This window comes from Trifolium pratense, linkage group LG6, assembly GCF_020283565.1.
Source record: "Trifolium pratense cultivar HEN17-A07 linkage group LG6, ARS_RC_1.1, whole genome shotgun sequence".
NCBI classification, from domain to species: domain Eukaryota; kingdom Viridiplantae; phylum Streptophyta; class Magnoliopsida; order Fabales; family Fabaceae; genus Trifolium; species Trifolium pratense.
Window position 1 is genome coordinate 29,033,591 of NC_060064.1, and position 72,089 is coordinate 29,105,679.

The 72,089-nt window shown below is 32.8% G+C and overlaps 9 long non-coding RNA genes across 11 annotated transcripts; 3 read left to right on the forward strand and 6 right to left on the reverse strand.

Moving 5' to 3' along the window:
* Positions 1–10,721: 10,721 nt before the first annotated feature.
* On the reverse strand, positions 10,722–11,273 carry LOC123888863. The gene is made up of 2 exons (XR_006802322.1): positions 11,069–11,273; positions 10,722–10,962 (listed from the first exon to the last, which is right to left on the reverse strand). It is a non-coding gene; the product is annotated as an uncharacterized LOC123888863 (long non-coding RNA).
* Positions 11,274–17,626: 6,353 nt separating this feature from the next.
* LOC123888864 lies at positions 17,627–18,390 on the reverse strand. Its single transcript, XR_006802323.1, has 2 exons — positions 18,075–18,390; positions 17,627–17,986 (listed from the first exon to the last, which is right to left on the reverse strand). It is a non-coding gene; the product is annotated as an uncharacterized LOC123888864 (long non-coding RNA).
* Positions 18,391–23,650: 5,260 nt separating this feature from the next.
* On the reverse strand, positions 23,651–24,688 carry LOC123888866. Its single transcript, XR_006802324.1, has 2 exons — positions 24,073–24,688; positions 23,651–23,971 (listed from the first exon to the last, which is right to left on the reverse strand). It is a non-coding gene; the product is annotated as an uncharacterized LOC123888866 (long non-coding RNA).
* A 3,249-nt stretch (positions 24,689–27,937) lies between these two features.
* On the forward strand, positions 27,938–28,493 carry LOC123888869. The gene is made up of 2 exons (XR_006802328.1): positions 27,938–28,082; positions 28,191–28,493. It is a non-coding gene; the product is annotated as an uncharacterized LOC123888869 (long non-coding RNA).
* Positions 28,494–32,088: 3,595 nt separating this feature from the next.
* Positions 32,089–32,852, reverse strand: LOC123888868. Its single transcript, XR_006802327.1, has 2 exons — positions 32,460–32,852; positions 32,089–32,362 (listed from the first exon to the last, which is right to left on the reverse strand). It is a non-coding gene; the product is annotated as an uncharacterized LOC123888868 (long non-coding RNA).
* Positions 32,853–37,840: 4,988 nt separating this feature from the next.
* Positions 37,841–39,110, reverse strand: LOC123888867. 2 transcript variants are annotated; one of them, XR_006802326.1, is made up of 3 exons: positions 38,927–38,941; positions 38,209–38,886; positions 37,841–38,111 (listed from the first exon to the last, which is right to left on the reverse strand). It is a non-coding gene; the product is annotated as an uncharacterized LOC123888867 (long non-coding RNA). The 2 variants fall into 2 exon arrangements; XR_006802325.1 differs by having other exon boundaries at positions 38,209–39,110.
* A 3,033-nt stretch (positions 39,111–42,143) lies between these two features.
* On the forward strand, positions 42,144–42,847 carry LOC123888870. The gene is made up of 2 exons (XR_006802329.1): positions 42,144–42,408; positions 42,516–42,847. It is a non-coding gene; the product is annotated as an uncharacterized LOC123888870 (long non-coding RNA).
* A 9,525-nt stretch (positions 42,848–52,372) lies between these two features.
* On the reverse strand, positions 52,373–54,923 carry LOC123888871. 2 transcript variants are annotated; one of them, XR_006802331.1, is made up of 3 exons: positions 53,475–53,489; positions 52,757–53,434; positions 52,373–52,659 (listed from the first exon to the last, which is right to left on the reverse strand). It is a non-coding gene; the product is annotated as an uncharacterized LOC123888871 (long non-coding RNA). The 2 variants fall into 2 exon arrangements; XR_006802330.1 differs by having other exon boundaries at positions 52,757–54,923.
* Positions 54,924–56,692: 1,769 nt separating this feature from the next.
* Positions 56,693–57,396, forward strand: LOC123888872. Its single transcript, XR_006802332.1, has 2 exons — positions 56,693–56,957; positions 57,065–57,396. It is a non-coding gene; the product is annotated as an uncharacterized LOC123888872 (long non-coding RNA).
* Positions 57,397–72,089: the final 14,693 nt, after the last annotated feature.

Consider the following 72,089-nt stretch of genomic DNA (forward strand, 5'->3'; position numbering starts at 1 on the left):
AGCAAGTCAACAAATTCATTCAATTACAATTATTTTAATTAATTAGAAACATTATATTAGTTTATTTGCCTTGCCATTTTGAATGATGGGATAGGCCTCTCACAAAGCTAAGGACTCACACGGTCCTTTATCTATCCTCTCCCATACATATATTTCATGTATATATGTTGATTGGTCCATTTTTTTTTAAAAATGCTCTTTTTATATTGCCACACGTTTTATCAAAACTAGCATCCTTTGTCATGAGATCATCATGCTTTATATAAGCTTCATTCTCCCTAGTTCAATTTGTTGGGTTCACGACATGTGATTTTTCATTTTCAACCGTTGGATCGTCGAAACGAATTTTGAAGCGTGAGATATCATGTGTGTACGGTAGCTGCGAATTTAGGCTAGTTTTGTGCTCGGAAGGAAAGCGGCCAAGGTAAGGGCTATTTCCCCATATATTCATACTACGTAAGGATTGTGTTGTGAAGTGGTAATAGGGCCATTTATCTTTTAAAAGAAATAATTAAAAATAAACTAATAGAAAGAAATTAGTTTTGTTTGAAGTTTGTTGTTGTTTGAGAAGTGAATTGATGGTGATTTGGTAACTTATAAAAGTAAATAAATAATTAAAAAGAGAAAACAAATAAAAGTATAGAGAGGATTAAGTTATCTGTTCTACTCGCTAGTTATATTGGTTTTATGCAGAAAAGGACTATACTAAAAATATTTGATTTTGAATTAACATGCGTGAATCAAATTAAATTGAGTTGATGCTTACAAGGTGTGTGATTATGTCGTTGTTACCGTTGATTGCTATGGTGGTTGTTGTGTCGTCGTTTGTCGTGTTGCCGTTGGTGTTATAAGTCGTTGTTTATAAGTTGTTGTCCTTAAACCGTTGACTATTGATGCTTGTTTTGTGACTAAGCCGTTGATTATTGATGTTCTTATAATGATGATGAAGTTGTTAAATGATGTTGCCTATTGACGTTGCTTATTATAACATGACATGCATTCATTCATGTGTCCAATGACGTTGCCTATTGAAGTTGTATAAATGACGTTGCTCAATGATGTTGCTATTGGTCTTGTTCAATGAAGTTGAAAATAATATGACGTTGATCCTCCATGATGTAAAACTGGAAATGACGTTGCTATTGGTACCACATGCATTTAGCGAGTATAGGCGCATTGCATGCATTTTATTTATTGAAGTTGTATTGTACTTGAATTGATGAAGTTGTGCTTTACCTATTGGGTGTGTTTTCTTGTCGTGTGTTGTTGTTACTCCTTTATGTTCCAATAGTGTGTTTCTTTATATGATTGATGACGAGTTATCCGCTTACTTTTTGGAAATAAATAATTATATATATTTTTGAAAATCTTTTGATTGGTGAAGTGTTTTGTTATTATTTTATGACATTTTTCTTATGGTGAGTATGATTCAATTTGGATAAGGAAATTGACCGTTACATGATTATTGTTGTAGGTACTAAAGATGATGTGTAAAGTTGATATGTTGCTTGAAGCGTGTGCGGGGCAAAAAAAAAAAAAAAAAAAAAAAAGGGTTTTTATAAATTGAAAACTTTATGTAACGAATAGTTCGTTGAAAAACCTCGATATTTTATTTTAATTATTTTGTAAATTAAGTTTTTCTAAATAATTTCTTTATTTAAAATTGTGGGCTGTTACAATTGGTATCAGAGCAATAATCCTCGGACAAATACTTTTGGGTGGGACGACCTTATATATCGCATGAACTCTGATTGTTGTTTGACAAGTCTAATTTTTTTTATTGTTGCTGACTTTGATATGTATCTCTATACAAAATCTTTGGCACAAAGTAAAAGTATTGGTTAACTTTGTTAGATGTTGGTGTTCGGTTTTTGCAAGTCTTGTGGAAAGATATAAAATACATGCCTTATTTGTTTGATTGAATATGTGAATTGAAACGACTGATTTCATTTGAGTAGTTGTTATTGCTTGCTCGTATTACTTGTTTGAGATGTTTAGACAATTAGAATCTCCTGTAGTGATGATTTGTGATTTATTTTTTTACACTGGTATATACTTGAACTTACTATTGAATGATTATTACTTAACTTCTTTTAAGAATTATATACTCACTACTTCTTGTTAATATGCTACTTGTTTTGTGATCTAGCTCTTGCTAGAATAATTAGTTAATTAGTCGATCTTACTGCTAATTCTAATTAGGATGATATGATTTCACTTTTACTTGATCGACATGAGTGTATTTTTGTATTCCAAAAATAAATAAATAAAAGAAGTGTGATTTTGCGACATACTTTGTTATGATTGGTGTTTCTTAGTGTGACTCTTATATGATCATTGTATGATTTCTTATGTTTAATAGAGATGACTTTGCTAGAAGCTATGTTTCATTTTTTAATTTCCTATTGAATAATTTTTGTAGTTTGTTACTTAAAAGAAAATATTATGATGAACTATTTAGTTTAAAAACTTTATTTTTGGATGAAATACTTGTTGAATAAATTTTGTGCTCGTTTTGAAGATAATAATTTTATGATAAAGATATCTATTTATGTGTGGTAACATAATTTGTAGAAAAATATTTATGGCATTTTGGAATTATAAAGATTTTTATTGAAAAGTTTCAGTAGCAAAATTGTGATTTAAAGAGTTTTTTTTTTTTCTCCGTGATTTATCTACCGCTATTTTGAATTTTAAACTCATGTTTTTCCACGGTGGTATTTGGTGACTATGTTTTAGTAGCAAATGAACAACTTTTATAGCTTATTTTGAGGTATAAAATTTTCTTTAATTTTCGTGCTGAATTGATTTTACGAATAAACATGATGAGAAACATGATTGATTAGTTTGATAAAAGAATGGTAATTAGCAAGCATGTTAGTATGAAATATTGTTTTAAACTTTTATTATAAAAATGTTCCTTTTTTGGGTACGAATTTTGTAGTTACTTTTTAGATCATGTAAATTAAGAAGTGTCTTCTTTATAAAATAAAAGCAATTTGATCGAATGAAGAAACAATTTTTTTTTTTATAATTAAAGGGCCAATTATATTAAGAAAATAATTTTTATAAAATAGTGGTTTCGTAAATTAAATTTTGGTTGGATAGATCGGAGAAAGTATACTTTGTGTAAATGAGTATGAAATAACGTGGATTGATTTTATTTTAAGTGTGCTTTAAGGAAAAAAGTTTAAAAAAAATAAAAAAGAAAAAATGGTATAATTGTGTGTTTGTTTCTTCTGTGTGTGGTGCTTGTTATTGAGTTGCTTGATTCTCTTTGGTTATTGCCTTTGTGATTCTATTTTTGATATTATGTCGTTGGTTGCAAGTAAATGATACATTTAGAATTGAATGATACTTTGATAGCGAAATTGAATCATGAGGTTGTTTTATTCAGATAATTTTCGAGGACGAAAATTCTTAAAGGGGGGGGAGAGTTGTAACGCCCCAAAATTTAGAAATAGTTAGTTTATTAAAATTTGTTCGTTTTAAGTATTTTTCGTGTGTTAGTATATTTTTGGTCGGTAGGATGTAAGACCCGAGAAATTTATTTTAATAAAATTATCTAAAGTATTAGGAATCAATTATTTTATTATTTTAGAATTATGAGTAGTCAAACCATTTTAGTATGTGACTGACTTTAGCAAATGACTCAAAATTGATCATGAAGGACATGCTAATTCTATTTCCTTTAGTTCCTTCAATTACATTAAAACCAACAAATGAATGCTCTTTATTACTAGCTAGTAGATGTATTTCTAGCCTCAATATCATTTTGTTCCTGTGTTACTCAATTTTCTTCAGTTACATTAGCAAGTCAACAAATTCATTCAATTACAATTATTTTAATTAATTAGAAACATTATATTAGTTTATTTGCCTTGCCATTTTGAATGATGGGATAGGCCTCTCACAAAGCTAAAGACTCACACGGTCCTTTATCTATCCTCTCCCATACATATATTTCATGTATATATGTTGATTGGTCCATTTTTTTTTAAAAATGCTCTTTTTATATTGCCACACGTTTTATCAAAACTAGCATCCTTTGTCATGAGATCATCATGCTTTATATAAGCTTCATTCTCCCTAGTTCAATTTGTTGGGTTCACGACATGTGATTTTTCATTTTCAACCGTTGGATCGTCGAAACGAATTTTGAAGCGTGAGATATCATGTGTGTACGGTAGCTGCGAATTTAGGCTAGTTTTGTGCTCGGAAGGAAAGCGGCCAAGGTAAGGGCTATTTCTCCATATATTCATACTACGTAAGGATTGTGTTGTGAAGTGGTAATAGGGCCATTTATCTTTTAAAAGAAATAATTAAAAATAAACTAATAGAAAGAAATTAGTTTTGTTTGAAGTTTGTTGTTGTTTGAGAAGTGAATTGATGGTGATTTGGTAACTTATAAAAGTAAATAAATAATTAAAAAGAGAAAACAAATAAAAGTATAGAGAGGATTAAGTTATCTGTTCTACTCGCTAGTTATATTGGTTTTATGCAGAAAAGGACTATACTAAAAATATTTGATTTTGAATTAACATGCGTGAATCAAATTAAATTGAGTTGATGCTTACAAGGTGTGTGATTATGTCGTTGTTACCGTTGATTGCTATGGTGGTTGTTGTGTCGTCGTTTGTCGTGTTGCCGTTGGTGTTATAAGTCGTTGTTTATAAGTTGTTGTCCTTAAACCGTTGACTATTGATGCTTGTTTTGTGACTAAGCCGTTGATTATTGATGTTCTTATAATGATGATGAAGTTGTTAAATGATGTTGCCTATTGATGTTGCCTATTGACGTTGCTTATTATAACATGACATGCATTCATTCATGTGTCCAATGACGTTGCCTATTGAAGTTGTATAAATGACGTTGCTCAATGATGTTGCTATTGGTCTTGTTCAATGAAGTTGAAAATAATATGACGTTGATCCTCCATGATGTAAAACTGGAAATGACGTTGCTATTGGTACCACATGCATTTAGCGAGTATAGGCGCATTGCATGCATTTTATTTATTGAAGTTGTATTGTACTTGAATTGATGAAGTTGTGCTTTACCTATTGGGTGTGTTTTCTTGTCGTGTGTTGTTGTTACTCCTTTATGTTCCAATAGTGTGTTTCTTTATATGATTGATGACGAGTTATCCGCTTACTTTTTGGAAATAAATAATTATATATATTTTTGAAAATCTTTTGATTGGTGAAGTGTTTTGTTATTATTTTATGACATTTTTCTTATGGTGAGTATGATTCAATTTGGATAAGGAAATTGACCGTTACATGATTATTGTTGTAGGTACTAAAGATGATGTGTAAAGTTGATATGTTGCTTGAAGCGTGTGCGGGGCAAAAAAAAAAAAAAAAAAAAAAGGGTTTTTATAAATTGAAAACTTTATGTAACGAATAGTTCGTTGAAAAACCTCGATATTTTATTTTAATTATTTTGTAAATTAAGTTTTTCTAAATAATTTCTTTATTTAAAATTGTGGGCTGTTACAACAGCCGTGCTACAATTCCATGATGGCACAACATCCACCGATGCCACCGAGTATCGCAGGATAATTGGTGGACTTCAGTACCTTAATCTCACTCGTCCCGACTTGTCATACGCCATCAATAAATTGTCACAGTTCATGCATAAACCAACCTCTCTTCACTTGCAGCATCTGAAACGTATTCTTCGGTACACCAAACAAACAATGAATCATGGTCTTATGCTACGAAAAACAACTACAAACAACCTGGTAGCATACTCGGATGCAGATTGGGGGGGCAACAGCGATGATCGAACATCAACTTCAGCGTACATCATCTTCTTTGGAGGCAACCCCATTTCGTGGCTCTCACGAAAGCAACGAACTGTGGCACGATCTTCCACCGAGGTAGAATATCGTGCAGTTCCCACTACAACTACTGAGTTAATGTGGCTCCAAAACCTGCTTCATGAGCTCCAAATTCCGATGAATGACCCTCCTCGTTTATTATGTGACAATGTGGGTGCTACTTACCTTTGCTCCAACCCTGTACTCCATTCAAGAATGAAGCACATATCCTTGGACTATCATTTTGTCAGGGAACAAGTTCAAGAGAACAAACTCATTGTTACACATGTGTCTACAAAGGACCAGCTGGCGGATTTACTTACTAAACCTCTGCCTACGGCTAAGTTCACTGAACTCACATCCAAGATAAAGGTCACTGATGGAACCTTAATCTTGAGGGGGCGTAATGGGCCAGCTGTAACACATATCCGATGAAATCAAAATCATTAAAGGATATGATAATTGTATAGAATTATGTCTTTTATTGTTAGTTACAATTAGCTTAAGTTTAGGCATAACAATAGCCTTTTCAATTACTGTGATGTATATCTCCTGTGATATATATACACCATATACTTGTACATGTTTCAACAATGCAATATAATATATCATTCATTTATAGATACATGATAAAAGAATCAAGAGGCTATGCTAAGGGTTACACTCCATCACCTCAAGTTTTGGGTGAACTACTCACACCTTGACATCATGAACAACACCAAATAATATAAAAAAATAAAATCATAGTAAAATACCTCAAAATAACGAGGGGAGGTTTCATGGATCAATCTTTTGTACTAAACTATGAATAAAAGAAAGAAAAACAAAATATAAACAAACATAGGTTTATTGGATTTTTGAAAAGTGTTCCAACCATGATTGATTAAGATTACAAGAGAGAAAGGGCTTTTATATAGAATACATAAGCTGAGAAATTCGAGGTAATTATATAGGCAAAACATCCAATTGCCTTCAACTGGAGCTACCACGGCTTTTAGGAGCATCGTCACGGCTGTGGTGGATTTTCAGACACGCCTAGCACTTCAGATTTGCCTGGCAGGGCTGTGACCCACCTTGGTACAGCCGTGGCCAGGTTTTAGACCTTTGATCTTTGGCTTTCCTCAATTTTAAGCCATTGGTAACAGTCATAATGCACAAAATTAAGTCTGTAGCCATCAATATCCGCTAATGCTTCATTAAGGAGACTCTCCGTTTGTCTTAATTCACAATAAGTCATCAAAATGGACCTTAAAATTAAAAAGCACAATTTCACTTGTTCGTGCATTTTGGACCTACAAAAGATATAACAAAGAAAATATAGTAAGAAAACACTAATAACTTGACTTATAAGCAAACTTTATTAATAAAACTACTACTAAAAAGTGTGCATATTTTAGAACTATCATTTAAGTTATTCATCAAGATGAACGAAATGCCTATGGGGATATTTCATCTTATAGAAGACTTATTAGAAAGTTACTTTCCTTGACTAACACAAGGCTAGATATCAATTTTTCTACACAACAGTTAAGCAAGGTTGTCAGGATCGAGTTTTTACCTCAACTCGTTTTGTCTAGGTAAACTCGACTCGTAAAATCGTACAAGTTTACCAAAAATTAAAACAATATTAAAATTATTATGTACATGACATATATACTAGTATAATACTATAAAAACGTCAATATTTCAAAATATAAACTTAATTATAAATACAAAATATACCAAATCACCATATAAATAACATTATGTCAATAAACTTGTATTAAAATATATAATTACTCCACCAAATCATATAAACGTTCAAATAACAATCTAGATAAGAAAGTTCATAAGTTTCTAAAATCTTTAAAAGTTAAAGTATACAAAATCATATTCATCGGTGTATTCATCTCCAAAATCATCAAATTCTTCTCCATAGTGTAAAGAATTTTTAATATTAGAACCAAAGATCAAATTCATTGAAGGTGAAGCCGAGAAAAGTTGTTTATTTTGACGATTAGACAAAAAAATTGGGCAAAAAAATGAAAATGGACCTTTAAAGGTAAACTCGCAATCACAAGTAAACTCGTGCAACGAGTTTACACGATTCCAGCGAGTTTGACCGAGTTAACTCGGTGTATACTCATTTGTTTCCTGAGTTTACCAAAAAATGAGTTTACATATGATTTAACACGTTTTTCATTGTAAAACGCGATTTTAACAACAATGGTTGTGACAATAGTTAAGTAACAATGTGTACATTATAAAGATAAAAAGTTTCAATGTTTGAGTACTTTGAGCAAATAAAAGATCATGATATAAAAATCCAATAAGTCAACTAAAAATCAAGAACAACAAAATCCTCTTACAAAATAATGTCGAAAAAATGGTGAAAGAGAAAGAGAGATTGCAACTACTTTTATGTGTTACTAGCGCTACTCAAGCTGACACTACACAATTATTCAAAAAAAAAAAAAGCTGACACTACACAAGATATCAAAAGCACAAAATAAAGTCAATAATAGCACATTGTGTCGTGATTATTGAAATTTATTTTATATATAATTGACATTTTTTTTAACGAGCTGGGTTTTATTAATAATAATAATAACGAGTTCTGATTAGCATAAAGTGTGCCATACAGAACATCAAGAGTTTACAGCATGCGTGATAATTGACATTTATATATTATGTATAACAAGAAATTTAAAAATCATCCTATTTTTATAACTTAAAAATCATCTTATTTTTATGGTTTATTTACACATTTGGTCTTTATGTTTATTTTAGATTTCAATTTAGTCTCTTACGTTTAAAACATTTCATTTGGTCCCTTTAGTGGGAAAACTGACAGAAAAGGCCAATTAATGATAATGGAGAAAATGTAAATGACTAAATTGATATGTTTAAACGTAAGAGACCAAATTAAAATCTAAAATAAAGATAAGGAACGAAAATCTATCTTATTTTTATTTGTTCTTGTTTCACATTTGTTGTATACTCTCAAAATCTTACATCAAATTTAAAACCTTACGTCATATTTTTCATTAAGAATATAAATTTAAGACAATTTGAGATTCTAAGCATTAAATTATTGTTTTTAACTTAATTTAACTTAAGACAATTTATGCTTGTTTTATGTCACGTGCTATTCTAATCTTAGTCTGGATCTGCTCCATGTGAAATGCTTCAGTTATTCAGTCCCACTTACATATATTTAACACTCCAATGGATAGCATATGGAACATATCAATGGATAGCATCAATTATGGGCAGACGCTCCTAGTAGACTCTATAAGCGGCATTGAAGAAACCGAAAGCGTCACCCAAAAACCGAAGCTAATAGCGTCCGCATAGCCTCACTTCAAACAGATGCTACTACATAGCGTCTCCTGGACGCAACTGTCTAGCTTCAGGAGTTTAAGTGTCTCCCACAACATGGACGCTAAACTGATGCTAAATAGCTTGTAGCGTCCGTTTTTTGCCATTTAGCATCTCGTTTGGGCCGACGCTTCAAAGCAGTTTTCTTTTTAGTGACAATTGCGGAATAATAAATGATAAATTTATTTAGTTATGAGTTGAGTCCTACGGGTGCTAATATAGTTGAGATGTTATAGATTTTTTGTCACATAATCTAGTGACTAAATTCTACCCTTAAGGTTTGCCAAAAAAAATTCTACCCTTAAGTTGAATAAGTGAGATGAACGAGTTTGAACTCTGACCACCTGCATATATAATGTAATATCTTTACCAACTGAGTTAAACTCACGGATTGTTTACAGTGTATTTTATTTCCACTAAATGATAAATTGACTTTTTATTTTTATTTTTATAAGTAATGATAAATTTACTTAATTATATTGACATTAGTTTTATTTTAAACCGGAAAAGTATATTAAACACACATTAATGGCATATAGCATAAGGAAAATTAATGTTAATTCATTGAGTCGTAGATAAATTTATTAACTTAAAGATGATAAACCGGTAAAACATTAATTAAGATTAACACATTTGTAGTAGTAAATTATTTAGATATTATGCATAAGGTCCTATATTCTCATTTGCTCCATTATAAACAACAAAAAATTATTATAATTTTTCAGCGACATGTACTTTACCATATCTTTTAAAAGGAAACGTGCATATGAACATGTTGATAAAAATTAAAGGATGGAGATGTACCAAAATAAATAAAATAAATTTAAGGATGTAGAAATTGTATAAAAAAAACGATGGAGAAATTTCAATTAAAATGTGAGAAAAATAAATACTGTATATCATTATTATGACATAAATATAAAATTATAGGTTCATAATTAACATTAAAACTAACTAGAATTTCGACCCGCGCAGTGCAGGGTCTAATTAACCGTAATATAAAACAATAAAAATACGATAGAAAATTTTTAATACTAAAAGTTGTGTAACATTAAACATTAGTTCAACAATAAATTTGGATAAATGTTCATACAATATAGAAATTATGATAAATTACGAAATACTTCCTCATAGATTACATTGAATATATGTTTTATTTGTATTTTCACCGTCATCGTCGATAATCAAAATTTTTAATACAGCTGTAAAAGTAACTATTGAAATCGCGACACAATCAACCATGTGAAGACATTGACGACTACAGAAGATATATCCTAACATGTTCTAGTAACCCGCATCCTTTAACTTTAATCACAATTGAAACAAAGGATGCATGCGAGTTCTCACCCGAAAAACAAATTAATTTTTTTAAAATATAAAACTGCAATAAAAAGAGGGAGAAAATGATTAGGTTTAGGGCTAGCTTATCGGAATAAGCTTAGAATATAAGAGATTTTCAACTTAACTAAAAAAAATTGGATATCTAAGAATGGATACATGATGATATATCAAAATTAAGATATATAAGAAGAAACCGTAGATAATATTTTTCATATTTTATTTCATTTCACTTGCATCATATCTTAAAAGTACGTACAAAATTAACAAGGTACTTGAAATCGTGCATTTGTGTATTCTTTTGTGTTTTACAATCATATAATATTAGATGCTTTATAATTATGTTCCTACACAATAGCCTTTACGACACTTCATTCTTTTAGATAGTTTGCTAATTGTGTCATGTGGACAATCACGATCTCGAACACATGGAATGGAACCTATATAATGTAAAAAGAGAAATAAACAATGTTAATAAAATGAGATAAAATATTATTGTGTAAGAAATAAAGATGGAAATTCGAAAAGAGGATAAAACTGATTTACCACGAATCTGACTTTGCGTTGAAACAAGAAATAGGGAAAGAATGATTATCATAACATTAACAAACTTGGAAATTTTATCCATATTTTCCAACTTTTGTATTTGCTACATAGAATTTAAGTTTATCACCTTTTGATTTATAAACTCATTTCTTTAATCAATTAAATAGTTTTTAGTACTTGCATAGCTATGTAAAAAGACTTCCTATTTCTGTTTATAACTATTAGATGTCTCTTAAGTACATTAATGTGTTAATTTGTCCCTTTAATACCTTTAGTAAAGAGGTCATGTAAAATTTGCAAATTAAAATAATTCATAATTATTTAACAAATTTTCATTAGTTTATATCCTTTCATTATAGAAAACAGAAAATCACAATTGAAGGTGCATGAAGAAATATGTGTGGGTGGGTGGGGGGGTGTTGATCGACTTTAAAATAAATAAAAAAATTAAATTCTTTAGTAAAGAGGTCATGTAAAATTTGCAAATTAAAATACCTTTAGTAAAGAGGTCATGTAAAATTTGCAAATTAAAATAATTCATAATTATTTAACAAATTTTCATTAGTTTATATTGTTATGAATCATGGAATCAGAGGGATAAAGATCATAAATGTCGGCAAGATAGAGTGCATAAGAGTATTCATGAGGAAGATACTCATAGAAATTCATATTGAATGAATATGGATTGATAAAAGAATGAGTAAAATGTACAATGAAGTAGCTTATTTATAGGACAATTTGGAGTAACTAACTTTCTAACCTCCTAACTAACTTGGTAACCTATCAACTAACTCTAGTTGATTAACTAACTATCTATATTCTTAACAGCCTCCCTCAAACTCAACATTGGGAAATTTACCAATTTGAGTTTGAATTACAAAGCTAAATCCAAACAAAGAAACAAAGCATTGAATTTTTGGCTTGTAATACATTCCTCGAAACCATAGACTCCAAGCAAGCAACATAAAATCTGCACAACTAGCCTCATAACACCTTCCATAGTCTGCAACAAGTGACCTTCCAATTGGACTGAAACCTTTAAACAAACATCAGAACCAACTCTTGCAAAAAAAAAAGAACAATGGCGAAACTCAAACAACTTGTTAAAACCAAGGTAATCACACAACCATTTCTAGAATGAAGATCCAAAATTTGAAAATCACAGTCAATTATCATGCCAGTAATTACTTCCATGGGAGACTCCACTTCAATACCTTTTGTGCAAAATAACCTTGTCTATACCAAATTGCATTGTATTCAACGATTTTAATAGAGGACCTTTACCAAGTATCTTATGAGCATTACAATTTCCAAACTCCATGAATAAACCAAATGTAACAATTCTTAGCAGAATCAATCAAAACCTCAAGATCAAATGCAATTCAACCCTTCAAACAAAGATATTTAATTGATTTTCACATAAGCAAGAACACAAGCAATGTCAGCAAATAACCAAGTAACAAAATCTGATCCTTCTCTAATGTGAAAACCAACTAATCCAAAACTGAACAAATGTGCAAAATTGACTTCTATATTGTAATAGCCTCCCTCAAACTCATAGTAAGAGAATTCTTGGTATGAGTTTGGATTTTGGAATACAAAGCCCAATCATAAAATGACAAGAACATCAGCAGTATAAGCTTCTAGGAAATCAACACAAAATCCATTGAATTGAGCCTCTATGAGATCAATATTCATTTAGTAAAATTCAGTAGGGGAAGCACTAATTAACTTGTTGCTGATCTATGATGCATTTATCCAAAATTTGAAACAACACAGTAGCAGTGTTTGACAACCTATGGCACCATAATTGTTGAGTAAAGCACCACAAAAAATTGATTCAAAAGAGAATAATGCTTCTGGATTCTCAAAGCTATAATTCTCCGTCATCTTCTTCCCATGCTCTATCAATCTCAATTGAATCTTGATCTTAATTCCAAGAACAACAATCTCACCATGAATCAACTCAAATAGCAATAATATTGTGTCAGCTCTATCTAAAATTCCCTTATACTGCAAAATCAACGGCGAACAGAAATCATGGTGATTGCCGCCGGGATCGAAGACGAAAACACAAACAGTGAAATATATCGAAATGAACTTTGATAGAAAAGATAGCGTAACAGAACTGTAAATCATTGCCATAGTTTCACCAGGATCAAAAACAGTGATGCATAAACCACGATGGGGAAAAAAGAAAGTGATGCTCTTCGACGAAGGCAGTAGCAAATCAGAAAGTAGTTCACCTTTCTTGCCGTTCGGATCGTGATCTTGCAAGAATCGGACGTTTCCGTCGTGTTGACGCTCGACCTTGATCGGAGAAGAGAACGCTTGTACACCGGATTGATTCTGCAGTTTCAGATCGACTTCAGAAAGTACAAATTCAGTTTCGAAATTCTTTGATTGCTTGTGTTCTTCCGAAGCGGTGATCGCGAAATCGACATTGTTGCAGCAAGAATCACCAAGAAAACAAGTAATAGCCCCAATCTTGATGGAGAAACCATCAAAATCTGATGCAATCGAAGGAATGAAAACTGGAATGATTGGACTTGTGAAGCTGCCGAAAACGAGTGAATTTGACGAAGTTGATGATTCCAGATCTTGAGGAGAATTACTGAGAATTTCAACATCATCAGATTCATCTTCTTCACAATATTCAGAATCGTAAGCGGAAGCACGATCTTCATCTTCATCCCTCGGGTATCGCTCTGATACCATGTTATGAATCATGGAATCGAAGGGATAAAGATCATAAATGTCGGCAAGATAGAGTGCATAAGAGTATTCATGAGGAAGATACTCATAGAAATTCATATTGAATGAATATGGATTGATAAAAGAATGAGTAAAATGTACAATGAAGTAGCTTATTTATAGGACAATTTGGAGTAACTAACTCCCTAACTAACTTTCTAACCTCCTAACTAACTTGGTAACCTATCAACTAACTCTAGTTGATTAACTAACTATCTATATTCTTAACATATATCCTTTCATTATAGAAAACAGAAAATCACAATTGAAGGTGCATGAAGAAATATGTGTGGGTGGGTGGGGGGGTGTTGATCGACTTTAAAATAAATAAAAAAATTAAATTCTTTATCGAAAATTTTAACTAAAATTAACATATTGAAGATATATCGGAACTCTTGATTGTTTTGAGGAGTAGGAACGTGGGTTTGTGAAGAGTTTTGATAGAAAATGTTTTAATTCAGAAACCAATCCAAAGTGTATCTTTCTTCTTCTTCTCCGAACAATTCAACGAAGTGTATCTTTCAAGTTGAAGGATTTTTCATGGTTTCTTGCAAGCGTCACAAGTTGAAGCATTTTTCATGGTTTCTTGCAAAAAGTGTATCTTATGGTTAAGGTCATCTACCCTAGAGTGGTTTAAGAGAGAAATAGAGTTCATTCCAAGGGAGCAGAAATGCTAAAAAAAAGGCACAAAAAAAAAAACTGCAGATTTTTTTTTTTACGCTATGTCTACAATTAGTTCCCGACAACGACGCCAAAAACTTGATACGCTCGCAAGTGCACGAGTATTTCATTGTAACAAAAGTAGTATAGAATCCACATGGACTAATGAGAGAAAATGTAGAATTTTACTTAAAGGAAATATTAGAATTGAATAATGAAAATTTAGAGAAATGATTATGAAGATTACTTTTTTTGGGTTTTAATTATATGGTGATCAAATAAGAAAGTAACGAAAATTAATAAAATTAAAATATAAAACCTCAAGACTTAAGAAGCAGCGGCTGGGCAAGAGATTCACTTGACAAAGTCCGAGGTTTATTTCAGCAGGAATTTGAGCACAGCAGATCAGGAAGATCTCTCAAAAATCATGGGTGTCAGACACGTTCTTGGAACCGGTAACTATCTTGGTCTTCCTTCTATGATAGGCAGGAAAAAGAAACAAGTATTTGCTTACATAAAGGATAGAGTATGGAAACAGATTAATTCTTGGAGAGGTAGAGCTTTATCTAGAGCAGGAAAGGAGGTTATGATCAAATCAGTTCTGCAGGCAATTCCTTCCTACGTGATGAGCGTTTATCTCCTTTCGGATTCTACAATCAAGGATATTGAAAGAATGATGAATTCCTTTTGGTGGGGTGGAGGTGCACATAATAAAGGGATTCGATGGTTAGCATGAGACCGTATGACATACCCGAAAATACCCTAGAGTGGTTTAAGAGAGAAATAGAATCGCACCTTTCCTTGGAGAGTTCATTCCAAGGGAGCAGAAATTTCCCTTTGTCAAAATACCTTCTTTATCCCATGGCGAGAGCAATAGAAATGTTAAAAAAAAGACACAAAAAAAAAAACTACAGATTTTTTTTTTTACCCTATGTCTACAATTAGTTCCCGACAACGACGCCAAAAACTTGATACGCTCGCAAGTGCACGAATATTTCATTGTAACAAAAGTAGTATCGAATCCACATGGACTAATGAGAGAAAATGTAGAATTTTACTTAAAGGAAATATTAGAATTGTATAATGAAAATTTAGAGAAATGATTATGAAGATTACTTTTTTTGGGTTTTAATTATGGTGATCAAATAAGAAAGTAACGAAAATTAATAAAATTAAAATATAAAACCTCAAGGTTATGAATTTCATCAATAACACAAATTCTCAACCCATTTCAAAAATACATTTGTCATGTGAAAATCTTCTTTTTAAAAACAAGCATCTAGGTGTGCCAATGTTGCGTTGCAACCACCTTTTCTCACAGCAGTTGTCAATTGCCCTGGATGGCTACAACACACGACACCCACACACACCCTAGATGCAGGGGCGTCTCCGAGTTTTAGGAGGCTCTGTTCAAAATATAAAAGTGGTCACTTAATAAAAAAATATAATATTTTTTTAAAAAAATTGTTGATTTAAATTGCATATAATATAAAAAAAAAATAAAATCATTCTTATTCTTGTAAACATATAAACTATCAATATTAAACCAATTGCATTAAATCAAATGGTACAAGAAATACAAAATAATTATATTTGTATATAACGTCAGAAAGGAACATCCTAATCTAAAATTAAATTTTATGCAAAGATTAAAATGAACTAGAACTATATTTACGAGTATAGATAATTAATCTATTGATACTCTTATGATATTTTATGAACATTAAAAATATATAACTATTATTTTAGGGCATAAAAATTAATCTATTAATATGCATATGATATTTATAGGTATAAATAATATATAAGTAATATTATAGGACCTCAAAATTTTGATATGAGACCCTCAAAATTTTGAGGCTCGATGCCGTCACACATCCCACACATGTGTGCAGGCCGCCTCTGCCTAGACGCCCGGTGAGGGCAATACACCGCTCACAAACTATAGAGGATCGAGATATCGGTTTCTCCGGTTAGAAGCTCTCCTATACCTTGGGATAAACATAAAAAGTCTACAATTTGTGATATACTGCTAGTAATCATAAAGTGTTAGATTTTATTTTATTTTTTTTTATCAAAAACTATAATTTTTCTGTTATTTTTCAATGGATTATTCGGGGACGTGGCAGGGAACGAAAAAGCATTATCCACCATTCTCAGTCTCATTGACATCCCTAATTATGTCTGTTAGATTCCTCATAAATGATGATGTTGCTTGCTTAGTGGAAACCAACATTTGCTAACATTATATGGGACAAAATGATGAAATGTTAAGCCTATATATTCAATGAGGAACTAAAAGGACAAAATCTTGACATTATAGAGAATAATCCAAAAAAAAATTACAAAGCAAAAAATTAAATTTGGCTAATATTACAAGAGAGTACATACTATTTAACCATATCTTTACTTATAAAACAAAACTATATCACGTGTTATTCTAATAATAAATGATTAATTTATTTGGTTCAAATTTTTTTTTGGTCTAATATTTATTTCAATTTTAAATTGGAAAAGTATATTAAACACTCCTTAATCTATATAGTACAAGGAAAATTAAAGTTAATTCATCTATTAAATTGACTATGATACACTTGTAAAACATTAATTAATTCAGGCTTGCACAATTATTATAGTAAATTACTACCTCCGTTCCTAATTATAAGATTTCATTGAAAAATTGCGAAGATTAAGAAAGTAGATTGTGACATTAAATTTGTTGACAATTGATATTGTTTTTACAATTTTATCCTTAAAGAAAGAGTATGAGTTATTATTTTTCTAAAGTATTTTTTACATATTGTAGAAAAATATGCAATTTAATTAAGGTTATGTTGGTAAAGAAATAATTAATGCCCTTGAAAATATGAAATGAGTCTTATATATAAAAAGGGACAAAAAAAAAATAAAAAGAGTCTTATATTAATGAACGGAGGAAGTATTGTAATTTTGCAGTGACTTTTAGTTTTCTATATCTTTTAAAAAGAAACAAAGCATATGAGAATGTTGATAAAAATAAAAGGAAGGAGAAATTTCAATTGAAATTTGAGAAAAACAAAGATTGTATCAATATTATGACGTAAATATAAAATTATAGGCTCAGAACAAACATAAAAATCAATTTTCAATTTAACTAGAAAAAAATTGGATATGCTTAAATGAACACCACAATGATCATTTCTAGCATCATGATATCTCAAAATTAAGATATAATAATATTTTTTATGCTTTATTTCATTTCACTTGCAACATCTTAAAGTCAAAAAAGTTAGAAAAGTTATATGAAAATTCATTTATTGGGTGATCATAATAAATAAATAAATAAATAAATAAGAACTCATGGAATATTCTAGTTGTGCTTTTGTATATTCTTTTGAGTCCGACAATCATAAAATCTTTGGAGCCTTAAAATTCTATACAAAAACCTTTACGACATCTCATTTTTTTTATTGAATGGTGTGCGTGGATTTGGACAATCACGATCGGTTTTACATGGAATTGCAGCTGTAATGTAAAAAGAAAAAAAAAGTTATTAAAATGGAATAAATATTGTGGAAGAAGAAAATTTGTAATGGAGATAACAACAGTTTACCACGTGCAATTTTTGTTGAATCAAGAAACAAGGAAAGAATGATTATCATAATATTAATAAATTTGAAAATTTTATCCATATTTTCCAATTTTTGCATGTATTAAATAGAATATTATTTTATCACTTTTTGATTTATAAATTAAAGCTCATATTTTTCGTACATCAACTAAATAGTTTTTAGTACTTACATAGTTGTAAAAAGACTTATAATTTTTAAATAATTATTAAATGTCTCTTAAGCACAACAAATTGTTAATTTGCTCCTTTAGCACCTTATGTAAAGAGGTCAAGTAAAAATTTACAAATCAAAATAATTCATTCTTAAATTTTTAACATAATTTTCACTATTTTATAACCTTTCATGATAGAAAAGGAAAAATCACAAAATAAAAATAATATTGTTTGTGATACCCTAAACTCCATAGATATAATTGAAGGTGCATGAGATACACAACAAAGTGGAGGGGAGGGGAGATGTTGAATTGTGTTTATCGATTTTAAATTTTACAACATAAGAGATGCATATTAGTTAATATACATTGTTCTTTATCAAAATACTTAACTGAAGTTAATATTGAAGATGAAGATAAACCATAAATAAACACGACTTAATTGACTAAAGGAGAAGGATCTTTTGACACTATTCAAATCATTGCTTTCAATGACTTATATACTGTTGTGATTCTATGAATTTAATCTCTTAGTGCTTCTTTTGTCTTTGACTAAGTTGACTTACAAATAAGTGTTTAAGTTGAAGTACTATAGAAAGATCATGAAGCATGAACAAGAGAATGTCCTTGGAACATGATTAAGCTTTTGCTCCTGTCTAATTAAAATACTCAAGAGTACTTTCTCCGCCCCAAATTATAAGGGAAAAAACAAAAATTACACATTTTAAAAAAAATCACAATTATACAAAAACTTTTTAATTGATGTTTTAAAGATAATTATCTTTAAAACATCTTAATTATCTTTAACACATCAAATTGATATTTTGCTTCAACAATCTCCCTTTTTTTATGATAAAATTAAAAAGTTTTATATTGTATTATACTTTGCTGATTAATTTTTTTTTTTTTTTGATAAGCAAAAATTGAATTATAAGGAGTACAAGGGGCACTCAACCCTTACAATTCAAATGAAAACCATTAGATGCTATCAATGCAAACTAACGGATCGTTACACCAATCAGAAAATACAAAAGAAGTATTAACTCTCAACCGACCTATAAACCAAAACCAAGAAATAAAGATAATTTGATCTATCAAAGCATCCAAATTAAACACATCTCCTCGAAACACAATATTATTCCGAGTACGCCATATGCTCCAAGTAGTTGCTAACCAAATGACATGACGAGTTTTAGCAAGTCTCTTACTCTTCACCAAATCACCAAAAGATATGAAGTGCTTCCACCCTTCCTCAAAGGGGATGAAATCCACAGCCATCCACTTATAAATTTTCTTCCAAACTTGAATTGAGACAGAGCAATTAAAAAATAAATGATCTATGTCTTCTTCTTCTCTAAAGCAAAACACGCAACAAAACTCACGTGGATTATTGATAATTCCTTTTCTTACCAAAGCCATACGGGTCGGAAGTCGTGCTAATAGCAATCTCCATCCAAATATGTTCACTTTAGACGGTACATCGTTCATCCATAAATCTTGCAGCGCATCCGCCACATTACTATTAATAGTCAAAAATGAATCACGGTTTTGCAAGAAACAATATGTTGATTTTACCGTAAACATACCGGCATGGTTCATGAGCCATTTTCGATGATCCAAACATTCCTTCTTAGGCCTAATATCTGCTAACAAAATCGACATCTCAGTTGCATCATCCATATCATCTCGCGCTAGCTCCACAGCCCAATCAAAACTCCAAGTCCAATTATCATCACTCCAAGAACCGAAAGCAGCTATAGGAGCATCAGGTTGCAACGATTTTGCATACAATTGAGGGAATAAATTCATGAAACTTTCATGACCCAACCATCTTTCTTGCCAAAAACGGATAAGATTGCCGGATCCTAATACATTGCACACGTTGGATTTGAACCAACCTCCGCTCTCTTCACCTCCTATCCTTAAGATGTCGCGCCACCAAATGGATTGAGCTCTAACATTCTTGTTGACATCCAGAAGAAAATTTTCAGCCATTGACCCATATCTATACACCAGTAACTTGCACCACAAAGTGTTATCTTCACTAAGCCCTCTCCATTTCCATTTGCATAGTAAAGCTTGATTGAACAAATCAAGATTCTTAATACCCAAACCTCCTTTATCTTTTGGGAGACATATAGTATCCCAACTAACCCAACACATCTTGTTGTTGTCCAAGCTCCCACCCCATAAAAACTTTGCTGATGAAAAATCAAGATTCTTAATACCCATACTTTGCTGATTAATGTAATTTTCTCTACCATTTAATTTTATATCTTCTTTTCACAAATTCTCATAATATTAATTAAATATCAGGAAACATAGTTCATTAATCAATCTTAATGGAGCTATATATTATGGTAGTTAGGATGATGGAGCTATATATGGTAAGCAACTATGTTGAAATTACATGAACCTCTTTTTGACTTGATGAAAAATATGCTGCGAATTTCGAATACAGAAACCAACACAGTACCTATATATGGACTATAGTAGAGGAAAGAAAGTTGAATTGGAAATTATATATGGGACCCGTTGTCTAAAGTTATAAATATTGTATCACTATTATGATATAAATATAAAATTATAAGCTCAGAACTTATAACATAAAAACTAATTTTCAACTTAACCAGGAAGAAACTTTGATATATGTGAATTGATACAAGATGATATATCAAAGTTAAGATATATAAGAAGAAACTGTCGATAATATTTTTTCATGTTTTATTTCATTTCACTTTCATCATCTTAAAGTACAAAACTATCAAGATACGTGAAATTAGAAAAGCTAAAAGAAAATTCACTTAATGAGTGATCAAAATAACTAAATAAAAACTTATGAAAAATTCACGTAGTGCATTTGTGTATTCTTTTGGGTTTGACAATCATATAATCTTTGGAACAAATAATAGGGAACGGGAATCACGATCAGTAACACATGGAACGGGAACTGTAATGTAAAAAGAGAAAGAAAAAAAAAGTTACTAAATGGAATAAAATATAATGTAAGAAATAAAGATGGAAATTTGAAAAGGAGATAAATTGGTTTACCATGACTTTGTGTTGAAACAAATAATAGGGAAAGAATGATTATCATAACATTAACAAACTTGAAAATTTTATCCATATTTTCTCCACCTTTGTATGTATTAGATGGAATTTTACACCAACTAGATGAAAATTTTCTTTCTTAAAACGAAAAAAAAATATTATTTTTTAATAAAAAATACCTCTTTGTGAGAGGAAAAGTTAGAAATACATGTATGAAAATGCATGTAAGTTTTGTCCTTTTTTTTATAAAGAATGTATTATTCTGATTTTATGATTTTCCCTTTACTATCATGAAAGGTTATAGGATAATGGAAAATTAATAAAAAACAAATAAGAATGAAATATTTTCAAATTTCATATCAAATTTTCCCTTTTTATAAAGAATGTATTATTCTGATTTTATGATTTTCCCTTTACTATCATGAAAGGTTATAGGATAATGGAAAATATTTCCCTTTTCCATTCATATCAAATTTTCTTTCCTATCCTACGACGGCCTATAATTTTCAAAATTAATTTTTATATTAGTGTTTTTTGACGTAATTTTTATATTAGTTATGAGCAATTTTGTATTTATAATATTATTGAGTCACCTTTACTTTTTAAACAACCTCAAATGCTTTGTTTCCTTTTAAAGAATATGTAAAACTAAAATTAACTACAAATTTATAATAATTTATTGTAATTATTGTGCAAGTCTTAATTAATATTTTACCATTGTGCTATTGACTAATGCTTGTTTAATATAATTTTCGAGTTTAAAACACTACAAGAAAATATGGGACTGGATACGATAGTATTTGTAGCTAATTCGTAGCTAATATTTACTAAAACGGAGTTAGCAAACCGATTTGTTGTGAATTTCCTGCGTAGGATGGATTGGATGACAAATCATCTATCAAAATATTTCACTACAACGACGTGAAAACCTTTGTGCACACAATCCTCGACAAATTTGAACCATTTTATTGGCAAAACTTGAAGCAATTGAAAATTAAACTAGCGGATTTGGTCTAAGGCACTGTTTAAACAAACCATTCTATCTGCTCTGTTTCTTAGGCATTAATTTTTTTCACTACAGAGCAGAATTTTTAACTAAGTCATATACCTAGGGAATTTCGTAGATCAATTATTAGACCACATGTCTTCAAATATTAGTCAGAGAACAAAGATTAGCCTTAAAGCCTAATCAAGGTCATTCATTAGTTGGTCCTAAGGTCCGACAGTGGCGGATCCAGGACCCTGGACCAGGGGTGCAGACAGTTTAGTATACTAAATTTTTTTTTTTTTTTTTTGAAAATTTTTATTATTTAAATAAAAATTGAGAAAGAAAAAATTATTATTAATAACGTTGATAATAATGACTATTTTACAATTGTTCACATGCGATTTGAATTTTTTTCTTATGTTCTCACTAATGAAAATTGTAGTTTTATAAACTACTTTGACTAGCTTATGAATAATATATAAAAATCTTATTTATTTGTATAAACTATTTTGCATAAACTCAAAAATAAAACGAACCCTATACAGACAATCTTATGAATAATATATAAAAGTTTACTTATTTTACCTAAGTTGTTTTTCATAAACTTAAAAATAAGTCAATTCAAACGGTTGACATTATTTATATTTTTTTTTGTAGATACATATGACATTGTTTATAACCTTGTAAAAAAAATTGTTTATAACTATACAGGCCGTAATTAGAATGAGGCCGTGTAAGAAAAAGCCCATGACAAATGGGTAGGAAACCATAAACATACAATTTTTATAGAAAAAGTTGTTTGTGGCTGCCGTTGCACTCTGTTCTTCTTCTTCTACTACTTTTTTCATTCTTTATACAACTCTGTTCCTCTTCGTCTTCTTTCGTTTTTTACTTTGCTTGCATCTTTGTGAGTGCAGATGATCTTCTTTTCTTCTCTTGGTCTCTTGGGTAGGGGTGAATAATCAAAATCTCAGGGGGTGTAAATTGCAAAAAAAAATTGATTATATGTGTAATTTTCAGAAGTTCAGGGTGTGTAGCTGCACACCCTCACATAGACGTAGATCCGCCCCTGTGGTCGGATACCAAGTTTTCAAAAAAAAGGTTAGGTAGAAACTTAATTTTGGTGTTCAAGCAAGGGATTTAAAATTCTCTACAACCTTTATAAGTGAACTCATAACCTAAACAAATTCCTTTTAAAGAAATCTCATTACCCAACTTAATATTGTATCATTATTATGACATAAATATAAAATTATAGGCTCAGAACTTATAACATAAAAATTAATTTTCAACTTAACCAGAAAAAAATTTGATATGTGTGAATGGATACAAGATGATATCTCAAAGTTAAGATATATAAGAAGAAATTGTCGATAATATTTTTCATGTTTTATTTCATTTCACTTGCATCATCTTAAAGTACAAAACTATCAAGATACGTGAAATTAGAAAAGCTAAAAGAAAATTCACTCAATGAGTGATCACAATAACTAAATAAGAACTCATGAAAAATTATTCACGTTGTGCATTTGTGTATTCTTTTGGGTTTGACAATCATATAATCTTTCGAGCTTTATAATTAGCCTATACACAATAACCATTACGACACTTCATTCTTCTAGGAGATTTGCTATTCAAGGAGGGGGTGGAAGTTACACAATCACGATCAGTAACACATGGAACGGGAACTATAATTTAAAAAGAGACAGAAAAACAAAGTTACTAAATGGAATAAAATATAATGTAAGAAATAAAAATGGAAATTTGAAAAGGAGATAAACTGGTTTACCATAAACCTGACTTTGTGTTGAAACAAATAATAGAGAAAGAATGATTATCATAACATTAACAAACTTGAAAATTTTATTCATATTTTCTCTACCTTTTGTATGTGTATTACATAGAATTGTAGTTTATCACGTCTTGATTTATAAAGTCATTGTTCTCCTTACAACAATTAAATAGTTTTTATAGTACTTCAAGAGGTGTGAAAAGACTTCCATTTTTTGTTTACAATTATTAGATGTCTCTTAATTAAGTACAACAATGTGTTGCCCCTTTAACACCTTTTGTAAAGAGGTCGTGTAAAATATACAAATTAAAATAATTCATATTTTTTAACAAATTTTCTTTAGTTTAAAAGCTTTTATGATAGAAAACGGAAAATCACAAATTAAAAATAATATTGTTTGACATCCTAAAACCCTTAGATATAATTGAAGGTGCATGAAGAAACACAACACAGTACGAAGGGGGTTTAAATTGTGTTGATCGACTTTAAAATCTTTTCGTTCTTTCTTTATAACAATTAACAAATAAGAATTAAAACAAAAGTTACTCAAAACCAAAAATACAACTAAAATTGAACAATCTTAGTGGAAAATAGTAAATTTTAATTCAATACCCCCCACCATATTGGCTGCATAAAGTGCCTATACAACTTCTCAGCAACGATTTTCAAAAGTATCTGAATTGAGAGAGGAAAAAGGGTAGATTAGATTACCCTACCAAATTGGTGTGAACCGTTATCTATTATACCTCTTTTCCTAATTGTTTTACTTAATTGATTTATGCTTTAACTTTATTTGAATCTTTTGATAAAGAAAACAGAATGTTTTTTATTCGGTTAAGAAAGAAAATATTTTAAAATCGTAGTGAAGAACATAATTTTTTTTTCGTTTTAAGAAAGAACCTAATTTTTTTATAAAGAATGTATTAATCTAATTTAATGATTTTCCCTTTTTTACAATGAAAGGTTATAGGATAATGAAAAATTATTAAAAAAATTAATAAAAATGAATTATCTTGATTTGTAAATTTTTATATGACCTTACTAAAGGTGCTAAAGAGGAAAATTAACCCATTATTATACGTAAGAGACGTAATTATAAAAAATTTAGGAGGGTAGAAACTATTTAATTGGTGTAAAATTCCATCTAATGCATGCAAAGGGTAGAAACATGGATAAAATTTTCAAGTTTGTTTATGTTACAATAATCCTTATCTTTATTTCTAGTTTCAACACAAATTTGTAAGCCCTTTGTTTTTATCTCATTGTCAAAAAAAATAAAATTTGTCAAGTAATCTAATAGCTAAAAATTTCGTCCTTAAGATAAATAAGTGAGATGACATGAGTTCGAATCCAACCCCCTATATATATAATGCAATATTATATTAATTGAGTTAAGTTTACGGAACAATTTTTTCTTTATTTCGCACAAAATATTTTATTACATTGCCTCGTAGAATGAGGTGTCTACAAGATTATTGTCATTGTGTTATGTGTATAATTACAAAGCTGCATAGATTATGTGTGTTTGGCCTAAAAGAATACAAAAATGCACTGTCGAAATTGAGATGAGTTTGGAAAAATCCGAACTTTTGTGGGTTTGGGTTTGGGGAGGGTAATATCCGTCCCTGCCCCTCCCATTGCCATGCCTAGAATCAAGATCTTGACACGTGGCATACCTTGTATGTTACCTATAAATCATTTTCTTAAGATGGCCAACAAGACCTTCCAAAAGAAACTAGAAAAGCAACTAGGCAACTTCCACTAAACTGAAAATTAAACAAAGTTTGGTAATTATCCTCCCATTGACAACACCACCAACTCATAAATCTAGTTTGGTGTAAATATATTTTTTCTCTTGAATCTATCTATATCTATAATTCATACTAATAGTAAATGCAAACCTCATGTGTCATATACTAAGACCTTTGATATTTGTTTGCTTCTTTTACAAGAAAATTATGTATGATCTTTTTACATAGAAAATTTTAATTTTGAATATTTAGAAAATAATATACTATTAACAAGTTTATATTAATATTATTGTTAATCAAATTAACTACTAATCTTAATGCACATAAGCAATTCGAACAATCATATCTAAATATGTACGAGTCTATGTATAAATATGAATTCTATTAATTCAAATAATTATATAATCGTTGATTGAATCCTAAAATTAGAATTCAATAAAATATGTCACGTGAGTTTAGCTTAGTTGGCAGACGTTGCATTATATACATGTAGGAGGTCGGAGTTCGAACTTTGGTCATCTCACTTATGACTTATCCACCTTAAGGGTGAAATTTCTAGTCACTAAACTATTTGACAAAAAAATATTGAATAAAACATTTTACCTTATATATTAGTTCACATCTGCAACGCGTGACTAGGGATGACAAAAAAACCCAAATTCGAGAGACCCACCTGAACCCAAACCCAAGTCAATGGGCGAAACCCGATTTGACTAGGTTTGGATTTGGGTTCGAGTGACACCCGATAATATAAAACTAGTAAACTTTTTGAAATTATAAAAGCTAAATGAAAATTTTATTAATGATCGATCACAATATGGAATAGCACTGCATATTAATTTGTGTATTCTTTTAGGAAAAACAATCATAATCTATGAAGCTTTGTAATTATACACAGGGTTAGTGTATATAATTACGATCAATAACCTGTTGGAAAAATATGACATAGAATTATTTCATTAATATAAATCAAAGAAATATTGGTACAAATATATATGATACATAATAAAATAAAAATATGGAACAAGAACAACTTATCGATTTGACTGAGGCGTGCAAATGCACTGGGCTTAAGAGTATTTCGCCACCACAGGTAAGTTACCCGGTGCAGTTGGTCTCATAGCTAATACCCTCCAGGATACAACAGTCACTTCTTGCTAGCACCACACGTGAATTAGCAAGGTCTCAAGAACCACTTTTTGGATGCTCAAGGGAACTTAGTATTATATTAGTTACACACAATGTTTATTTTCTTTCTAACTTTCCGTCCCCCTTTTTGCCTAGCCATCACCCATGCATATATATACATATATACCACTTTATTAGAAAACAATAAGTTTACGTTGCAGCATAACGGAGCCCTTTTAATTAGGATTGATTACATATTAATCTTGTCAATGAAATAGGAACGGCTAAGCAACCAATTAATTAGAAACATGACCAATTAAAATTAATAATAATAATAATAAAATAACTTTGAAATAAATTACACATAAAATATCCTACATAACCTTGTGGAAGGAAAAACAATCATAATCTATGAAGCTTTGTAATTATACAATCACAATTGCCTTGTTAGAAGCAATGTAAGAAGTGGATATACAACCTACATATATATTGGTGTGTCAGAATATAGTTCCATTATTTGTAACATTAAAAACATGTATTTCCATTCAAACTTTGTGTTTGAGTTTATAAAGTAACAAGCGAATATGGTTGCTTATACGTTTGCTAAAGCGGTTATATCTTGTCTAGTTGCTCATACGCTTGCTTAATGAAATGCTTTGAGTGTTTGTTTGTCAAACAAAAGTACCTACAGAGTTGTAAAGAGATTTCAAAAAAAAATTATGATTATTATATATGGGGTTTAGAGTGTTATATAAAATATTATTCTTATTTTATGATTTTCTCTTTTCAATCATGAAAGGTTATAAGATATTGAAATATTGTTAAAACAAATTATGAATTATCTTGTACGTACTAAAGGTACTAGAGAGGCAAATTAATGCATTGTGGTTCTTTAGAGACATATAATAATTATAAGAGAAAATTGGAACTCTTTTTACTATAAGTACTTAAAACTATTTAAGTGATGTAAGAAAAACACGAGCCTTATAAATTGTAGAGTGATAAAATAAAATTTCATCTGATACATTCAAAGAGTGGAAAATATGGATAAAATTTTCAAGTTTGTTTATGTCATGATAATCCTTCTTTCCCTAGTTTTTGTTTCAACGCATGCTATAAAACTTACATGTACGTAGTAAATCAATTTTATCTCCTTTTCAAATTTCCTTCTTTACTTCGTACAAAATATTTCATCTCATTTTAATAACATTGTTTTTTTCTCTTATTACATTACAGTTGTCCATCCTTGTAAAACTGATCGTGATTGTCCACAAACTCCCAAGGGGCGCTTTTCACGTCCTAAAAAAGTGAAGTGTCGTAATGGCATTTGTATGTAAAGCTATATGATTGCCACACCCAAAAGAATTAAAAAAAAATCACACTACTAGAATATTCTACAATTTCTTATTTAGTTATTGTCATCATCTATCAAATGAGTTTTCTTTTACCTTTTCTTATTTCACATACCTTGTTAGTTTTCTATAATGCAAGTGAAATGACATAGACCATGAAAAATATTATCTACATTTTCTTCTTCTATATCTTAATTTAATTTGATATATTACAATGGTCTTCATATCCAATTTTCTCCCTCTATATATATGAAAATATGGATTTATTGTTTTTATGTATGTTTATATATGTTGAGTTTGTTCATTTTAAAATTCATATATAGAGCTGCATAAAAACAAATCATATATTTTAATTAACAAACTAATCCTATAAATTCTAAACAAATCCTTAAAATTCTAAAAAGAAATATAAATCATAAATCCTAATATTATTTTATTTTAAATATAAATCTAAAATATGCAAAAAGATATTTAGACAATATTCTCAACGAACAGTTGAATTAATAAAATTTTATGCTTGAAAGAGTTAACAACAGAATAACTATTACAAGAATCATTCCTTAACTAATAACCTATTTGTTTTCACAACCTGCATCAAATTAAACCCACGTTTGTCTGAAGCTACTATTTAGGAATGGTAATTTGATTCATACCCAGAGGTACCCGCAAAAATTACCCACAATAGATGGGGTAAAAATCCACATTTTAAATACGGAGACGGGTATGAGTAATTATCCGCAAAAATGAACGGGTATGAGTGTGGGTACGGGTATCTTGGTACCCACCCTGCCCCATACTCACTTAATATATATTTATTTATATTAACATAAATATGAACTTTAACATAACATAAAGTTAATAATAATTTTGTTTATAAATTTCATGAGTAAAAATTAAAATCATTGAAATTTTTTTAATTCTATTAAAATGGTATGATATTTTATAATTTATCAATTTATTATTAACAAAAATACGGGTAATGGGTACTTAAGTAGCCATAGAGTATGGACATGAAAAAAATACTTTTCTCCGTGCAATTAAAATTTGTTTAATATTGTACTCTTATTAAAGAAATCCAAGATTACAATACTATAGCTAATCTATTAGAATTTCTCCCGTTGATTGCAATAAAGCAGAAATAGATTCTCTACAGCTGTTGATTACAATGGAACATTGTTTCTTAGTGAACACAAATGACATTGACATACAATGCTTCAACTTTGTAAACTATTTTCTAAATGCCTATTTTCTTTTGTTTCATTTTTCATTGTACATAAGTAACTTTTACCATCATAACTGTTGTTTAAACTATATTAGTTGCAACTGCAACTGAGCATATCATCTCAATGGACACAAGTATGAGTGTGATATATTAATGCCATCAACAAGTACCTACAGTTCAAAAGAAAATGTATTAAGCATATTATTCACAGAAATATTAAAAAGTGAGAAGAAAATGAGGATTTTAGGAAACAGCCATGGTCCTTGAAAATGTTGCGCAGTTTGGTCCTCTAATGTGTTCTTTGTTCCTTGAATGTGTCTTTGGTTTGTCAGTCTTGTCCATAAAATTACCAACAAAAAAAATTCAAGGACCAAAATTATTGCTTACTCTATCATGACACCGTCTCACACATTTGTGGATAAAAATGATTTTTTAGTCTAATTAGGTAATGCCCTCAAAATTGATTCTACACAAAATTCTCATTTTGTTTGTGATTTTTCAATTCAATATTGTACTAAAAATAGCTAGAATAAAACTTTACATCAAGTGTAGAGTATCATGCAATATGATTTATGCTTCATCGTTTAATTTTAAAATTATTTAATACTCCCTCCAGTAATAATTATAAGACAATTTTTACTTTTTAGATTCATTGAATAACTAATATATCTAATCTATAATATAATTCAAATACATTAATTTTCTTATACGACAAAGGTGTATAAGACACCGACAAATCAAGAAATGGGTAAGGCCGCCTGTAATTAAAAGTCAGTCACCATGGTCAATTAAATGTTGGTCTCTACTCTCTTTTTCCTGGTAGCCTGTATGGATGGCATGAGGGGTTTCGATTTTTTATAGCTTTTTCGAAAATTATTTTCTTGTTTTTATTGGGTGTCTCTCCCGCTAAGTATATTTGGTACTAGCTGTTAATATATATATATATATATATATATATATATATATATATATATATATATATATATATATATATATTTGCTTTAAAAAAAAATATAACTAAAAAGGACTGCGAAAGATTACATGAATATTGCACTAGTAGTAAGCCAACAAAACTAAAAGAAAACCATACGTCTTCAAATACCAAAACTACTACTATTCTTTAATTAGCCAATTATCAAATAAATAAATAAATAAATATTAAATTGTGCAAAAAAGGGTTCATCAGTTGCAAAATGTTAACTTGTGTAATGTAGAAGATCAAGTAAGCGGGTGTTTCTTCACAACAACACACACAAAAGCCCTAAAAATCTGAGTGTTTCTCTAAAAAAAACAATGCCCTGAGATTTGTTCTTGGAACTATTGAGTTTTGCAGAGCTTCTCGCGGTAGAATTAAATTTCATCTATGAAATGGCCGTCGTGGTGTGTTGCAACGTTCGATTGTTTGAAATAGAAGAAGCAGAGAGGAAGGAGAAATTTCTTACAATCTAAAGATTTTAATTTAACAGTTGAATCAGACTAGTAAAGGAAGGTGAATTTTTTTTTTACAATGAGCTGAGGATCGAACCCATAACCTTTAGCATTCTACCCATATTCTTCACCACTACTAGACCTAGTGGCTTAAAGGAAGGAGAAATTTCAAATGTGAGAAAAACAAATATATTTTTTGAAATTTCTGGCACGCAATGCTGTGACAGATGCTACAGCAGATGTCTTATATATGTAACATAGCAGACTAACAAAATAATAAAGTGCAGAATAATAAAAAGGCATAGTAGGTTTGTTGGTGTGTCGAATCGTTGCGTGCGCGGGAAACAAAAAAGAGTTTTTACTTAAGTGTAATTTAAATATTTTTGAAGTTCATGACATGTAATATATTTGGATTCAATAAATTTCTATATTTTCGGTTCAACAATTGATATAGCGAAATTTTAAAAAAATAGTAATGATTTGTTTTGTGATAAATTATAAATAATAATAAAAGAAAAGTTAATTTCTAGAAATAATATAATTAAACGTAATGTCTTGGATCAAAATTCGGGGCGTTACACTATGGTATCAGAGCAATGATCCTCAGATCCTTTTTGGGTGGGACGTTCTAGTTGTATGACGCATGATTTTCTGTTGTTGATTTACTTTCATATTTCAATTTTATGTTATTTATTTTTGTGATATTGCTTGCCATTCTGAATTTTTTTTTTAACGAGATTCCTCTTTTAATTTTGTAAGCATTTTTTTTAATTTACTTTTCTGAAGCAAGTCAGCCCAAATTGCATTATCGTGATTCAAAAAATGCCACTTTCACTTGCTAAGCAAAGCCAAATTAAAGAGTTCAAGATTTTTTACTCCTAAACCACCTTTATCCTTAGGTAAACAAATTTGATCCCATTTAACCCAGCATACCTTTCTTTCCTCTGCACCACCACCCCACAAAAAGTTCCTCTGAATTTTCTCGATACTTTTTAGCACACAACAAGGAGCCCTAAAAGAAGAGAAAAACTAAAGAGGTATACTAGCCAAGACAGAATTGATCAGAATTGATCAAACGTTTAGTCATAGCCTCCACAATGATATCTCAAAATTAAGATATAGAAGAAGAAAATTTAGATAATATTTTTCATGCTTTATTTCATTTTGCTTGCATCATCTTAAAGTACAAAACTAATAAAGTACGTGAAATTTGAAAAGCTAAAAAAAAAATTATTTAATGGGTGATCACATCACCTAAAGAAGAATTCATGGAATATTTTAGTAATACGTTTATAATTAGCCTTCTATACAAAAACCATTACGACACCTCATTCTTACAGGATATTGATGGGAAGCACGGTAGTAACGGACTCGACAATCACCATCAGTTTTACATGGCTTGGCAGCTATAATGTAAAAAGAGAAAAACAATGTTACTAAATGTAATAAAATATAATGTAAGAAATAAAGATGGAAATTTGAAAAGGAGATAAACTGGTTTACCATAAACCTGACTTTGTATTGAAACAATTAATAGGGAAAGAATGATTATCACAACATTAACAAACTTGAAAATTTTATCCATATTTTCTCCACCTTTTGGATGTATTACATAGAATTGTAGTTTATCACGTCTTGATTTATAAAGCTATTGTTCTCCTTACATCAATTAATAAAAAGTTTTTATAGTACTTTCAGAGTTGTGAAAAGACTTCCATTTTTTGTTTATAATTATTAGCTGTCTCTTAATTAAGTACAACAATGTGTTGCCCCTTTAACAACTTTTGTAAAGAGGTCATGTAAAATATACAAATTTAAATAATTCATATTTTTTAACAAATTTTCTTTAGTTTATACGGTTTCATGATAGAAAACGAAAAATCACAAATTAAAAATAATATTGTTTGACAATAAAAAATAGATTCTCTACGGCCGTTGACTACAATGGAACATTGTTTCTTAGTGAACACAAATGACATTGACAAATTCAACTTAGTAAACTATTTTCTAAATGCATATTTTCTTTTGTTTCATTTTTCATTGTACATTAAGTAACTTTTACCATCATAACTGTTGTTTAAACTATATTAGTTGCAATGGACACAAGTATGAGTGTGATATATTGAACACAAGTACAAATTTATGACTTGTGACGACTCATAAGCAGATGAGCATTCCGATTATCTGACACCAGACCAAATTTCAACTTGAGAGAGTGAATTCAGTTTTGGCGTAAGCTAAACCGCATTTGAGTAATTTGACTTCAATACTATTTAATCTTTAGCCCTGATAAGATTATAGAAACCATTTTGAAAAGAAATAGTGTTTCGCAAGGTTTTAAATTGCGGTCCGCATCCGTAATTGCGGTCGCAGTATTGCTGATGCGGTAGTCACCGCAACCGCATAACACCGCAATTGCCATGTGATCTTAATTCACGTGTACGACCGCATCATAACCGCATCACAACCGCATTAGAAGCCGCACCAGATGTTTTCGGCGATGTTTGTTTAAATTTTCTCACCAAAAAATAAAATTTATGAACTTCAAATCCTAATTTGTGTCAAATCTAATGAAAGATCTTACTCTTAACGATCTCTCAACCGTGTATTTAAGAACATTCAAATTAGTGTTTATGAAATAAACTAGGATTATGCAATGGTGGATAAATAGTGTAATTACATAGTAGTTTCATTATATATAGCTTGTTAAATTTCAAAATGATTTCACGCCGCAGCAGCCGCATTGCGCACTGCAGCATCGACAATGAACACATTCGCAACAACCACAACCGTTACTGCATCCGCGACCAAAATTTAAAACCTTGGTGTTTCGTTTCTAGAATCACCAAAAAGAAGCCATAACATGGAGTATGCATTAATGCCATCAACAAGTACCTACAGTTCAAAATAAAATGTATTAAGCATATTATTCACTGAAATATTAAAAAGTGAGAAGAAAATGAGGATTTTAGGAAACAGCCATGGTCCTTGAAAATGTTGAGCAGTTTCGTCCTCTAATGTGTTCTTTGTTCCTTGAATGTGTCTTTGGTTTGTCAGTTTTGTCCATAAAATTACCAACAAAAAAAACTTTAGGACCAAAATTATTGCTTACTCTATCATGACACCGTCTCACACACTTGTAGATAAAAATGATTTTTTAGTCTAATTAGGTAATGCCCTCAAAATTGATTCTACCCAAAATTCTCATTTTGTTTGTGATTTTTCACTTCAATATTGTACTAAAAATAGCTAGAATAAAACCTTAAATCAAGTGTAGAGTATCATGCAATATGATTTCTGCTTCATCGTTTAATTTTAAAATTATTTAATACTCCCTCCAGTCATAATTATAAAACAATTTTTACTTTTTAAATTCATCGGATAACTAATGTATCTAATCTATAATATAATTCAAATACATTAATTTTCTTATACGACAAAGGTGTATAAGACACTAACGAATCAAGAAATGGGTAAGGCCGCATGTAATTAAAAGTCAGTTACCATGGTCAGTTAAACTATGTCCGCAATAATTAAAAGCTAAGATCGAAAACTGTGTGGTTATATATATATATATATATATATATATATATATATATATATATATATATATATATATATATATATATATATATATATATATATATATATATATATATATATATATATATATGTGGTCTCTACTATCTTTTTCCAGGTAGCCTGTATGGATGGCATGAGGGGTTTCAATTTTTTATAGCTTTTTCGAAAATTATTTTCTTGTTTTTATTGGGTGTCTCTCCCTCTACGTATATTTGGTACTAGCTGTGGCCGGTTTCGAGATTTTGGACTCACAACCCCAATATGTTGGTACTTTAAGCCTATGTGCACGCCACTATGTCAAGGAGTGTTTCGTGTAAAATTATTTCTAGACAAATACTTAACCAATTATTTGTGTTGTGGGCCTAAAAAAAATTGAGGCCCCAAAAAATTTGAGGCCCTGAGCTGTGAGCCTGGTTGCCCACCCTCAAAACCGGGTCTGCTGTTAATATATATATATATATATATATATATATAGGGGTTTTCTAACTTAGACCCTAGTTAGGTCTAAGTTAGCAAGGTGCACCTTTTCAATTGGACCAAAATACCCATTCTTTTTAATTAATTAACCAAAATACCCATTAATAGACGCGGATCCAGTGTCGCGCGCGTACCGAAGGACCATGGTTACAGACCGTTGATTTCCATCAGACAGCCAAGATCTGATCTCATCCAGACTGTCTGATCAATCAGACAGCCCAGATCATCCTGATCCATCAGATTCCAGCGCCTGCGCCACACTGGATTAAAACCTGGAGAGAGAAAAATTTGCTTTTTAAAAGTAGGACACGTGTCACACAATGGTTGGCTGGGCGTGATTTTTGTTCATTTAATACTTTGAACTCAATTATTTCGTTGTAAATTAATTTTTTATTTTTTTATTTTTTTATTTTTATACCAAAATTCATAATTTTTTTTGTCTACAAATAGAGATTTGGTTCGTTTGATTTGGACACAAAAAAAAAAAACGCAATTTTTCACTACCTTAATCTCATTTTTTGTCTACTAAATACGTTACTTGTGTGTTGTAATTTAACACGCACCACTCAACCAACTCACTGAAACCATTATACCAGGAAAATAGTAGATAATATTCTGGAACTTTTGGTATATTTTATGAAATTTTTGGAGACCTGAAACTATTTTTAGTTAATTAAATGAGATAAAACGGTAATGAAAAACTAATGTTTGCTTCTGAAACCATTTTACTGGTAGAATGGTTGCACATAGTTATATTCTGAAACCATTTTACTGGTAGAATCGTTTCAATGAGTAATTTATTAATTGTGTTTGCTTCTGAAACCATTTATCTAGTACAATGGTTTCAGAGAGTTGTAATCTGAAACCATTTTGCTGGTAGAATGGTTTCAGTAAGTTGATTATTAGTTATTTGCTTCTGAAACCATTTAGTTTGTAGAATGGTTGCACATAGTTGTATTCTGAAACCATTTTACTGGTAGAATGGTTTCAGTGAGTAATTTATTAATTGTGTTTGCTTCTGAAACCATTTATCTGGTACAATGGTTTCAGAGAGTTGTAATCTGAAACCATTTTGCTGGTAGAATGGTTTCAGTGAGTTGATGTAAGGTAGTGAAAAATGAGATTAAGGTAGTGAAAAATTGGGTTTTTTTTTCTGTGTCCAAATCAAACGAACCAAGTCTCTATTTGTAGAGAAAAAAAAATTATGAATTTTGGTATAAAAAAAATAAATAAAAAATTAATTTACAACGAAATAATTGAGTTCAAAGTATTAAATGGAAAAAAATCACGCCCAGCCAATCAGACAGCGACACGTGTCCTGCTTTTAAAAGTAGATTCTTCTCTCTCCAGGGTGTAATCCAGTGTGGGGCACGCGCTGGAATCTGATGGATTCGGATGATCTGGGCTGTCTGATTGATCAGACAGTCTTGATGAGATCAGATCTTGGCTGTCTGATGGAAATCAACAGCCTGTAACCATGGTATTGCGGTACGCGCGCGACACTGGATCCGCGTCCATTGATGGTATTTTGGTTAATTAATTAAAAAGAATGGGTATTTTGGTCCAACTGAAAAGGTGCACCTTGCTAACTTAGACCCAACTGGGTCTAAGTTAGCAGCCCCCATATATATATATATATATATATATATATATATATATATATATTTGCTTTAAAAAAAATATATAACTAGAGGACTGCGAAAGATTACATGAATATTGCACTAATAGTAAGCCAACAAAACTAAAAGAAAACCATAAGTCTTCAAATACCAAAATTACTACTATTCTTTAATTAGCCAATTATCAAATAAATAAATAAATAAATAAATATTAAATTGTGCAAAAAAGGGTTCATCAGTTGCAAAATGTTAACTTGTGTAATGTAGAAGATCAAGTAAGCGGGTGTTTCTTCACAACAACACACACAAAAGCCCTAAAAATCTGAGTGTTTCTCTAAAAAAACAATGCCCTAAGATTTGTTCTTGGAACTATTGAGTTTTGCGGAGCTTCTCGCGGTAGAATTAAATTTCATCTATGAAATGGTTGTCATGGTGTGTTGCAACGTTCGATTGTTTGAAATAGAAGAAGCAGAGAGGAAGGAGAAATTTCTTACAATCTAAAGATTTTTGAAGTTCATGACATGTAATATTTTTGGATTCAATAAATTTCTATATTTTCGGTTCAACAATTGATATAGCGAAATTTTAAAAAAATAGTAATCATTTGTTTTGTGATAAATTATAAATAATAATAAAAGAGAAGTTTATTTTCTAGAAATAATATAATTAAACGTAATGTCTTGGATCAAAATTCGGGGCGTTACACTATGGTATCAGAGCAATGATCCTCGGATCCTCGGATCAATTTTTAACAAGATTCCTCTTTTAATTTTGTAAGCATATTTTTTAAATTACTTTTCTGAAGCAAGTCAGCCCAAATTGCATTATCGTGATTCAAAAAACGCCACTTCCACTTGCTAAGCAAAGCCAAAATAAAGAGTTCGAGATTTTTTACTCCTAAACCACCTTTATCCTTAGGTAAATAAATTTGATCTCATTTAACCCAGCATACCTTTCTTTCCTCTGCACCACCTCCCCACAAAAAGTTCCTCTGAATTTTCTCAATACTTTTTAGCACACAGCAAGGAGCCCTAAAAAAAGAGAAAAACTAAAGAGGTATACTAGCCAAGACAGAATTGATCAGAGTGATGCGACCACCGAAGGACAAATGACGGCTATGCCAAGAATTCAAATGTTTAGTCATAGCCTCCACAATGATATCTCAAACTTAAGATATAGAAGAAGAAAAGATATAGAAGAAGAAAATTTAGATAATATTTTTCATGCTTTATTTCATTTCGCTTGCATCATCTTAAAGTACAAAACTAATAAGGTACGTGAAATTAGAAAAGCTAAAACAAAATTTATTTAATGGGTCACATCACCTAAAGAAGAATTCATGGAATATTTTAGTAATACGTTTATAATTAGCATTCTATGCAAAAACCATTACGACACTTCATTCTTATAGGAAATTCTTTGCGAGCAGTGTAGTAACGGACTCGACAATCACCATCAGTTTTACATGGCCTGGCAGCTATAATGTAAAAAGAGAAAAACAATGTTACTAAATGTAATAAAATATAATGTAAGAAATAAAGATGAAAATTTGAAAAGGAGATAAACTGGTTTACCATAAACCTGACTTTGTATTGAAACAAGTAATAGGGAAAGAATGATTATCATAACATTAACAAACTTGAAAATTTTATCCATATTTTCTCCACCTTTAGTATGTATTACATAGAATTGTAGTTTATCACGTCTTGATTTATAAAGCTATTGTTCTCCTTACATCAATTAATAAATAGTTTTTATAGTACTTTCAGAGTTGTGAAAAACTTCCATTTTTTGTTTATAATTATTAGCTGTCTCTTAATTAAGTACACCAATGTGTTGCCCCTTTAACAACTTTTGTAAAGAGGTCATGTAAAATATACAAATTTAAATAATTCATATTTTTTAACAAATTTTCTTTAATTAGTTTATAAGCTTTCATGATAGAAAACGAAAAATCACAAATTAAAAATAATATTGTTTGACAATAAAGCGGAAATAGATGATGGAAACCATTTTGACAAGAAATAGTGTTTCGTTTCTAGAATCACCAAAAATAAGCCATAACATGGAATATGCATTAATGCCATCAACAAGTACCTACAGTTCAAAAGAAAATTATTCTATAATGATATTTTACTCTATAATCCAAGATTCCCTCATAATTGATTCTAAACAAAGTTCTCATTCTGTTTCGCGATTTTTCACTTTAATGTATATTGTACTAAACAATATAATCAAGTGTAGAATAAAACCTTACTTCAAGTTTTTTTTTTTTTTTTTGATAAGCAAAACCTTACTTCAAGTAGTAGAGTATCATGCAATATGATCAATTTAGGGATTTTGATTTTTGAAGATGATGAATATGTTTAAGGTTTACCGAAAATAATTTTGATTTGTTTGAGTTAATTAATTTTGACAACAGCGTTTTTTAAATTTTTGGGATTTTGATGAAACTGGTGAAAATGATGAACACATGGTGATGAAGATTATGAACACAGTGAAGAAGATGATGAACACATTAAATTTTTATTTTTTTAGAAAATAATTAATTCGAAAACACAAAAGAAAAATATGAATTAGCATATTGTTATAAAAACAATTGATATAGAAATTGAATCATCACAATATTATTAGATCTATGTTATTCCTAGAGTTACGATTTCAAAACTGTGAAATATTTTGGTTGCTGCATGTACTGCAGGCATGTCAAATTGTGAAGAACAAATTAATGTCTTAGTTAGATAACCATAAGAAGTACGATAAGGGCACCATTCACTTCATCAAATGGAAAACCAAAAGCAACTCAAACTAAAAAAATATCATGGAATCGGGAAAACCGAAGGCCACATTGCCACCGGTCACACAAGGACTATATGTGTCACATTCGTTCCAATTCTTCAAATCTCTCTAGAATTATAGAAAATGATGCATCTACTATATGTCAATCATCCCAACATTTGGACTTTATGGCGCTCTCGGAATGATAGGATTTTTTTGGGGAGAATTGTAGAGCTACAAGAGATGGTGGATAGAATTAAGCTTGTTTCTTAAAAATGGCTTTTGGCAAAAAAGATTGGTACACCTTGCTTGTTTTATGAGTGGTGTACGAATCTTTTTGATTGTATAGCTGATAGTTTTGGGTATGGTTTCTTCGGATTGGGTGGAGTACTATTTGTACTTTTTCTTTAGAAGTGGATTGAGTATCACTTGTACTTTTTTCCAATTCGTTTTTTAAATATAAATATCATTTGGCCGTTCAAAAAAAATACAGAAGCATTATAGTTATTCTTCAATAAAAAAATGCTCTACTAATATGATAATTATGAATATGATATTTAGGAGGGAGCAACAACAATCTCTCCATCATTGAAGATCGTCTCTTTGAATATGAGAGGGTGGGGTGAAAGTGCTAAACAGCGGCAGTTGAGTTTGTTTCTTCAAAAACGTGTTTTCGATGTTTGTTTACTTCAAGAAACAAAGAAAGCGATGATTTTCTCATTCACAACCTATGGGGGCACAAAAATGTTAACTGGGTGCTTTCGAAATAATATTGTATTTAGAGGAGATTGAGTTAATGTATCTTCTTTAGTGAACAAAATTATTTACATTTCTTGGTTTTGGCTTTTAGGGCGATTAGGGAATAATGTTAATTTAGCATTTTCTGACTGGTGTAACAATCCTTTAGTCTGTCTAGGGTGATTTTATTTGAATTGTAAGGGATGAGTACCCCTTGTACTCCTTATAATTCAATTTTTTGCTTATCAAAAAAAAAAAAACAGCAAATTAGAAGAAGATAAATTTGGCATCCACAATTAAGAAACACCATAAATTAATTTAGTATTATTAATACCTAAAATATTTGGGTGTTGTATATCCACTGTGTAGAACCACCAATTAATTTTTATGATTATTATTTATTATATATGGGGTTTAGAGTGTTACATAAAATATTATTCTTATTTTATGATTTTCTCTTTTCAATCATCAAAGGTTATAAGATATTGAAATATTGTTAAAAAAAAATTATGTACTAAAGGTACTAAAGAGGCAAATTAATGCATTGTTGTACTTTAGAGACATATAATAATTATAAGAGAAATTGGAACTCTTTTTACTATAGGAGCATCTCCAATGGTATTATCACTTTGGGTATCATACATTACTAACAAGTGGTCCCTATAATGCCATGTAAATACATATTTTGTTCCAATGGTGATACCACTTTTTGAGTATCATACATTAATAACAAATGGTCCCTTTTATATTTATTTTTTTATTCTGTCTAAATAAAAATAAAAATTAGTTAATTTAATAAATACGTAGATAAATAAATTACTAATTAAATATAATGAGAAATACATGCTAATAAATAAAAAATTGTGAAAAATGCATAAATATGACGGGAAATATATAATGAAAAATATAATAATTAATTTTTATTATTATAGATATTAGGATCCATTTGATAGAAAACAAATAAAATATGACTTGAGAACAAAACAAATAAAAATTGTGTAATATATAGAATAATATCAAATATTATTAAATTAACATCCAACTACAAGAAGAAAAAAAAATCTTTTCTGCACTGTTGTTGAAGAAACGAAATTGAAAAAAAACTTATGAAATGAAAGACAACAAAAAAATAAAACCTTCCTATATAGTAAAAATAGAAAGAAAAAAAAAGATCCGGTCATTAAATGTCAACGGTAATATTTTGACGTATATGGAAGCTAATAATAACATTAAATTGATGATACGATACCTTATTTAAGGTACCGGTATCATGAAATTTGATACCCTATGTGCCACGTCAGGGTCCAATAATAAAAACAAAATAAGGTATTGTATCATTAGTCTATAAAACTCTCTTATATACCTTTATTGGAGATGCTCTAAGTACTTAAAACTATTTAAGTGGTGTAAGAAGAACATAAGCCTTATAAATTGTAAAGTGATAAAATAAAATTCCATCTGATATATTCAAAGATTGGAAAATATGGATAAAATTTTCAAGTTTGTTTATGTTATGATAGTTCTTCTTTTCCTAGGTTTTGTTTCAACGCAAAAAGTTCCAAGACTTCGAAGTACTTAGTAAATCAATTTTATCTCCTTTTCAAATTAGAAGAAGATAAATGTGGCATCCACAATCAAGAAACACCAGCAATTAATTTAGTATTATTAATACCTAAAATATTTGGGTGTTGTATATCCACTGTGTAGAACCACCAATTAATTTTTATGATTATTATATATGGGGTTTAGAGTGTTACATAAAATATTATTCTTATTTTATGATTTTCTCTTTTCAATCATGAAAGGTTATAAGATATTGAAATATTGTTAAAAAAAATTATGAATTAACTTGTACTAAAGGTACTAAAGAGGCAAATTAATGCATTGTCGTACTTTAGAGACATATAATAATTATAAAAGAAAATTGGAACTCTTTTTACTATAAGTACTTAAAACTATTTTTTTTAGGTAAATTAAGAGCATTAAGAAACATCATAGAGACTAGTAGACATCAGAAAAACATCTAATAACACTAATCCTATAACTCTTTGCTCATATATAATATATAAAAAAAAGGGAAAAACTATTTAAGTGGTGTAAGAAGAACATAAGCCTTATAAATTGTAAAGTGATAAAATAAAATTCCATCTGATATATTCAAAGAGTGGAAAATATGGATAAAATTTTCAAGTTTGTTTATGTTATGATAATTCTTCTTTCCCTAGTTTTTGTTTCAACGCAAATTCCAAAACTTCCAAGTACTTAGTAAATCAATTTTATCTTCTTTTCAAATTTCCTTCTTTATTACTTCGTACAAAATATTTCATTTCATTTTAATAACATCATTTTTTTTATTACAATACAGTTCCCATTTCATGTATAACGGATCGTGATTGTCCATCATTTCCCAAGGGGCGCATTTCAAATCCTAAAAAACTGAGGTGTCGTAATGGTTTTTGTACATGACAATAATTATAGCTTTATGGATATTATATGATTGTCACACCCAAAAGAATTAAAAAAAAAATCACACTCCTAGAATATTCCACAATTTCTTATTTAGGATTGTGATCACCTATTAAATGAGTTTTCTTTTACCTTTTCTAATTTCACATAGCTTGTTAGTTTTGTACTTTAAGATAATGCAAGAGAAATGACATAGACTATGAAAAATATTATCTACATTTTCTTCTTCTATATCTTAATTTTGATATATCACAATGGTCTTCATATCCAATTTTCTTTCTTTCTTTTTTTTTTGTTTTTTTTTTCAAGTAACTTAGTGACTAGAAAATCCACTTTAAAAGTGAATAAGTGGAGTGTCCCGGGTTCGAACACGGACTCCTACACATTTAGTGTGATGTCCCTACCACTGAGCTAAGCTAACGGGGACATCCAATTTTCTTTCTTTCTATATATATATATATATATATATATATATATATATGAAAATATGGATTTATTGTGTTTATGTATTATTTTTTTTAGTTTTCACCGTAGTTTAAACTGGTTCGGGGATCAGTTCTGATATCAAGTGGTTCTAGCCCCCTCCCAATCACAGTTGCGGTGAATCGAACCGTGGTCATCGATCCCTACCAAATTCACCACCGAAGCAATTACTAACGATGGGTTGTTTTATGTTTATATGTTGAGTTTGTTCATTTTAAAATTCATTTTAATAATAAGATTTCACTTCAAATAAATGCATAAGAATTATTTTCTATATCTCTTTAAGTTTGTATTCATTGATAATTTATGAGATTTGAGATTTCTTTTGTAAATAATTAATTAAGATCAAGGTGGTTTAGGGGTAAAAAATTTGGAACTTTTTAATGTGGCTTTGCTTAGCAAATGGAAATGGAGGGGTATTAATGAAAAAGATGCACTATGGTATGATTTGTTGCAGCATAGATATGTGTACCGGGCTATGGACCAGGGTGTGATTTGTTAAGGCCCAATACGAAAAAGCCCAATGGGAGCATCTAAAGGAGAAGTGTGAAAACAACCATGAAAAACACATGATAAGCGTGATCCACCATGACTTGGAAAGGAAGGAAGAAACTTGGAGAAGAAGGAAGAAGCTTGGAGAAGAAGGAAGAAGCTTGGAGAAGAAGGAAAGTAACCGCCCACTACCCATGAATTCCTCTCCAAGCAAGGCGGTTATCAAGCAACAAGAGGGAGATGTTTTGCCTATAAATAGGATCTTCTTCAAGAGAACAGGATAAGACTTTTCACTGATTCTACATAGACTCACTCTCATCATGAGAAACCACCATATTTTCATTCTTGTAAAGAGATTCAATTTCTTCTCTGACATACTTGTATCAGTTATCAATCTTGAATAATACAAACCCCTATGTTCTGATCGAATTCTGACTTATAAAACTCCCAGGGTTGTTGGGATTGAACTGAGTGTAATCACACCATTTGATCAATAATACAAACCCCCTTGTTTTATTACCAGAACATTTTGGCGCCCACCGTGGGGCTGCGGTAAAATCATTTGATCCCAGCCTATCACAGCAACTAGACGAAAAATCAAACATCTTCACATGGCTGGAGAGCATGGAAACAACGATAATTCTAGCGTTAACACCTTGCAAGCCGCCGTCGTAGAAATTCGGCGTTTGCAGACTCACATTGCGGCCATCAAGGCTTAAAGGGCAGATGAGAAAGAAGCAGAAGTTACAACTTGACATCTCTTTTGGATATATCTCTATGTTATTATTATTATTATTATTATTATTATTATTATTATTATTATTATTATAGTTTTGATCCGGAGGATTTTGTTTGGCTCCACTCATCAATAAAGAAAGAAGCGTGTATACGGAGAATCGCATCGCGTCCTCGTCTTTGCATCGCCATGCATCTGTTATCACACCATCCAAGAACCGCCACGCCGCCACTAACACATTGTTTTCTTTACGGCAACTCTGCTCTCAATCCAGGCGGAAACAATGAAGTCGCCATCACCGCCGTTATATTCGTTAAGAAATCGCCTCCGACGTCAGTTGTGGAGAAATTGTCATCGCCGCGGTCGGTTATGGAGGAATCGCCATCTCACCGTCGGTCGTTCTGTTCATCTCGATCAGGTGTTAACGTTCTTTTCTTGCAACTTACCATTTAATCATATAGTTCTCACTCCTTCTATTTTGATAATATGTTATTTGTACTTATAATTAACACAAAATGCTTCTTAGTTATTCAAGGAAATTGTTAGAGCACCACAAAAATAAACTGCATAGCAACATGAGATCATGTTGCATTCTATTAGTAGGGTACTGGATAAGTTGAAACAATGAAACTATTAAGCGTTGAACTCATATCATCCCTTCCTGCATTGTCCCATTTATTTGCCATGCAACTTGATCAATGTGATGAACAAATTGATGTAATTAGTGATAGTAATGTACCAATAGAAAATGAAACTAAGGACAATATTTGGAGTGGGACATTATACTGTATTGATATAGCGATTATATGCTTCTGATGCTAGAACCTCAAACTACCAAAAGTTCTATGATGTTTGGTGTTTAATCTTTTAATTTCTCGATAGTATAGCTGTTGATTATTATAGAGAACATCTGATGCATGATACTGTGATAGTTTTATTTCCTTTGTACCTAACAAAGTTATCAAGTTGATCATAGCACAGGGTAACGAACAAATGTGGAAAATTGAGATGAAAATTCAGTAATTATCACTCGGCGAGATAGAAGCCGCCAACTAATATTTCAGGTTGAAGCATATTCCGCGATGACTACCGCAATGGAACTCAGTCTCACCACGCCAAAACATAATTGTTTTTCTTGCTAGGCGAGGAGCGCCGCAACAAACCACCCATGGCGGTATCATTTTCGTTTGTTTTATTTTTCATATATTATTATTGTTGAACCTAATGTATCAAAGCTTATTTGCAGCGATCATGATTAAGTTGCGGGCTCTGAACCAAGAATAAATGAAGCCAGCCGGCTCTAGACCAATAAAGGTTAACCGGTGATGGAATAAAGGTCAACCTGATTAAGTTACGGGCTCTGAACCAAAAAAAAAAAAAATAATAAAATAAAAAAAAAAAAAAAAAAAAAAATGGTTATCTCAAACTTGAGCTCTGAATCTTTATTAAAGATCAACTCAGATGTGAGCGCTGAACCAAATGTAAGGTTGAAAGGCCTTGGTGTTACCTGTAAATCTTACGAGTTGGGGGCGTCAGAAAAAGAAAATAAAACAAGGTTGAAAGGCCTTGGCGTTACCTGTAAGTCTTACGAGTTGGGTACGTCAGAAAAAGCAAAATTAAACAAGGTTGAAAGGCCTTGGCGTTACCTGTAAGTCTTACGAGTTGGGTACGTCAGAAAAAGAAAATAAAACAAGGTTGAAAGGCCTTGGCGTTACCTGTAAGTCTTACGAGTTGGGTACGTCAGAAAAAGAAAAATTAAACAAGGTTGAAAGGCCTTGGCGTTACCTGTAAGTCTTACGAGTTGGGTACGTCAGAAAAAGCAAAATTAAACAAGGTTGCAAGGCCTTGGCGTTACCTGTAAGTCTTACGAGTTGGGTACGTCAGAAAAAGCAAAATTAAACAAGGTTGAAAGGCCTTGGCGTTACCTGTAAGTCTTACGAGTTGGGTACGTCAGAAAAAGAAAATAAAACAAGGTTGAAAGGCCTTGGCGTTACCTGTAAGTCTTACGAGTTGGGTACGTCAGAAAAAGCAAGGTTGAAAGGCCTTGGCGTTACCTGTAAGTCTTACGAGTTGGGGGCGTCAGAAAAAGCAAAATAAAACAAGGTTGAAAGGCCTTGGCGTCACCTGTAAGTCTTACGAGTTGGGGGCGTCAGAAAAAGCAAAATAAAACAAGGTTGAAAGGCCTTGGCGTCACCTGTAAGTCTTACGAGTTGGGGGCGTCAGAAAAAGCAAAATAAAACAAGGTTGAAAGGCCTTGGCGTCACCTGTAAGTCTTACGAGTTGGGGGCGTCAGAAAAAGCAAAATAAAACAAGGTTGAAAGGCCTTGGCGTCACCCGTAAGTCTTACGAGTTGGGGGCGTCAGAAAAAGCAAAATAAAACAAGGTTGAAAGGCCTTGGCGTCACCTGTAAGTCTTACGAGTTGGGGGCGTCAGAAAAAGAAAAGAAAACAAGGTTGAAAGGCCTTGGCGTTACCTGTAAATCTTACGAGTAGGGGGCGTCAGAAAAAGACAAGTTGAAATGCTTTGGCGCTACCTGTAAATCTTACGAGTAGGGGGTGTCAGGAAAAGATACAGCGAAGAAAGGCGAGATTATTGACGCCGCCAGAAAAAGCTTATACATAACCAAAGCAAGGCGATTCATCACAACGCCAAATCATTTGCAACCGCCAAAAGGCAACAGGTATAAAGTCATTCATAAATGATATATAATTATATTTAAAGTGCTAAAGACATTGCAGGAGCAAAGTTAAAAATTTCAAAGGCGAGATTATTTTCAACACCAAACACAAAGTATAGTGGAAGGGCGACTCCGAACAGCGCCAATTCTGTTTAAATCGCCAAGAAGTTACAAAATAAAGCGTGCAGGCCTGACAGTACAAAAATCAACTACAACAAAGAAGTGGCGAGACAGAAGTACAGACCAACAAAGTTACTAGCCTCAAAGTTTCAATTTGCTTTCAAGAAGACAAGGAGGGACGAATCGCGAAAGATGAAGAGGCGAGATTGGTGACAACGCTAGCTTTAAAATGCAAATACAATGAAAAAAGAGGAAGGGCGACTTTCCAACTTGCTCAAAGTCGCCAAGAAACAATGACAACAATATTCAAAGCCACAAATGGCATACATCAAGATATTCAAAAGTCATAGAAGGGCGTACAAATTATCTAAGAAATATCAACAACAAAAGGAAGGACAAGGCGACAAGCAAACAAATAGTATGAGTCAGCAACAAATGGGCGACATAGAACCACGCCGAGACATAATAATCGCCAAGTTACTTCATTCAAAAGCACTTCGCCTTCTTGAAGCCTCGTGCTTGGGGGGCTGTGTACCGGGCCATGGACCAGGGTGTGATTTGTTAAGGCCCAATACGAAAAAGCCCAATGGGAGCATCTAAAGGAGAAGTGTGAAAACAACCATGAAAAACACATGATAAGCGTGATCCACCATGACTTGGAAAGGAAGGAAGAAACTTGGAGAAGAAGGAAGAAGCTTGGAGAAGAAGGAAGAAGCTTGGAGAAGAAGGAAAGTAACCGCCCACTACCCATGAATTCCTCTCCAAGCAAGGCGGTTATCAAGCAACAAGAGGGAGATGTTTTGCCTATAAATAGGATCTTCTTCAAGAGAACAGGATAAGACTTTTCACTGATTCTACATAGACTCACTCTCATCATGAGAAACCACCATATTTTCATTCTTGTAAAGAGATTCAATTTCTTCTCTGACATACTTGTATCAGTTATCAATCTTGAATAATACAAACCCCTATGTTCTGATCGAATTCTGACTTATAAAACTCCCAGGGTTGTTGGGATTGAACTGAGTGTAATCACACCATTTGATCAATAATACAAACCCCCTTGTTTTATTACCAGAACAATATGGTTTTTTGCCTTCTATTTTATTGAACAGGGAAGCAACAACTTATGGATCAAAGGATTCTTTATGGTGGAGGGATGTGATAAGTGTGGGTGACTCCATCATGCCCGGATGGTTCCGTTCGAATACTAGTTGTGTGGTGGGTAACGGTACTGAAATTAGTTTCTGGAATGCCAAGTGGTGCGGAAATATGTCGCTTGGAGAATTATTTCCTAACCTCTTTGCAAAAGAGTTGCGGCAACATTCTTTGATTGCAGATAGGATGATCAACGGCAGTGAGGGACTGTTTTGGCAATGGGATTGGCGTGATGAGTTAACGCAATCTGAAGAACATGATCTTTTTAAGCTAAAAGAATTGTTGTCGGATGTTAGTTTGAATCCAAACAGCGTTGACAGATGGCGCTGGATTATTGGCTCTGCAGGTATGTTCTCGGTTAATTCTTGTTATACCTTTCTGATACAACATGGTGCAGTTGAGACATTTAACCCAAAAATGATGGAGGCTCTCAAAAATCTGTGGAAGAATGATGTGCCATCGAAAGTGAGTGTTTTTGGGTGGAGATTACTATTAGAGAAATTACCAACGCGGGGCGCTTTGGCTTCAAAAGGTATCATTACAAATCCTCATGAATTTACCTGTGTGTTCTGTTTTAGGCATATAGAGAACTGTTCTCATCTTTTCTACGGTTGCAAATTTACCCAAATGGTGTGGAATGCTATTTTCAAATGGATGGGATGTAATTTAACTATTGGTGAGGAAGGGCTGAATCACTTTATTATGTGTGGTGAAATTGTCAAGTCAAAAAAGGGTAGGCACATTCGACATTTGATTTGGTTAACTACTACTTGGTGCATATGGAGATTGAGGAATAATATCATTTTCCGAGGGGAGATGGCGGATATTTCTTTGTTGGTTGACAATATTACGGCGATCTCGTGGATTTGGTTTAGCGGAAGAGCAGGGCGCAAGTCCACCTATTCTTTTTCGGATTGGTGCACTAATCCTATTGTATGTTTACAAAGCATATAATTATTTGTTTTGAATTGTAAGGGTTTGAGTACCCCTTGTACTCCTTTATAATTCAATTTTGCTTATCAAAAAAAAAAAAAAAAAAAATTAAGATCCATATATTAATAGTTTCTATATATAGTGATATTTTATATTAGTATATATATTTGTGGTCAAATCTATCTTTTGAGTAAGATTTAAGAGTAGAAAATCTCCTTACACGTATTGCTTTTGACCAACTAAGATAAGTTTCTATAATTTTGTGAATAAACCATAACAAGAATCATTCCCTAAAATTTTATGCTTGAAAGAGTTAAGAACAGAATAACTATAACAAGAATCATTCCTTAACTAATAACCTATTTGTTTTCGCAACCAACATCAAATTAAACGCACGTCCGCATGAAGCTAGTATTACTCGCTTCATGAAATATCACAGCTAATATAGGTTTGGGACGAAAACGCATAACCAAACATACACTAAGACATGTAAAATACTTTTCTCCGTGCAATTAAAATTTGTTTAATATTGTACTCATATTAAATAAATCCAAGATTACAATTTACAATACTATAGCTAATCTATTAGAATTTCGCATGTTGGTTGCAATAAAGCGGAAATAGATTATCTGCAACTGTTGATTACGATGGAACATTTTGTGAACACAAATGGCATTCAGATACAATGCTTTGTAAACTATCAAAAGTAACTTTTACCATCATAACATCTTGTTGAAACTATATTAGTTGCGACTGCAATTGAGCATATTATATTAATTATCTCATTGAACACAAGTGTGAGAAGGTACAGTGAAGTATGGTTTGTTATTTCCTACTGGATTGAAGAATGATTGTGCAGAGTTGAGAAGCTATTCTGACTCAGATTGTGGAGGAGACACAACAGATAGAAGGAGTACCTCTGGCTATGTGATGTTATTCAATGGTGTTTCAATTGCTTGGTGCACAAAGAAACAACCAGTGACTGCTCTGTCAACATGTGAGGCTGAATATATTGCTGGAACATTTGCTACTTGTCAAATGGTTTGGTTAGATTCAGTGTTAAAAGAATTGAAGTGTGTATTACTTGTATCATATCTCTTACTTGGCCCTCTAGTATTCATTCCTCCATTATTACTTAATTCATTCCCCTCTTTAAGCACAGTTGCAAGAAACAGGTTTCATGCTCAAAGGCTTTCCTTGAGCCTCTGCAACACTGTAATCTCTGTGTGTGTGTGTGTGATGCTTCTTGCTGCGCCAACAAAATCAACTCCTCGTTCATGTTGCGGGACTATCCTTCCTTCAGTCCTTCCTTTTTCTCCAAGTCCTCCCCTCCCTCCCAAACATAGCCTAAGATCGCTTAAAAATTCTAAATGATTTTGAATTCAATTATAATGATTAAATCAAAACGGATAATTTGGTCACTAGTACATCGTTAAATCATCGAGTAAGATAGATGACAACTAAATGAGAATACTCACCGAGTGTAATAGTAAAATGTTCGGCCACCACTGACATGGATTTTAGCAATTAGCGATGCCAAAAGAGAAGAGAATGAAATAACTCGAAAAGCAAGCAAACAAACAGGGTGAATGTCTTTAAGGCATGGTTTCCATGCTTCATCGCCACACAAATTCCTGTCTTGATGGTTTTCTCCTTTGTCAAATGTTAGCTTCCTTGAACTTTCACGCTTCCATATTGTTAGACACGCAAGAACCATAGGCAGCAAAACAGAAACTACGCACACATAGACCCTCCAATTTAACCAATAACTGAGGGTCGTTGTATCTATTGTATCATATCATCCAGTTGCATCCTCCTGAAAGAAAAACAATGTTACTGATCTAACCCGAAGATCAGAAAGGTTGATGGCCGGTCCGTTGAGCAAATCGTCCACACCGAAGGGGGGGTTTGTACCTGCAGGTACTCTGATGCCTAAGTCAGCAAAGAGTAAAAGAGATACAAAGAGAAGATAGAGAAAGAAAGTGAGTAATGATTCAGAATACCTGGCTCTCCTGTCTAGGAGAGCTTATATAGTTGCCCCCAGCGCTGGGCCAAAGGTTGGTCTATTGGGCCGGGATAACCGGCCCAATAGACTCAACTGCCAAGATAGTCCCTGTATCGTAGGGGAGGCCGTTATTCGCCTCTATCTTGGTTGGAGCTGTTCCGCTATTCGCGGGTAAGAATAAGCTCCGTGACTCAAGTGTGGTTGGATGGATGAGCACGTGCTAAACGTGCTGCTTAGCTGTTAAGCTATGGAGGAATGGATCAACATGTGTGGATAGATGAGCACGTGTTTAACGTGCTGCTTATCCGTTATGTCGAGCAGGACACGCCATTGGCTGACGTGTCGGGGAACAAAATAATAAAGTGCAGAATAATAAAAATTCACAGTAGGTTTGTTGGTGTGTCGAATCGTTGCGTGCGCGGGAAACAAAAAAGAGTTTTTACTTAAGTGTAATTTAAATATTTTTGAAGTTCATGACATGTAATATTTTTGGATTCAATAAATTTCTATATTTTCGGTTCAACAATTGATATAGCGAAATTTTAAAAAAATAGTTATGATTTGTTTTGTGATAAATTATAAATAATAATAAAAGAAAAGTTTATTTTCTAGAAATAATATAATTAAACGTAATGTCTTGGATCAAAATTCGGGGCGTTACACTATGGTATCAGAGCAATGATCCTCGGATCCTAGGATCAATTTTTAACGAGATTCCTCTTTTAATTTTGTAAGCATTTTTTTTTTAATTTACTTTTCTGAAGCAAGTCAGCCCAAATTGCATTATCGTGATTCAAAAAACGCCACTTCCACTTGCTAAGCAAAGCCAAAATAAAGAGTTCGAGATTTTTTACTCCTAAACCACCTTTATCCTTGGGTAAATAAATTTGATCTCATTTAACCCAGCATACCTTTCTTTCCTCTGCACCACCACCCCACAAAAAGTTCCTCTGAATTTTCTCAATACTTTTTAGCACACAGCAAGGAGCCCTAAAAAAAGAGAAAAACTAAAGAGGTATACTAGCCAAGACAGAATTGATCAGAGTGATGCGACCACCGAAGGACAAATGACGGCTATGCCAAGAATTCAAATGTTTAGTCATAGCTTCCACAATGATATCTCAAAATTAAGATATAGAACAAGAAAAGATATAGAAGAAGAAAATTTAGATAATATTTTTCATGCTTTATTTCATTTCGCTTACATCATCTTAAAGTACAAAACTAATAAGGTATTTGAAATTAGAAAAGCTAAAAGAAAATTTATTTAATGGGTGATCACATCACCTAAAGAAGAATTCATGGAATATTTTAGTAATACGTTTATAATTAGCCTTCTATACAAAAACCATTACGACACCTCATTCTTACAGGATATTGATGGGAAGCACGGTAGGAACGGACTCGACAATCACCATCAGTTTTACATGGCTTGGCAGCTATAATGTAAAAAGAGAAAAACAATGTTACTAAATGTAATAAAATATAATGTAAGAAATAAAGATGGAAATTTGAAAAGGAGATAAACTGGTTTACCATAAACCTGACTTTGTATTGAAACAAGTAATAGGGAAAGAATGATTATCACAACATTAACAAACTTGAAAATTTTATCCATATTTTCTCCACCTTTTGGATGTATTACATAGAATTGTACTTTATCACGTCTTGATTTATAAAGCTATTGTTCTCCTTACATCAATTAATAAATAGTTTTTATAGTACTTTCAGAGTTGTGAAAAACTTCCATTTTTTGTTTATAATTATTAGCTGTCTCTTAATTAAGTACACCAATGTGTTGCCCCTTTAACAACTTTTGTAAAGAGGTCATGTAAAATATACAAATTTAAATAATCCATATTTTTTAACAATTTTTCTTTAATTAGTTTATAAGCTTTCATGATAGAAAACGAAAAATCACAAATTAAAAATAATATTGTTTGACAATAAAGCGGAAATAGATGATGGAAACCATTTTGACAAGAAATAGTGTTTCGTTTCTAGAATCACCAAAAAGAAGCCATAAAATGGAATATGCATTAATGCCATCAACAAGTACCTACAGTTCAAAAGAAAATTATTCTATAATGATATTTTACTCTATAATCCAAGATTCCCTCATAATTGATTCTAAACAAAGTTCTCATTCTGTTTCGCGATTTTTCACTTTAATGTATATTGTACTAAACAATATAATCAAGTGTAGAATAAAACCTTACTTCAAGTTTTTTTTTTTTTTTTTGATAAGCAAAACCTTACTTCAAGTAGTAGAGTATCATGCAATATGATCAATTTAGGGATTTTGATTTTTGAAGATGATGAATATGTTTAAGGTTTACCGAAAATAATTTTGATTTGTTTGAGTTAATTAATTTTGACAACAGTGTTTTTTAAATTTTTGGGATTTTGATGAAATTGGTGAAAATGATGAACACATGGTGATGAAGATTATGAATACACAGAAGAAGATGATGAACACATTAAATTTTTATTTTTTTAGAAAATAATTAATTCGAAAACACAAAAGAAAAATATGAATTAGCATATTGTTATAAAAACAATTGATATAGAAATTGAATCATCACAATATTATTAGATCTATGTTATTCCTAGAGTTACGATTTCAAAACTGTGAAATATTTTGGTTGCTGCATGTACTGCAGGCATGTCAAATTGTGAAGAACAAATTAATGTCTTAGTTAGATAACCATAAGAAGTACGATAAGGGCACCATTCACTTCATCAAATGGAAAACCAAAAGCAACTCAAACTAAAAAAATATCATGGAATCGGGAAAACCGAAGGCCACATTGCCACCGGTCACACAAGGACTATATGTGTCACATTCGTTCCAATTCTTCAAATCTCTCTAGAATTATAGAAAATGATGCATCTACTATATGTCAATCATCCCAACATTTGGACTTTATGGCGCTCTCGGAATGATAGGATTTTTTTGGGGAGAATTGTAGAGCTACAAGAGATGGTGGATAGAATTAAGCTTGTTTCTTAAAAATGGCTTTTGGCAAAAAAGATTGGTACACCTTGCTTGTTTTATGAGTGGTGTACGAATCCTTTTGATTGTATAGCTGATAGTTTTGGGTATGGTTTCTTCGGATTGGGTGGAGTACTATTTGTACTTTTTCTTTAGAAATGAATTGAGTACCACTTGTACTTTTTTCCAATTCGTTTTTTAAATATAAATATCATTTGGCCGTTCAAAAAAAATACAGAAGCATTATAGTTATTCTTCAATAAAAAAATGCTCTACTAATATGATAATTATGAATATGATATTTAGGAGGGAGCAACAACAATCTCTCCATCATTGAAGATCGTCTCTTTGAATATGAGAGGGTGGGGTGAAAGTGCTAAACAGCGGCAGTTGAGTTTGTTTCTTCAAAAACGTGTTTTCGATGTTTGTTTACTTCAAGAAACAAAGAAAGCGATGATTTTCTCATTCACAACCTATGGGGGCACAAAAATGTTAACTGGGTGCTTTCGAAATAATATTGTATTTAGAGGAGATTGAGTTAATGTATCTTCTTTAGTGAACAAAATTATTTACATTTCTTGGTTTTGGCTTTTAGGGCGATTAGGGAATAATGTTAATTTAGCATTTTCTGACTGGTGTAACAATCCTTTAGTCTGTCTAGGGTGATTTTATTTGAATTGTAAGGGATGAGTACCCCTTGTACTCCTTATAATTCAATTTTTTGCTTATCAAAAAAAAAAAAAACAGCAAATTAGAAGAAGATAAATTTGGCATCCACAATTAAGAAACACCATAAATTAATTTAGTATTATTAATACCTAAAATATTTGGGTGTTGTATATCCACTGTGTAGAACCACCAATTAATTTTTATGATTATTATTTATTATATATGGGGTTTAGAGTGTTACATAAAATATTATTCTTATTTTATGATTTTCTCTTTTCAATCATCAAAGGTTATAAGATATTGAAATATTGTTAAAAAAAAATTATGTACTAAAGGTACTAAAGAGGCAAATTAATGCATTGTTGTACTTTAGAGACATATAATAATTATAAGAGAAATTGGAACTCTTTTTACTATAGGAGCATCTCCAATGGTATTATCACTTTGGGTATCATACATTACTAACAAGTGGTCCCTATAATGCCATGTAAATACATATTTTGTTCCAATGGTGATACCACTTTTTGAGTATCATACATTAATAACAAATGGTCCCTTTTATATTTATTTTTTTATTCTGTCTAAATAAAAATAAAAATTAGTTAATTTAATAAATACGTAGATAAATAAATTACTAATTAAATATAATGAGAAATACATGCTAATAAATAAAAAATTGTGAAAAATGCATAAATATGACGGGAAATATATAATGAAAAATATAATAATTAATTTTTATTATTATAGATATTAGGATCCATTTGATAGAAAACAAATAAAATATGACTTGAGAACAAAACAAATAAAAATTGTGTAATATATAGAATAATATCAAATATTATTAAATTAACATCCAACTACAAGAAGAAAAAAAAATCTTTTCTGCACTGTTGTTGAAGAAACGAAATTGAAAAAAAACTTATGAAATGAAAGACAACAAAAAAATAAAACCTTCCTATATAGTAAAAATAGAAAGAAAAAAAAAGATCCGGTCATTAAATGTCAACGGTAATATTTTGACGTATATGGAAGCTAATAATAACATTAAATTGATGATACGATACCTTATTTAAGGTACCGGTATCATGAAATTTGATACCCTATGTGCCACGTCAGGGTCCAATAATAAAAACAAAATAAGGTATTGTATCATTAGTCTATAAAACTCTCTTATATACCTTTATTGGAGATGCTCTAAGTACTTAAAACTATTTAAGTGGTGTAAGAAGAACATAAGCCTTATAAATTGTAAAGTGATAAAATAAAATTCCATCTGATATATTCAAAGATTGGAAAATATGGATAAAATTTTCAAGTTTGTTTATGTTATGATAGTTCTTCTTTTCCTAGGTTTTGTTTCAACGCAAAAAGTTCCAAGACTTCGAAGTACTTAGTAAATCAATTTTATCTCCTTTTCAAATTAGAAGAAGATAAATGTGGCATCCACAATCAAGAAACACCAGCAATTAATTTAGTATTATTAATACCTAAAATATTTGGGTGTTGTATATCCACTGTGTAGAACCACCAATTAATTTTTATGATTATTATATATGGGGTTTAGAGTGTTACATAAAATATTATTCTTATTTTATGATTTTCTCTTTTCAATCATGAAAGGTTATAAGATATTGAAATATTGTTAAAAAAAATTATGAATTAACTTGTACTAAAGGTACTAAAGAGGCAAATTAATGCATTGTCGTACTTTAGAGACATATAATAATTATAAAAGAAAATTGGAACTCTTTTTACTATAAGTACTTAAAACTATTTTTTTTAGGTAAATTAAGAGCATTAAGAAACATCATAGAGACTAGTAGACATCAGAAAAACATCTAATAACACTAATCCTATAACTCTTTGCTCATATATAATATATAAAAAAAAGGGAAAAACTATTTAAGTGGTGTAAGAAGAACATAAGCCTTATAAATTGTAAAGTGATAAAATAAAATTCCATCTGATATATTCAAAGAGTGGAAAATATGGATAAAATTTTCAAGTTTGTTTATGTTATGATAATTCTTCTTTCCCTAGTTTTTGTTTCAACGCAAATTCCAAAACTTCCAAGTACTTAGTAAATCAATTTTATCTTCTTTTCAAATTTCCTTCTTTATTACTTCGTACAAAATATTTCATTTCATTTTAATAACATCATTTTTTTTATTACAATACAGTTCCCATTTCATGTATAACGGATCGTGATTGTCCATCATTTCCCAAGGGGCGCATTTCAAATCCTAAAAAACTGAGGTGTCGTAATGGTTTTTGTACATGACAATAATTATAGCTTTATGGATATTATATGATTGTCACACCCAAAAGAATTAAAAAAAAAATCACACTACTAGAATATTCCACAATTTCTTATTTAGGATTGTGATCACCTATTAAATGAGTTTTCTTTTACCTTTTCTAATTTCACATAGCTTGTTAGTTTTGTACTTTAAGATAATGCAAGAGAAATGACATAGACTATGAAAAATATTATCTACATTTTCTTCTTCTATATCTTAATTTTGATATATCACAATGGTCTTCATATCCAATTTTCTTTCTTTCTTTTTTTTTTTGTTTTTTTTTTCAAGTAACTTAGTGACTAGAAAATCCACTTTAAAAGTGAATAAGTGGAGTGTCCCGGGTTCGAACACGGACTCCTACACATTTAGTGTGATGTCCCTACCACTGAGCTAAGCTAACGGGGACATCCAATTTTCTTTCTTTCTATATATATATATATATATATATATATATATATATATATATATATATATATATATATATGAAAATATGGATTTATTGTGTTTATGTATTATTTTTTTTAGTTTTCACCGTAGTTTAAACTGGTTCGGGGATCAGTTCTGATATCAAGTGGTTCTAGCCCCCTCCCAATCACAGTTGCGGTGAATCGAACCGTGGTCATCGATCCCTACCAAATTCACCACCGAAGCAATTACTAACGATGGGTTGTTTTATGTTTATATGTTGAGTTTGTTCATTTTAAAATTCATTTTAAGAATAAGATTTCACTTCAAATAAATGCATAAGAATTATTTTCTATATCTCTTTAAGTTTGTATTCATTGATAATTTATGAGATTTGAGATTTCTTTTGTAAATAATTAATTAAGATCAAGGTGGTTTAGGGGTAAAAAATTTGGAACTTTTTAATGTGGCTTTGCTTAGCAAATGGAAATGGAGGGGTATTAATGAAAAAGATGCACTATGGTATGATTTGTTGCAGCATAGATATGTGTACCGGGCCATGGACCAGGGTGTGATTTGTTAAGGCCCAATACGAAAAAGCCCAATGGGAGCATCTAAAGGAGAAGTGTGAAAACAACCATGAAAAACACATGATAAGCGTTGTAACGACCCGTTTTTCTTATTCGTATATTTTATTAAATGTTATTTTATTTATTAATTGGCTTTTATTATTTTAGTGAGCGACGAATAATTATTTAGCCGAACGTAAGTTATTAGGCGCGAGAACCTTGTTTTGGGCTTAAGGGGCGTGAGAGACCTTATGGGCTTAAGCCAATTGGATTTGGGCTTGGTTCATGACAAATGAGAAATAGTATAAGTAGCAAGTCAAACATATGAATAGTTTCATAAATTCATTTCCTTGAGTTTTGAGTGAGTAGAGCAAGAGCAAACCATAGAACAAGAGCTAGGGTTTTGGCTAAGAGAAAGCTTGAGCAAGAGAAGGCTTGGATCATCATCTTTGCTTAAGGTAAGAGATTAGAATTCATGATTCTTGAGTGACAAGGAGGGGGGAGATTGTCTATGTCTCCGTTCCCGAACTCTCCCACTCAATTTCTTTTAGATTTTGATTAAGCTTTTGTATGTGAGTATGATGTTCTTCATCATCACTTTGTATGTGTTAATCACTAGTTTGATTCCATGATGAATATGTATGTGTTTGGATCATTTTTGGAAAGTTTATGAAAGTTACTTAAAACTCAAGTAATTGGCTTGATTTTGATTGTTAGAGGTATTTGGATGTTTGGAAGGGATGATTTATGTTCCTTGATACCATATATGTTTGGAATGGCTGTTTATATGAATTTATAACATGTTTGGATGAATTTTTGAGTTGATTTGAGGTTAAACCGCCTTAGATAACTCAAGAACAGATATTCTGTTCTGGTGTGGTTCGCTAAGCGACCAGTAGTTCGCTGTAGCGAACAGGTTCGCTGAAGCTCGCCAAGTCTCGCCATGAGCAGGTGATTCTCTGGTGATGTTCGCTGAGGCTCGCTAAGCCTTCGCTCAGCGAATAGTTCGTTGAAGCTCGCCAATGCTCGCCATGAGCAGGTTACTTCCTGGTGTAGTTCGCCAAGTCTCGCTAAGGCTTCGCTTAGCGAAGGCCTCTGTGACAGCAATTCTTGTTGATGTTTGTAAGTGTGGTTAGGCACTTGTAACATGGTTTAAGAGTATCCTTACATGATTGTTGATACATGTTGATACTGTTAATGCTTATTGTTAATCGTTATATGAATGAAAAACGTGTATGCAATAAGTGTAGCTTAAAGTGAGCAATGTATATGTTTTAGCATTAATTTGCAATGATAAGAGAATGATGTATGTTTTATGACATAAGTATAAATGAAACCTTGTGTGTATAAAAATGAGTATGCAAATAATTATCATGTGAATAATTATGAATTGAGTGATAGGATATTGTGTTATCCTAATGTGTTAGATGTTGGAATTGTGTTTCCGCATCAGTGAATGAATAGCTTCGAGCTAGATAGCGTCATGTATTTGATGTGTTTAAAAGTAATCATGCATTCATGATTGTATGTGAACATTGGAAACTTGGGTTCCAATAACGAAAATGGATTATGCGTCCATAATGAAGCCGAGGATCGGATTAGATGAATCCATGAGTCCAGAGCTGCTATCCAACAGGATATAAAACTGTTTTGGCTTATCCAAGGGAGATAAGATGGTTCGGTAAGTTCCGACATATCCAGCATGATATAAAACTGTTCTTGGTCCACCGTTGGTGAGACATCTTGGTACCACATGCATTTAGTTATGTCTAGGGATGGCATGACAGTGAATTAATTGGCATTAGATACCTTAGGGTAAATGCGCATATATTTGATAAATGGTAAGTGACATTATTTGGTTGAATGGTGTTGAACCTTATTAACTGATAATTGTTTAGTGCGATGTTTTGACGTGAGTTAGAATATGTATGATGTAGTTTCGAAAGTGTAAGGTCTTTCTTATGCTCGTATGATATGCGATTATGTTTTCTAACTCTCTGCTTTGTGTTATTTGCTGGACCTTTGGGGGTTCAGATATTCAGGCTGAGGATTGTGCCGACGTTTAGACTGTTGTTCTAGCGTGGTGTTGAAGTACCTTTTGGTGAGGAGACTTAGCTTAGATTACTCCTCTTAGTACTAGCTTTTGACTAGAGTTTGTAAATAGTGAATGCTCTGGTAATGTAACATCGAGTCGGGGTTTACGCTTGGATTTCATCGTATATCGGTGTTACCTTTTTGTTATGCTAGTTCTTGTATAAGTGACATCCTTAGGGATGAATATGGCTTATGTATATATATGTGTATATATATGCATGCTTGGTTTGATTGGAATCCGCTGTTGCTTTTCATGTTAAATTTCATGATGCTCTGTGTGTATGCTTGTGTTTTAATTACCGCGTGGCACTCTGCCTTTACACATGTTGAAAAGTTTTTAAAATTACGTTTTTAAGGGTAGTATGGGTTAGGGTGTTACAATAGTGGTATCAGAGCAGGTCGGTTCATGTGAACCAATTAGGACTTTTCTTTTCCCCGTATGAGCATGTGTAGGGAACACTGTTAGTACTTTCTAACGTCTAGTTGTGATTCGTTCAGGAATCATGGCTGCTGCGAGAACGAATGCTCAGATTGCGGAAGCTTTGGCCGCACTCACCAACATTGTGGTTAGAGATCATCAACCGGGAAGAGAGGTAGAGATGAGGTTGGAAAGGTTCATGAAGCAGAAACCGCCAACATTTACCGGAGGTTACAACCCGGATGGAGCTCACAAGTGGCTGGAGGAACTTGAGATAATTTTTGAAGCAATGGATTGTTCCGAGGAAGGGAAGACAACCCTTGGGACATATGTGTTGCGTGAGGAAGCGAATGTGTGGTGGAAGAACGCTAAGTTGAGGCTAGGACCCGGTGGTATGGCTATACCATGGGCAATGTTTAAAAGAGAATTTTTGGTTAAGTATTTTCCTGTGGATGTGAAGAATAAGAAAGTGGTAGAATTCATGGAGTTGAAACAGGGAAATATGACGGTAGCTGACTATGCCGTCAAGTTTGAGACTTTGTGTGCGTTTAGCCCGCATTACAACACTATGGAAGCGGAGAACGACAAGTGTGTGAAGTTTGAAAGTGGTCTACGTCCCGACATCAAGCACATGATTGGATTTTCGCAGATAAGGGATTTTGCGACCCTTGTGAACAAAAGTAGGATTTGTGATGAAGATGGTAGGGCCAAGGTGAACTACTACAAGGCTGCGAATGACCGAAAAGGGAAAGGACAAGAGCGCGGAAAACCTTATGATAACCGCGGTAGGGGTAATACAAGTGGTGGTAGGAAGCCGACGAATGGAAGTTGTTACAACTGTGGAGAAAGGGGTCATATGTCTTATGATTGCCCGAAGAGAGGAGATAGGTGTAAAAATTGTGGAAAACTGGGCCACAAGACCGAAGTTTGTAGAGGAAAGGTGGTGTGTTTCAATTGTGGTGAAGAAGGCCACAAGAGTCCGACTTGTAAGAAGCCCAAGAAGGTGATGGGCAAGGTGTTTGCTTTGAGTGGAGAGGATGCTAGCCTTGAGGACAATCTCATTAGAGGTACGTGTTTCATCTATAACACTCCTTTAATTGCGATTATAGATACGGGAGCGACGCATTCTTTTATTTCTTTGGATTGTGCGAAGCGTCTTAGTATTCCTTTAACGGATATGATGGGTAGGATGGAAATAGAAACTCCTGCTAATGGTTCAGTGATTACCCGACAAGTATGTCGTAACTGCCCCGTAACCATTTTTGGTAGGCATTTTGGTATGGATTTAGTGTGTATTCCACTTAGTGGTATGGATGTAATTTTTGGTATGAATTGGTTAATCTTTAATCGAATTCATATCAACTGTTGTGAGAAGGCCGTTGTTTTTCCGAAGCCGGAGGAGAACTTGCACTTGATGAGTGGAAAGGAAGTATCGGAAGCGTTGAAAGAACATGCCGAGATGTTCATGATGTTTGCATCATTGAAACTCGAAGGAGGAGTTAAGATAGAAGAGTTACCGATCGTTTGTGAATTCCCAGATGTGTTTCCAGATGATATATCTGACGTGCCTCCGAAGCGAGAGGTAGAGTTTTCTATCGACCTAGTACCTGGAACTAGCCCGATATCGATGGCGCCGTATCGAATGTCAGCGTCAGAGTTGAATGAATTGAAGAAGCAACTTGAAGAGCTGCTTGAGAAGAGGTTTGTTCGACCGAGTGTTTCGCCGTGGGGAGCGCCGGTATTGCTTGTGAAGAAGAAAGATGGAAGCATGAGATTATGTATAGACTATCGTCAGTTGAACAAAGTGACGATCAAGAATAAATATCCACTTCCGAGGATAGATGATTTGATGGATCAACTAGTTGGAGCTTGTGTGTTTAGTAAGATCGATTTGAGATCTGGATACCATCAGATTAGAGTAAAGACGGAAGACATACCTAAGACTGCATTTAGGACGAGGTATGGGCACTACGAGTATTCAGTTATGCCGTTTGGTGTGACCAATGCACCTGGAGTTTTCATGGAGTATATGAACCGAATTTTCCATTCATTTTTGGATAGATTCGTGGTGGTGTTCATCGACGACATTTTGATTTACTCAAAATCCGAGGAAGAGCACGAGGAGCACTTGAGGATTGTTTTGCAAGTCTTGAAGGAGAAGAAGTTGTATGCCAAGTTGTCGAAGTGTGAATTTTGGATGAAAGAGGTGAGTTTCTTAGGGCATATAATTTCAAGTGGAGGAATCGCGGTAGATCCTGCGAAGGTTGACGCTGTGTCACAGTGGGGAACGCCGGAATCTGTTTCAGAGATTAGAAGTTTCCTTGGTTTAGCCGGTTATTATAGAAGATTCATCGAAGGTTTTTCGAAGTTGGCTTTACCGTTAACCAAGTTAACGAGGAAGGATCAAGCGTTTGTTTGGGATGGTATTTGTGAGAAGAGTTTCCAAGAGCTCAAGAGAAGGTTGACTACTGCACCCGTGTTGATTTTACCTGATGCCAAAGAGTCGTTCGTCGTGTATTGCGATGCTTCGAAGTTAGGACTTGGTGGAGTGCTTATGCAAGGGGGTAACGTGGTAGCTTATGCTTCAAGACAACTGAAGGTTCACGAGAGGAACTATCCAACGCATGATTTGGAGTTAGCCGCCGTGGTGTTTGCTTTGAAAGTGTGGAGACACTACTTGTATGGGTCGAGGTTTGAAGTGTTTAGTGATCACAAGAGTCTAAGATACTTATTCGACCAGAAGGAGTTGAATATGAGGCAACGTAGATGGCTCGAATTCTTAAAGGACTACGATTTTGAATTGAGTTATCACCCCGGAAAAGCCAATGTGGTGGCCGATGCATTAAGTAGGAAAACTTTGCATATGTCATCATTGATGGTAAGAGAGTTAGAGTTGATTGAAGAATTCCGAGACTTGAGTCTTGTGTGCGAGGTTACTTCTTCAAGTGTGAAGCTTGGAATGTTAAGACTGACGAATCCTTTTCTTGAAGATATTAAAGAACGTCAGAAATCGGATAAGAAATTGATGGAGAAGATGGTACTCATCAATGAAGGTAAGGAGACCAATATCAAGATTGACGAAAGTGGAGTCATGAGATTTCACGGAAGAGTTTGTGTACCGGATGTACCCGAATTGAAGAGAATGATCATGGAAGAAGGTCACAGAAGTGGTTTGAGTATACATCCTGGAGTAACCAAGATGTATCAGGATTTGAGGAAGTTGTTTTGGTGGCCGGGAATGAAGAGGCAAATTTCTGAATTTGTTTATTCATGCTTAACTTGTCAGAAATCGAAGATTGAGCATCAGAAGCCGTTTGGTTTGTTACAACCAATGTTTATACCCGAATGGAAATGGGATAGCATTGCGATGGATTTTGTGGGAGGTTTACCGAAGACCAAGAAAGGTCATGAGGTGATTTGGGTAGTAGTAGATCGTTTGACGAAGTGTGCTCACTTCATTGCTATTAGGAAAGGTACTTTGGTGCCTAAGTTGGCCGAGATTTATGTGGAGCAGATTGTGAGGCTACATGGTATTCCAACAAGTATTATTTCGGATAGAGATCCGAGATTTACTTCTAGATTTTGGGAAAGCTTGCAAGAAGCTTTAGGAACGAAGTTAAGGTTGAGTTCAGCGTATCATCCTCAGACAGATGGTCAGTCGGAGAGGACGATACAATCCTTAGAGGATTTGTTGAGGGCTTGTGTTTTGGAGCAAAACGTGAATTGGGATTCTTGTTTGCCGTTGATAGAGTTTACATACAACAACAGTTACCATTCTAGTATCGGAATGGCACCGTTTGAGGCTTTGTATGGGAGAAGGTGTAGGACACCTCTGTGTTGGTATGAAACTGGAGAAGGTGCAATTCTTGGACCAGAGATTGTACAAGAAACAACAGAGAAGATTCGGATGATTCGTGAGAAGATGAAAGTGTCTCAGAGTCGACAGAAGAGTTATCATGATAAGAGGAGGAAGGACATTGAATTCCAAGAAGGGGATCATGTATTCCTACGAGTTACATCGACTACTGGAGTAGGACGTGCGTTGAAGTCAAGGAAGTTGACATCGAGGTTTATTGGGCCGTTTGAGATTTTGAAGCGAGTTGGGAAAGTTGCGTATAGGATTGCATTACCGCCATCATTGGCGAATTTGCACGATGTTTTTCATGTATCACAGTTACGCAAGTATGTGTCTGATCCGACACACGTGATTGAATCGGACGATGTTCAAGTGAGGGATGACTTGACCATCGAGACTGTACCTTTGAGAATCGAAGGGAGAGAAGTGAAGAAGTTGAGAAACAAAGAGATTGCATCCGTGAAAGTCGTGTGGGGAGGACCGGCTGGTGAGAATGCGACGTGGGAGTTGGAAAGCAAGATGAGAGATTCTTATCCCGATCTGTTTCTAGGTAATTTCGAGGGCGAAATTCTTTTAAGGGGGGTAGGATTGTAACGACCCGTTTTTCGTATTCGTATATTTTATTAAATGTTATTTTATTTATTAATTGGCTTTTATTATTTTAGTGAGCGACGAATAATTATTTAGCCGAACGTAAGTTATTAGGCGCGAGAACCTTGTTTTGGGCTTAAGGGGCGTGAGAGACCTTATGGGCTTAAGCCAATTGGATTTGGGCTTGGTTCATGACAAATGAGAAATAGTATAAGTAGCAAGTCAAACATATGAATAGTTTCATAAATTCATTTCCTTGAGTTTTGAGTGAGTAGAGCAAGAGCAAACCATAGAACAAGAGCTAGGGTTTTGGCTAAGAGAAAGCTTGAGCAAGAGAAGGCTTGGATCATCATCTTTGCTTAAGGTAAGAGATTAGAATTCATGATTCTTGAGTGACAAGGAGGGGGGAGATTGTCTATGTCTCCGTTCCCGAACTCTCCCACTCAATTTCTTTTAGATTTTGATTAAGCTTTTGTATGTGAGTATGATGTTCTTCATCATCACTTTGTATGTGTTAATCACTAGTTTGATTCCATGATGAATATGTATGTGTTTGGATCATTTTTGGAAAGTTTATGAAAGTTACTTAAAACTCAAGTAATTGGCTTGATTTTGATTGTTAGAGGTATTTGGATGTTTGGAAGGGATGATTTATGTTCCTTGATACCATATATGTTTGGAATGGCTGTTTATATGAATTTATAACATGTTTGGATGAATTTTTGAGTTGATTTGAGGTTAAACCGCCTTAGATAACTCAAGAACAGATATTCTGTTCTGGTGTGGTTCGCTAAGCGACCAGTAGTTCGCTGTAGCGAACAGGTTCGCTGAAGCTCGCCAAGTCTCGCCATGAGCAGGTGATTCTCTGGTGATGTTCGCTGAGGCTCGCTAAGCCTTCGCTCAGCGAATAGTTCGTTGAAGCTCGCCAATGCTCGCCATGAGCAGGTTACTTCCTGGTGTAGTTCGCCAAGTCTCGCTAAGGCTTCGCTTAGCGAAGGCCTCTGTGACAGCAATTCTTGTTGATGTTTGTAAGTGTGGTTAGGCACTTGTAACATGGTTTAAGAGTATCCTTACATGATTGTTGATACATGTTGATACTGTTAATGCTTATTGTTAATCGTTATATGAATGAAAAACGTGTATGCAATAAGTGTAGCTTAAAGTGAGCAATGTATATGTTTTAGCATTAATTTGCAATGATAAGAGAATGATGTATGTTTTATGACATAAGTATAAATGAAACCTTGTGTGTATAAAAATGAGTATGCAAATAATTATCATGTGAATAATTATGAATTGAGTGATAGGATATTGTGTTATCCTAATGTGTTAGATGTTGGAATTGTGTTTCCGCATCAGTGAATGAATAGCTTCGAGCTAGATAGCGTCATGTATTTGATGTGTTTAAAAGTAATCATGCATTCATGATTGTATGTGAACATTGGAAACTTGGGTTCCAATAACGAAAATGGATTATGCGTCCATAATGAAGCCGAGGATCGGATTAGATGAATCCATGAGTCCAGAGCTGCTATCCAACAGGATATAAAACTGTTTTGGCTTATCCAAGGGAGATAAGATGGTTCGGTAAGTTCTGACATATCCAGCATGATATAAAACTGTTCTTGGTCCACCGTTGGTGAGACATCTTGGTACCACATGCATTTAGTTATGTCTAGGGATGGCATGACAGTGAATTAATTGGCATTAGATACCTTAGGGTAAATGCGCATATATTTGATAAATGGTAAGTGACATTATTTGGTTGAATGGTGTTGAACCTTATTAATTGATAATTGTTTAGTGCGATGTTTTGACGTGAGTTAGAATATGTATGATGTAGTTTCGAAAGTGTAAGGTCTTTCTTATGCTCGTATGATATGCGATTATGTTTTCTAACTCTCTGCTTTGTGTTATTTGCTGGACCTTTGGGGGTTCAGATATTCAGGCTGAGGATTGTGCCGACGTTTAGACTGCTGTTCTAGCGTGGTGTTGAAGTACCTTTTGGTGAGGAGACTTAGCTTAGATTACTCCTCTTAGTACTAGCTTTTGACTAGAGTTTGTAAATAGTGAATGCTCTGGTAATGTAACATCGAGTCGGGGTTTACGCTTGGATTTCATCGTATATCGGTGTTACCTTTTTGTTATGCTAGTTCTTGTATAAGTGACATCCTTAGGGATGAATATGGCTTATGTATATATATGTGTATATATATGCATGCTTGGTTTGATTGGAATCCGCTGTTGCTTTTCATGTTAAATTTCATGATGCTCTGTGTGTATGCTTGTGTTTTAATTACCGCGTGGCACTCTGCCTTTACACATGTTGAAAAGTTTTTAAAATTACGTTTTTAAGGGTAGTATGGGTTAGGGTGTTACAAGCGTGATCCACCATGACTTGGAAAGGAAGGAAGAAACTTGGAGAAGAAGGAAGAAGCTTGGAGAAGAAGGAAGAAGCTTGGAGAAGAAGGAAAGTAACCGCCCACTACCCATGAATTCCTCTCCAAGCAAGGCGGTTATCAAGCAACAAGAGGGAGATGTTTTGCCTATAAATAGGATCTTCTTCAAGAGAACAGGATAAGACTTTTCACTGATTCTACATAGACTCACTCTCATCATGAGAAACCACCATATTTTCATTCTTGTAAAGAGATTCAATTTCTTCTCTGACATACTTGTATCAGTTATCAATCTTGAATAATACAAACCCCTATGTTCTGATCGAATTCTGACTTATAAAACTCCCAGGGTTGTTGGGATTGAACTGAGTGTAATCACACCATTTGATCAATAATACAAACCCCCTTGTTTTATTACCAGAACATTTTGGCGCCCACCGTGGGGCTGCGGTAAAATCATTTGATCCCAGCCTATCACAGCAACTAGACGAAAAATCAAACATCTTCACATGGCTGGAGAGCATGGAAACAACGATAATTCTAGCGTTAACACCTTGCAAGCCGCCGTCGTAGAAATTCGGCGTTTGCAGACTCACATTGCGGCCATCAAGGCTTAAAGGGCAGATGAGAAAGAAGCAGAAGTTACAACTTGACATCTCTTTTGGATATATCTCTATGTTATTATTATTATTATTATTATTATTATTATTATTATTATTATTATTATTATTATAGTTTTGATCCGGAGGATTTTGTTTGGCTCCACTCATCAATAAAGAAAGAAGCGTGTATACGGAGAATCGCATCGCGTCCTCGTCTTTGCATCGCCATGCATCTGTTATCACACCATCCAAGAACCGCCACGCCGCCACTAACACATTGTTTTCTTTACGGCAACTCTGCTCTCAATCCAGGCGGAAACAATGAAGTCGCCATCACCGCCGTTATATTCGTTAAGAAATCGCCTCCGACGTCAGTTGTGGAGAAATTGTCATCGCCGCGGTCGGTTATGGAGGAATCGCCATCTCACCGTCGGTCGTTCTGTTCATCTCGATCAGGTGTTAACGTTCTTTTCTTGCAACTTACCATTTAATCATATAGTTCTCACTCCTTCTATTTTGATAATATGTTATTTGTACTTATAATTAACACAAAATGCTTCTTAGTTATTCAAGGAAATTGTTAGAGCACCACAAAAATAAACTGCATAGCAACATGAGATCATGTTGCATTCTATTAGTAGGGTACTGGATAAGTTGAAACAATGAAACTATTAAGCGTTGAACTCATATCATCCCTTCCTGCATTGTCCCATTTATTTGCCATGCAACTTGATCAATGTGATGAACAAATTGATGTAATTAGTGATAGTAATGTACCAATAGAAAATGAAACTAAGGACAATATTTGGAGTGGGACATTATACTGTATTGATATAGCGATTATATGCTTCTGATGCTAGAACCTCAAACTACCAAAAGTTCTATGATGTTTGGTGTTTAATCTTTTAATTTCTCGATAGTATAGCTGTTGATTATTATAGAGAACATCTGATGCATGATACTGTGATAGTTTTATTTCCTTTGTACCTAACAAAGTTATCAAGTTGATCATAGCACAGGGTAACGAACAAATGTGGAAAATTGAGATGAAAATTCAGTAATTATCACTCGGCGAGATAGAAGCCGCCAACTAATATTTCAGGTTGAAGCATATTCCGCGATGACTACCGCAATGGAACTCAGTCTCACCACGCCAAAACATAATTGTTTTTCTTGCTAGGCGAGGAGCGCCGCAACAAACCACCCATGGCGGTATCATTTTCGTTTGTTTTATTTTTCATATATTATTATTGTTGAACCTAATGTATCAAAGCTTATTTGCAGCGATCATGATTAAGTTGCGGGCTCTGAACCAAGAATAAATGAAGCCAGCCGGCTCTAGACCAATAAAGGTTAACCGGTGATGGAATAAAGGTCAACCTGATTAAGTTACGGGCTCTGAACCAAAAAAAAAAATAATAATAAAATAAAAAAAAAAAAAAAAAATGGTTATCTCAAACTTGAGCTCTGAATCTTTATTAAAGATCAACTCAGATGTGAGCGCTGAACCAAATGTAAGGTTGAAAGGCCTTGGCGTTACCTGTAAATCTTACGAGTTGGGGGCGTCAGAAAAAGAAAAAAAAACAAGGTTGAAAGGCCTTGGCGTTACCTGTAAGTCTTACGAGTTGGGTACGTCAGAAAAAGCAAAATTAAACAAGGTTGAAAGGCCTTGGCGTTACCTGTAAGTCTTACGAGTTGGGTACGTCAGAAAAAGAAAATAAAACAAGGTTGAAAGGCCTTGGCGTTACCTGTAAGTCTTACGAGTTGGGTACGTCAGAAAAAGCAAAATTAAACAAGGTTGAAAGGCCTTGGCGTTACCTGTAAGTCTTACGAGTTGGGTACGTCAGAAAAAGCAAAATTAAACAAGGTTGCAAGGCCTTGGCGTTACCTGTAAGTCTTACGAGTTGGGTACGTCAGAAAAAGCAAAATTAAACAAGGTTGAAAGGCCTTGGCGTTACCTGTAAGTCTTACGAGTTGGGTACGTCAGAAAAAGAAAATAAAACAAGGTTGAAAGGCCTTGGCGTTACCTGTAAGTCTTACGAGTTGGGTACGTCAGAAAAAGCAAGGTTGAAAGGCCTTGGCGTTACCTGTAAGTCTTACGAGTTGGGGGCGTCAGAAAAAGCAAAATAAAACAAGGTTGAAAGGCCTTGGCGTCACCTGTAAGTCTTACGAGTTGGGGGCGTCAGAAAAAGCAAAATAAAACAAGGTTGAAAGGCCTTGGCGTCACCTGTAAGTCTTACGAGTTGGGGGCGTCAGAAAAAGCAAAATAAAACAAGGTTGAAAGGCCTTGGCGTCACCTGTAAGTCTTACGAGTTGGGGGCGTCAGAAAAAGCAAAATAAAACAAGGTTGAAAGGCCTTGGCGTCACCCGTAAGTCTTACGAGTTGGGGGCGTCAGAAAAAGCAAAATAAAACAAGGTTGAAAGGCCTTGGCGTCACCTGTAAGTCTTACGAGTTGGGGGCGTCAGAAAAAGAAAAGAAAACAAGGTTGAAAGGCCTTGGCGTTACCTGTAAATCTTACGAGTAGGGGGTGTCAGGAAAAGATACAGCGAAGAAAGGCGAGATTATTGACGCCGCCAGAAAAAGCTTATACATAACCAAAGCAAGGCGATTCATCACAACGCCAAATCATTTGCAACCGCCAAAAGGCAACAGGTATAAAGTCATTCATAAATGATATATAATTATATTTAAAGTGCTAAAGACATTGCAGGTGCAAAGTTAAAAATTTCAAAGGCGAGATTATTTTCAACACCAAACACAAAGTATAGTGGAAGGGCGACTCCGAACAGCGCCAATTCTGTTTAAATCGCCAAGAAGTTACAAAATAAAGCGTGCAGGCCTGACAGTACAAAAATCAACTACAACAAAGAAGTGGCAAGACAGAAGTACAGACCAACAAAGTTACTAGCCTCAAAGTTTCAATTTGCTTTCAAGAAGACAAGGAGGGACGAATCGCGAAAGATGAAGAGGCGAGATTGGTGACAACGCTAGCTTTAAAATGCAAATACAATGAAAAAAGAGGAAGGGCGACTTTCCAACTTGCTCAAAGTCGCCAAGAAACAATGACAACAATATTCAAAGCCACAAATGGCATACATCAAGATATTCAAAAGTCATAGAAGGGCGTACAAATTATCTAAGAAATATCAACAACAAAAGGAAGGACAAGGCGACAAGCAAACAAATAGTATGAGTCAGCAACAAATGGGCGACATAGAACCACGCCGAGACATAATAATCGCCAAGTTACTTCATTCAAAAGCACTTCGCCTTCTTGAAGCCTCGTGCTTGGGGGGCTGTGTACCGGGCCATGGACCAGGGTGTGATTTGTTAAGGCCCAATACGAAAAAGCCCAATGGGAGCATCTAAAGGAGAAGTGTGAAAACAACCATGAAAAACACATGATAAGCGTGATCCACCATGACTTGGAAAGGAAGGAAGAAACTTGGAGAAGAAGGAAGAAGCTTGGAGAAGAAGGAAGAAGCTTGGAGAAGAAGGAAAGTAACCGCCCACTACCCATGAATTCCTCTCCAAGCAAGGCGGTTATCAAGCAACAAGAGGGAGATGTTTTGCCTATAAATAGGATCTTCTTCAAGAGAACAGGATAAGACTTTTCACTGATTCTACATAGACTCACTCTCATCATGAGAAACCACCATATTTTCATTCTTGTAAAGAGATTCAATTTCTTCTCTGACATACTTGTATCAGTTATCAATCTTGAATAATACAAACCCCAATGTTCTGATCGAATTCTGACTTATAAAACTCCCAGGGTTGTTGGGATTGAACTGAGTGTAATCACACCATTTGATCAATAATACAAACCCCCTTGTTTTATTACCAGAACAATATGGTTTTTTGCCTTCTATTTTATTGAACAGGGAAGCAACAACTTATGGATCAAAGGATTCTTTATGGTGGAGGGATGTGATAAGTGTGGGTGACTCCATCATGCCCGGATGGT